The sequence below is a fragment of the Coffea eugenioides genome, chromosome 3 (assembly GCF_003713205.1).
Source record: "Coffea eugenioides isolate CCC68of chromosome 3, Ceug_1.0, whole genome shotgun sequence".
In the NCBI taxonomy this organism is placed as follows: domain Eukaryota; kingdom Viridiplantae; phylum Streptophyta; class Magnoliopsida; order Gentianales; family Rubiaceae; genus Coffea; species Coffea eugenioides.
The window spans coordinates 17,623,074-17,694,923 of NC_040037.1; the positions used below are offsets into that span (position 1 = coordinate 17,623,074).

At 35.0% G+C, this 71,850-nt stretch overlaps 4 protein-coding genes and 4 long non-coding RNA genes across 9 annotated transcripts; 1 reads left to right on the forward strand and 7 right to left on the reverse strand.

Annotated features, from left to right (window-relative positions):
• Nucleotides 1-12,056: 12,056 nt before the first annotated feature.
• On the reverse strand, nucleotides 12,057-14,050 carry LOC113766836 (26S proteasome non-ATPase regulatory subunit 11 homolog). Its single transcript, XM_027310997.1, has 5 exons — nucleotides 13,972-14,050; nucleotides 13,802-13,858; nucleotides 13,634-13,696; nucleotides 12,491-13,053; nucleotides 12,057-12,363 (listed from the first exon to the last, which is right to left on the reverse strand). Exons 2-4 carry the CDS (start codon nucleotides 13,818-13,820, stop codon nucleotides 12,665-12,667), a joined length of 471 nt encoding a protein of 156 aa, XP_027166798.1. The 5' UTR covers nucleotides 13,821-13,858; nucleotides 13,972-14,050; the 3' UTR covers nucleotides 12,057-12,363; nucleotides 12,491-12,664.
• A 4,104-nt stretch (nucleotides 14,051-18,154) lies between these two features.
• Nucleotides 18,155-20,461, forward strand: LOC113767030. The gene is made up of 5 exons (XM_027311203.1): nucleotides 18,155-18,224; nucleotides 18,848-18,876; nucleotides 19,482-19,575; nucleotides 19,752-19,841; nucleotides 20,002-20,461. Exons 2-5 carry the CDS (start codon nucleotides 18,848-18,850, stop codon nucleotides 20,092-20,094), a joined length of 306 nt encoding a protein of 101 aa, XP_027167004.1. The 5' UTR covers nucleotides 18,155-18,224; the 3' UTR covers nucleotides 20,095-20,461.
• Nucleotides 20,462-22,533: 2,072 nt separating this feature from the next.
• On the reverse strand, nucleotides 22,534-25,380 carry LOC113764504. The gene is made up of 2 exons (XR_003467630.1): nucleotides 23,630-25,380; nucleotides 22,534-22,907 (listed from the first exon to the last, which is right to left on the reverse strand). It is a non-coding gene; the product is annotated as an uncharacterized LOC113764504 (long non-coding RNA).
• Nucleotides 25,381-25,787: 407 nt separating this feature from the next.
• On the reverse strand, nucleotides 25,788-28,874 carry LOC113764503. The gene is made up of 2 exons (XR_003467629.1): nucleotides 28,399-28,874; nucleotides 25,788-26,235 (listed from the first exon to the last, which is right to left on the reverse strand). It is a non-coding gene; the product is annotated as an uncharacterized LOC113764503 (long non-coding RNA).
• Nucleotides 28,875-29,638: 764 nt separating this feature from the next.
• Nucleotides 29,639-42,506, reverse strand: LOC113764566 (prolyl 4-hydroxylase 1). 2 transcript variants are annotated; one of them, XM_027308498.1, is made up of 13 exons: nucleotides 42,186-42,506; nucleotides 41,621-41,698; nucleotides 41,013-41,060; nucleotides 39,721-39,786; nucleotides 38,972-39,024; nucleotides 36,694-36,759; nucleotides 35,919-35,993; nucleotides 33,184-33,258; nucleotides 32,498-32,568; nucleotides 32,357-32,408; nucleotides 32,151-32,240; nucleotides 30,646-30,738; nucleotides 29,639-29,990 (listed from the first exon to the last, which is right to left on the reverse strand). In XM_027308498.1, the coding sequence occupies exons 1-13, from the start codon at nucleotides 42,247-42,249 to the stop codon at nucleotides 29,883-29,885; spliced, it is 939 nt and encodes a 312-aa protein (XP_027164299.1). In that variant the 5' UTR covers nucleotides 42,250-42,506; the 3' UTR covers nucleotides 29,639-29,882. The 2 variants fall into 2 exon arrangements, with proteins under 2 accessions (XP_027164299.1, XP_027164300.1); XM_027308499.1 differs by lacking the exon at nucleotides 41,621-41,698.
• Nucleotides 42,507-53,023: 10,517 nt separating this feature from the next.
• Nucleotides 53,024-57,746, reverse strand: LOC113764661 (disease resistance protein RGA2-like). Its single transcript, XM_027308631.1, has 3 exons — nucleotides 54,372-57,746; nucleotides 54,210-54,269; nucleotides 53,024-53,356 (listed from the first exon to the last, which is right to left on the reverse strand). Exons 1-2 carry the CDS (start codon nucleotides 57,734-57,736, stop codon nucleotides 54,257-54,259), a joined length of 3,378 nt encoding a protein of 1,125 aa, XP_027164432.1. The 5' UTR covers nucleotides 57,737-57,746; the 3' UTR covers nucleotides 53,024-53,356; nucleotides 54,210-54,256.
• A 3,673-nt stretch (nucleotides 57,747-61,419) lies between these two features.
• LOC113766891 lies at nucleotides 61,420-62,186 on the reverse strand. Its single transcript, XR_003467810.1, has 3 exons — nucleotides 62,042-62,186; nucleotides 61,826-61,938; nucleotides 61,420-61,734 (listed from the first exon to the last, which is right to left on the reverse strand). It is a non-coding gene; the product is annotated as an uncharacterized LOC113766891 (long non-coding RNA).
• Nucleotides 62,187-62,261: 75 nt separating this feature from the next.
• Nucleotides 62,262-64,524, reverse strand: LOC113766892. Its single transcript, XR_003467811.1, has 3 exons — nucleotides 64,353-64,524; nucleotides 62,621-62,737; nucleotides 62,262-62,413 (listed from the first exon to the last, which is right to left on the reverse strand). It is a non-coding gene; the product is annotated as an uncharacterized LOC113766892 (long non-coding RNA).
• Between the last annotated feature and the right edge of the window lie 7,326 nt (nucleotides 64,525-71,850).

A 71,850-nucleotide genomic window follows, 5' to 3' on the forward strand; every position in this document is an offset into this window, starting at 1 on the left:
TGATGTGTGTGAGATAAAAAGGTAATTGGGAAGATAAAAAGGTGTATTGGAAATTGTAATGATGATGTAAGCAGATAAAATTGGAGAAATAAAACACAATCCAAACAAACCCTATAGCCCTTAGAGCCTTTTGACGCGAACTCCAACATTTGACAGATGGAGGAGCCCGGTTACTCAGTTCTAATTGCTACGGGACCACGCACTCATAGTAACTACTACCTTTTGACGCGAGAATCGACACTTTAGGTGAAGATCCCCGGTTACTCAGTAGTAACAACTAGTGGAGTACAGTCACCTCTTATTTATGATAACATACCACAATAACTAGAAAATATCACAAAAATAACAGCAGCCAGCCTCAAATTTCCAAACATGGAGAACTAAAATTAATAATTGGACCAATTCACATGAAAAATGCCAACAATCATTCCCTATGCCTAGAAAAGTTAACCAAAAATTGGAAAAGTTAAGCAATTATTGCTATTCACCAAAGAGATATTCCTGAACTCAACCACATCAACTTGATATCCTTTTATTACTAAAACTTGGCAATAGCAGAATTAGAGGCAACAATCCAGCATCAAAACTTGGTAGTTATAGAAGAGCTGACCACTAGAAAAAAGAAAAGAAAATAAACGAAAAAGGAGATAAATATCAAACTAAAACAAAGGAAAAACCTCTAGAACCTAAAAACTAAAAATACTAGCACCCAAACTGACCCCCCCACACCTAAGTCACACATTGCCCTCAATGTGATAATGTAACAACAGAAGAAAAGAGAGGGGCAACGGTACTTCCCTGAAGTCATCAAAACAGGGGCGGTTCAGGTGAAAATTGAGGATCAAGGCCTGCATGGGGCATAAATGCTGCCAAATTCTGCACATGTGATGCAGGTTGACGTCAATGTGGGTCATCCGAGTTGCTAGTCGTTCAACTCGCATCTGGAGCTGGTGCCATTCGTCAGCCCCTGGGGTAGGAGGAGGCTGCGAGTGTCTAGGTGTCCTAAACCTAGAAGCGGATCTTGGCCTTACCATGATCTCTAGATGTCACTCTAATCACAAGGGACTACAATTGCCAACAGATAATGGAAACAGGAATTTCAAAGTAATAACAATTTTTTTGGTTTAAAACCAACCCAATGAACAATAGGCACAATTCAACCACCCAGAGGACATACAAATACCCCAACACTTAAAGCAATGGCAATCAATGAGCACCTATGGTCCAAACGTAGTCAAATTCAGAATCAAGACAGTCCAAAATGCAACAAGTGTTCCAAAGAGCTTAGTAAAGGAAACCAAAAGGATAAAATGCTCCTGAGCAAGGCAAGTAAAGGTAACCACTTCAATAAGCAAATTTAAGCGTAACAGGCACCTCTTAATTTAACCAACAGCCGCAGCAAATTACCCACAACGCGACACAAATTATACAAATTAGACACAAGTGGACCCAAAACCGTAACAACTGTCTCCAATTGGACAGTTAAATACCCAATTCAACCTGCTAAAATTAGCAATTGACCACAGAAATTGGCAATTCCAGCAACCACAGTTCAGGATTCGAAAAATAATTTAAGCACTAAGGATCAAGAAACTGTAAGCAACAATGCAACCAGTACCACTGGTATATACACAGGGAGGATTTAAATCAAACAGCAGTAACTCAATAAATATCAGAAAATATCCCCACGTATGGCAGCAATTAAACCCAATTCCACTCAAAATCTCAGCAAATATCTCCAATGGACAGTCTTACACAACTTAACCAACTGAAATTAGCAAATGTCCCCAAGAAACTGACAAAACAAGCAATAGTAGTTCAAAATTTGGACTACAACTAAATCAAAATGTTGTTTCAGTTTTCAATCAGGTAGCCAACCAAGTAGAATCAATAAATGTAGACAAAATACCCCAACCAGTACCACTGGTGTATTCCACAGAAAAGAATTAATTCAAATGCCAATCCAAACGACTGAGGAACCCTAACCAAGACCAAACCGCACCAGAAATTAGAAGAAATGAAAATGGGAATCAATCGGCAAGCAACTCCCAAATCAACCCCAAAGAACTCCCAAATAAATGAACTATCAGAGGTGCCTTCAAAAACCAAATACCAAAAATGCATAGAAACTCCCAACCAATTCAACGGGAAAAACAAAATGAAGCAAATCACCTCCTGTGTTTATCCATCAAGGAACCCAAAAGCACAAATTCCAGCAACTGAGGATTCGGGAAAAATGCCAAAACAAGGGTAGAAAGTTAATATTGACAGGTGGTGACGCGCGGTAAGGAGGTGGTGCACGAGGTGGTGGCCGCGAGCTTTGGAAGATGAGCTGGCGACAGAGGCTGTCAGCTACGCGTGCAGCTGTGCACACAATGGGAGGAGAGAGGCGCGGAGAGAGAGAGATGAGCGCGGGCAGCGGCCTGGGCTGGTAGTGGTCGCGACAGCTGGAGCTGGGCGTGCGGCAATGGCGGAGCTGCGGCGCTCGGCTGTTGGAGGTGGAGGTCCATGGGCTCCAGGCGGCAGGCGGCGGTGTGCTGGGGTCGAACTGGGGGTGGGCTGGCCAGGTCAAGGTCGCGCGATGGAGGATCTTGCCGTGGGCTGTGGCGGCGCGTGAGCTGAAGGGCTACTGGTTTTTGCGGCTCCCGATGGTGTGGCAGACAGCAACGGCGGCCACTTGGCTGCGAGGTTGGGCAGACGCGCGAGGGGATGGAGATGGTGGTTGTGTGTGCGGCGCGTGGCTGGAGCTTGGAGGCGCGCTGGTCTGGTGTCGCGCTGGTGGATGGGCGCGGCTTAGGAGGAGGCGATGGCAGGCGGCTGCGTGGCTGCAGCTCGCGAGGTGGTGGTGGTCGTGGAGCTTGGGGCCAGCGGCGGCTCTGGTCGCGGATGACGCTGGAGGCGGGCGACCAGGTGGGGAGCGGCGGCGGTCCAAGAAGAGGAAAAGAAAGAAAGAAAAAGGAAGAAAAGAAGAAGTAGGGCTACGGTTTTTTTTTTTTTAGTCAAGGAACCTCTGGCTAAGGCGTGGGCACGCCTAATTGCCCCTAGACTTTTGATCATCCGTCGAAAATTCTCGATCCGTTAGCGTGACCACCTGGCGTGGGCACGTTTAACTACTATAGAGTCCGCAGATTCTGAACGAAAATTTCTTTCCCTTAGGCGTGACCACCTGGCATGGGCACGTTTAACTACTATAGAGTCCGCAGATCCTGAACGAAAATTCTTTCCCTCAGGCGTGACCACCTGGCGTGGGCACGCCTAACTACTAATTTCCTGCCACCAAACATCAAACTATTAATTGACACTAACACTTAACTAAAACTTAAAAAACATAAGAAAATTAAAACAAAAGCCTTGGGTTGCCTCCCAAGCAGCGCCTTTCTTTAATGTCTTTGGCTAGACATGCTATGCTTGTTCACGGAGGATAAAATCTTGTGGCTCGTTTCAATGCTTCATCTTCAATATGATCCTGGTAACCCTCATAGATGGAGTAATCTTTGAGCACACGAGTTACGATTTTCCATGGACTCGTTGATGGCGCCAAATAATCAAGCATTGATCGGAAATCTTCATCCACTCCTCCATCAAGAGCATTCAACGGTTCAAGATACTTGACCATAGCTACTCTTAACTCATTCCTGCCATGAGACTCAAGAACTTCCGGTATAACAAAATCAATCTCATTAACAGAAATCATAGAGTCAGAGTTAAGAAAATGCGGGTTAGGGAATAGAAGTGGTGTCACCACATTTGATGATTCTTCACTGGATTCTTTCACTTGAATGGGTTGCGGTTGGGGTTCCATTTCTTCATTTTCAGCTTCTTTTTCAACTGCATCTGTAGATCTCTCATTTTGACACTCTTGCATCTCCTCATCACTAGTCAAGCAAATTGCACTCTCATTTTCTTCTAGGTCAACAATGGTTTTCGAGGGCAATTCTTCCATTTGAGAAGTCCATCGATTTATTCTGGATGTCAATAGACATAGTTGATCTGCCAGATAACTCATTGCATCCTTCATCATCTCATTTCTCATTTGTGTCTCCTGTTGGAATTTGTATGTATTAATAAATAATTCACTCAATTCCTGAAGAGACATACCTGACATGGACGATGGTTGTTGAGACTCTTGTTGTTGAAAATCCATTGGCCCGGTCGCATAATCAAAATTGGAATTATCCCACCATCCTTGATCATACCCGTTTGAATAAGGGTCATACTGCGTTTGATATTGGGGTGGAAAATCTCCAAAAGTATCAATTGGAGCGCTTAGATTATCTTGAAATGCGGGGCATGTGTCAGTTGAATAACCTGAATCAAAATAAGTTTCACAATTTGTAACAGCCCATTGATCATTAGGGAAAACATGAGTCTCATAACCCCATTCAGGAACAAAGTCCAGTCTATCATCAAAATATGGAATGTTAGCAGCCATAAAAAATAATAAAAAAAAGAAAAAATAAGAGAAAAAAAAATTTAAAAAAATGAAAACAAGATAAACTCAAAAGGAAACAAATTAATCAGGCACCAGTCCCCGGCAACGGCGCCAAAAATTGACAGGTGCCGAACCTGTGCAATAATAAAAACCTACTCGAGAAAAATACAGATTTTGTATATAGCGGTGAGTAGGGTCGAATCCACAGGGACTGGGGATAATTCGTTTATTCTAGAGTCCAGAGTATGGGGGGTTTTGGTATCGAATGCCAACTAAACAAATTAAATGCAGAAAATAATTAATTAAAAGAAATAATTAGGAGAGTTCTAGCCAAGGGTACACTTCAGAAATGGTTCATGCACTGATCATTGATGCAAAAATAGTTCCAACATTTATTAATAGATCAGTTATAGTTGTCATACATGCGATAAACAACCAACCCTTCCTTAATTTATCGATAGTCAAGATACGACCGTTAACTACTTCCCTAACCCAAAAACAACCCTAGGTACGACCGTAGGATTTAATTTCTGGTTTGCATTAATAATTAGAAAGACCCAATCCTAACTAACAAACACGCTACGAGGGTTTGTTTAAGCTAGATCGTATGTTCCCCTGACATAAACCCAATTACGCCAGTTGCTACTAAGATAGAGATAACGAACAATTACGGATTCAATTACCTCTATTTAGCAAAATAGCCTATATGAATAATTAATTATTGCGCACTAATCAATCATACATAAGGACTAAAACAATTAAAAACAGGAAACACATAAATACCAATAAATGAGGAAGCGATTAAAATAATTTCGATCTCACAGTAATTGTTGAACCAAGTCTTTAGTTGTCCCCTTGACTAGAATTAAGAGGTTAGTCCTCCATTAATGGAGAACAACCATGCGAAAGAGCTAAGAAAAGAAATCTAAAACTATGCTAAAAGCCTAAACTAAAACTATTGATTGATAAGAGTTCTCTGTACGTTTGTCTCCTTTTTAAAGCCAACAATGACTAAAGCTTCTTATCCCTGTGGTCCTCGCTGGAATTGAGAATCAAACCAAAAGTGGGGCTCTACCGAATTCCTTGCTTTTAGTTTCCTATTGCCCGTAGGACTCCAATCTCCTAATCAGCAAAGGAAATGCAATCTCTTTGTAGCACCATGTGGGCCCGGTTGTTTGAAATCCCAATTATCTCCAAAAAGTCCCTCATTTTTGTAGTTTTCTGTTTCACTTCCTGAAATTGAGTCCAATACCAAATATAAATAAATATTAATAATTAAAACAATATTTGGCAAGGATAAAGGGGAAAATTAACAATAAAATAACCAACAATTAACACCCTATCAATTCCCCCCACACCTAAATCATGCTTGCCCTCAAGCATAAGAACAGCAATTGAACACCAAAATTTGACAATGGCTATTGCTCTAACTATCATATTGCCAAGATACCCAGAAAAACATATATCAAGCATCACAGTTAAGATCCAAGAAAAATCACTCCGGTTAGCTTCTCAACCACCAACTCCTCCAATTTAAAGCAAACTAATCTAAGAAAAAGGAATGGTTGCTCACATTTATCAGCAAATGGTCCAACTATTAACCAAAATCTCGACATTAAGATCACAAACCGGCAAGCTGACTTATTCACATACTAACACAATCTTTATTTTATTTTTTCCCTTTTTTTTTTTTTTGAATAACAAAAGACTTAGTCTATGGGTTTGTTTGGATTGTGTTTTATTTGGAATATTTTTACTGTAGCATTTTTTGTGATGTGATGTGTGTGAGATAAAAAGGTAATTGGGAAGATAAAAAGGTGTATTGGAAATTGTAATGATGATGTAAGCAGATAAAATTGGAGAAATAAAACACAATCCAAACAAACCCTATAGCCCTTAGAGCCTTTTGACGCGAACTCCAACATTTGACAGATGGAGGAGCCCGGTTACTCAGTTCTAATTGCTACGGGACCACGCACTCATAGTAACTACTACCTTTTGACGCGAGAATCGACACTTTAGGTGAAGATCCCCGGTTACTCAGTAGTAACAACTAGTGGAGTACAGTCACCTCTTATTTATGATAACATACCACAATAACTAGAAAATATCACAAAAATAACAGCAGCCAGCCTCAAATTTCCAAACATGGAGAACTAAAATTAATAATTGGACCAATTCACATGAAAAATGCCAACAATCATTCCCTATGCCTAGAAAAGTTAACCAAAAATTGGAAAAGTTAAGCAATTATTGCTATTCACCAAAGAGATATTCCTGAACTCAACCACATCAACTTGATATCCTTTTATTACTAAAACTTGGCAATAGCAGAATTAGAGGCAACAATCCAGCATCAAAACTTGGTAGTTATAGAAGAGCTGACCACTAGAAAAAAGAAAAGAAAATAAACGAAAAAGGAGATAAATATCAAACTAAAACAAAGGAAAAACCTCTAGAACCTAAAAACTAAAAATACTAGCACCCAAACTGACCCCCCCACACCTAAGTCACACATTGCCCTCAATGTGATAATGTAACAACAGAAGAAAAGAGAGGGGCAACGGTACTTCCCTGAAGTCATCAAAACAGGGGCGGTTCAGGTGAAAATTGAGGATCAAGGCCTGCATGGGGCATAAATGCTGCCAAATTCTGCACATGTGATGCAGGTTGACGTCAATGTGGGTCATCCGAGTTGCTAGTCGTTCAACTCGCATCTGGAGCTGGTGCCATTCGTCAGCCCCTGGGGTAGGAGGAGGCTGCGAGTGTCTAGGTGTCCTAAACCTAGAAGCGGATCTTGGCCTTACCATGATCTCTAGATGTCACTCTAATCACAAGGGACTACAATTGCCAACAGATAATGGAAACAGGAATTTCAAAGTAATAACAATTTTTTTGGTTTAAAACCAACCCAATGAACAATAGGCACAATTCAACCACCCAGAGGACATACAAATACCCCAACACTTAAAGCAATGGCAATCAATGAGCACCTATGGTCCAAACGTAGTCAAATTCAGAATCAAGACAGTCCAAAATGCAACAAGTGTTCCAAAGAGCTTAGTAAAGGAAACCAAAAGGATAAAATGCTCCTGAGCAAGGCAAGTAAAGGTAACCACTTCAATAAGCAAATTTAAGCGTAACAGGCACCTCTTAATTTAACCAACAGCCGCAGCAAATTACCCACAACGCGACACAAATTATACAAATTAGACACAAGTGGACCCAAAACCGTAACAACTGTCTCCAATTGGACAGTTAAATACCCAATTCAACCTGCTAAAATTAGCAATTGACCACAGAAATTGGCAATTCCAGCAACCACAGTTCAGGATTCGAAAAATAATTTAAGCACTAAGGATCAAGAAACTGTAAGCAACAATGCAACCAGTACCACTGGTATATACACAGGGAGGATTTAAATCAAACAGCAGTAACTCAATAAATATCAGAAAATATCCCCACGTATGGCAGCAATTAAACCCAATTCCACTCAAAATCTCAGCAAATATCTCCAATGGACAGTCTTACACAACTTAACCAACTGAAATTAGCAAATGTCCCCAAGAAACTGACAAAACAAGCAATAGTAGTTCAAAATTTGGACTACAACTAAATCAAAATGTTGTTTCAGTTTTCAATCAGGTAGCCAACCAAGTAGAATCAATAAATGTAGACAAAATACCCCAACCAGGAACTAGAATCAATATGTTATCCCCAAACTCTGGGATAAGGACAAATTTCGTCCCTCAACTTTTGGGTACGACACATTTGATGGCTGAATTAATAATTTTTGACCAATGTCATCCTCAAACGGCAATTTAGCCAATTTTTAACGGAACTGGTCATGTGAAAATCACATGACCGTTAAGTAAACTTAAATCACATTTTTAACAAAACCTGCCAGTTTCCTGCATGCAATCAGTCAACTTTTGGCAATTTTGACTAAGCATCCATCAATAAACACTTGCGTCCCGTACGTAAGGGGGGAAAAAGCTAAAAATAAGGATAAAATGAAAAATAGGCAAGAAAAGAAATAATCATCATGAAAAATGAAAAGGGATACTTTCACAAACATCCCTTGAGATTTTTAATAGCTACAAAAAGCTCCCCTCAAAATTTAAAAATTACATATACTTTGCATACTTTTACTATTTATATAAGAGCAAATTATTTGAGCAGCCATTGAACTATTTGAATAGTAAAAATTTGGCCCTTCAATTATTCATAACATATTTTTACCCATTGAACTATTAAAAGTATAAATTTTGAGTTATTCATAACATATTTTTACCCATTGAACTAGTATGTTTTGTATTTAACATAAATTAAATATGTGAAAATTAAAAAAAATTAGTAAATTGCCCATAACATACCAGCTTTTTATGGGAAACTGGCAGGTTTTGTAGTATGTTTTGTACCAACTCTTTATGAGAAACATACCAGCTTTTTATAGGAAAAATTGGTTAAATAGTGCCCAAAGGAAAACTAGTATGTTTTGTATTTAACATAAATTAAATATGTGAAAGTTAAAAAAAAATAATAAATTGCCCATAACATACCAGATTTTTATGGGAAACTGGCAGGTTTTGTAGTATGTTTTGTACCAGCTCTTTATGGGAAACATACTAACTCTTTATAGGAAAAATTGGTTAAATAGCGCTCAAAGGAAAACTAGTATGTTTTGTATTTAATATAAATTAAATATGTGAAAGTTAAAAAAAAATAATAAATTGCCCATAACATACCAGCTCTTTATGGGAAACTGGCATGTTTTGTTAAAAATGTGATTTAAGTTTACTTAACGGTCATGTGATTTTCACGTGACCAGTTCCGTTAAAAATTGACTAAATTGCCGTTTGAGGATGATATTGGTAAAAAATTATTAATTCAGACATCAAATGTGTCGTGTCCAAAAGTTGAGGGACGAAATGTGTCCTTACCCCAAAGTTTGGGGATGAAAACCGGCATTTTCCCTGTTAAACCTTGATTATCCATCATTCAACTCTTGAGATGTCTAGTCAGGGTGAAAAAAACAAATTCTTTGTAACATAGGAAATTTAGGGAGCATTTATAATACACTATCATCATCTCTTTCATGCTTACTATAAGCATTTACTATTTCTCTCTCTGTTCTTCTTGCTGCTTTTAATTTTGAATTTTGAACACTAGGAATCCGCTGCCCACTATTAAGATGGAGCAAAAGACAAGAATTTGGATTGGTGATGATAATTGGAGCTTGTGGCAACTCGTTGAATTTGAAAATATGCTAGTTTTTGTCAGTTCTGTTCGCGTACTGGCCATAATGAGTCCTCTAGTCACAAAAAGTTTCTAGAGATGAGGGTTTCAAAGCCCCAAAATAAGGGTTTCTGAACGGCGACATGGAATCCAGAAATTTTATATTTCGAAGGTTAATCAGGCGAAGAATGCCAATTTAGTTCAACAAGCTGATGTCCCTTTGTTAAACCCTAGTGGCCGCTTGGAGATGGATGAATTTTTTATTCTTGGAGTGAAGCTGCATTTGATACCTTTGTTTATGCAAAGTGTACGCGAGCTGAACGGCATTGCTTATAGGCTGGTTTGTCTGATATTACTTCATCTATTGGCGATCGCCTGTGGGTAGTTGGGGGGGGGGGACTTTAATGTTATATCCTCTTTGGAGGAATACTGGCCATGCGCCTCAGGATTTACAAGCAATAGCAGATTTTAACAAATTTATCTCGGCTGCTTCATTAACACAAATTTCCGGCTGTGGGTGGTAAATAAACGTGGACTGGAGTTAGGTATGGTGTGCGCATTTGGAAGCTTTGGAGTTTGGATAGAGTGATGGTAAGTGGATAGAAGATGAAGGACAAATTAGTCAAGTCACAATTTCTTTCTTTCAAGATTTGTTTAATCAAGATGTTCAAAATCATGATATGGCGCGGCTCAAGAAAGACTTCTTAATTGTATTCCTCGGGTTATTTCTTCAGAGAAAATTTCAGTGTAAGAAATAAAAGAAGCTATTTTCAAACTGGATGGTCAAAGTGCTGCGAGGCCAGATGATTTGGTTTCACTGGTTTATTCTTCACGCATGCTGGGACATCATTCTTTTTTTTTTTTTTTTTCTGGTCATTCGTCACTCATCTATACTATATTTACTTCTACTCCTACTCTAGTCTAATCTAAGAGGGGAGGTCCAACTAGACCTACGAAAAAATCGACAGAAACTGAATCACCATCGGATCAAACGGATCCACTAAACACCCGTATGGATTTAAGGAAACTACATATTATGACAAGTGATGGGAGACAAGGTTTGAACCTTAATCTTCCATCCCACCGAGACTTAAATCTTTGGTGGTGGCCAACAACCATTTGGGCTGTTGGTTTTGGTGGGACATTATTCTTCTGATTTAGTTGATGCTATTAATGATTTTTGGGCTGGTGTTCCTATCGCTTATTGTTTTAATTCCCAAGAAGGATACAGTGGCATCATTTGCTGATTTTCAACCTATAAGTCTTTGTACATTTCTACGTAAGATTTTTACTAAAATTTTGTGTAACAGACTTAAACCGTTGCTGCCTTTCTTGATTTCAGATGAACAACAGTCAGCTTTTGTTAAAGCAAGGGATACGCCGACAATATATCTTATTGGCTCAAGAGCTGGTGCATTCCATTGATAAGAATGAGGTGGTTGCTTCCCACGCACTTTAGACCTATTAGTAAGGTTGTATTTGTTATTGTGATATTTTTTATATTTTGCATGATGAAAAAGATTGTGTTCAAGCAAAAGTAATATATATTAGTTCAAAAGAGCATCTATGCACTGATACAAAAGATGAAGGTAGTGCAGTACTGATGGTTCAAAAGAAAGAAAAAAGCGTGGTGTTTACATATGTAGCAGTATAGTTGATTCAAAAGATATGGCACAAGGTGCTGCAGTGCTGCACCTTGACTTCCAAAAGCTAAAACCAAGCAGGAACAACTACAAAACATATCCCATTTATTTTGAGTGCAAGGCATGTCTAGGCATTACAGTTCCTGCTGAAACTTAAGCACAAGTCTGAGGTGTGAACATAATCTCATATATGGTAGAAAAATATGTGCATATGGAACATTTTATCATTTATTAAAAGGACATCAATGTTCAACACGAAAGAATGAGAGCACAAGGCAGAGGTGTGAACATAATTATATATGGTAGAAACAATATGCACATGGAACCGTTAGCTTAAATGATCAAAACACACAGCTGGAATTAATACCGTTAGCTTAAATGATGTCAAGGGCTAAAGATTCATTGTGACTGCCATAAATAATCATAGGATGATTACTAAAAAGCAATTATAATGCTAGAGACATTGATCATTAAAAAAGTAATAACTCCCTATAAAACTCCAAGAATTATGTGTAACTCCCTGAAAAAAAGAAAGCAATAACTGACCAGCTAGGTCAAGCTTGTGTCCACATGTTGGGCTTATAAGCCTTATTTGGGGACAATAGTCGCAGTAGAAGCCGTTGCATGTATTTGTCTGGGTATTAGTAATATAGATTTACTATTAGTATATTTATTATTCTCTGCTTCTTGAACATACTATAAGGACATTTGTAAAAGTATAAGCTACACTTGTACTGGACTGATACAACTTGAAAATTGTTATTTTATGCATATTGTGCTATTTAAATAAATAATCCCCATCAATTCTAGATTTCACATTATCTGCATCCTAAATGAAGCATAAGCTCAACTCAATGCTAAGCTGATAGGAAATGTCTACAAGGCATAAGTTATTCAACAGGATGCTTTTCAATGTGCAAGCTTCCTTTTCTTGTTAGGCCATTTTCAACCTTGAAACCTTTTGAGATCAACCACGGCGAAATAGTTGGACACTCCTGGCGAAATACAGAACTACTCGAGCAACTGTGTAACTGAAAACATAATAAGAGCCTGAAGCAAGTTCAATAAAGTGAAATGAACATCAAGCAATGATCAATCATTTTTTTTCTCATCTCCCTTTCATCTTTCCTCTTACCCTCCCTTTCTAAAAAACACGTTGAGAAGAATCAAATAGTACCTGTTCTTGCAGCTGTAAGTGCAGCTTTGGCTTTAGGTAGATTCTTGAAAGAGAAATGAAGCTTCCTTTCTAGCAAGTGAATGTCTCCAAGAAGCAACTTGTTATCTAATCTTCTCGCGTCATTGATTGGTCCAGAAAGGAGAGCCAAAGCTTCAGAATACTCTTTGTTCTCCATCAAAAGAGCTGCGAGTTTTGCCTCAGTGCACAGACAAAGGAAATTTTGGTTCTCATTACGCGTCCATTGCACAATTTTCTTGCATAGGGCAATCTGAAGATTAGATGTGCCAGGTAGTTTGGCCAGCGTATCAAGAATTCCACGAACAATTTTGGACTTTTTGCTTTGGGGATCAAGGAAAAGAAGGGCTGAAGTTGTGTCAGAAGGTTATTAAGTTTTTTTGCCTTATTTTCCTGTCTAAGCAAATCAGTGAGATTGGAGATGGGCTGCTTCTTTATTGTTAAGGCCTCTGGAGAAGATGAAAGGTTGGCAAGTATGTGGTAATAGATAGAAATTGGCTCAGAAGGGCTAGTGGCTTCAGAAGCTTGTGTAAGTAAAGTAGTGGTAGCTGGCAAGGAAGATGTAGACATGGTAACGTCTCAGATGTTTGGACACATGTTAAGATAGAATTTAGGATTACATAGCTTGTAGAAAGTCTGGATGCCGTATCTTTAAGCCCAAATTGAATTACAGAATGCAGTTATAAATATGTAACCAGAAATCAATAGAAGAAAACATGAACTCTCAAAGTAACACAAGACTAAGAGACAACAGCTAAGCAGGAACAAGTATAAAACATATCGCAGTTATTTCAAGCGCAAGGCATATCTAGGCATTATGGATTCCTACAGCTTAAACACAAGGCAGAGGTGTGAACATAATGATGTATGGCAGAAGAATATGCATATGCAACATATTATCATTTATAAGGACATCAATGTCCAGCACGAAAGAATAAGCATATTACTACAAGAAGATTAAGCATGACAAAAAGAGATAATAGTTAGCAATTTATAAAGGTGGTGTATCGGTAGATCAATTGATTAGATTCAGAAAATGACTTTTAGTCATTTGGATAGCTCCTTATATATTTTTTGTATTAGAATAAGAAGAGTGTAATCTGATGTAAGATAAAGAAACAATGAGACCTTTGTTTTGCATGCAAGCCTTCTTTGCTCGGACGTCTGATCTCCTTTGGCTTGAGCTTTTGCCTAGAGAGCAATAATCTGGCTAGTTAGGAGGTAAAAAGAATAATCCTGCTGATAAAGAGTATACAGATTCTGCAACATTTCCAGATATGTTTTAGATATACATACCTTTTGGAGGATTTTTCATGGCATGAGAAACATTGGCTTCCACTGGCTGAGGGGATACTGTCATAGATATACTTCATTAGGCAAATAAGAAACTGTAAGAGGCTAAATCAAGTTCAATCACTGAACGACACTCAGCAAATATTTGCTAAAATAGGATAAAGGACTTCAACCTGCAAGATCATCAACTGTTTCATGCAAGAATATATAGCAACTGTCACGGATAGGAGGATCACCTACCAGATGAAAGCATAGAAATTGTTATATGAAATGTACACTAATAGATATGATTATAACAAGATATACTTGAAACGTTTAGTCCGCTGATTCTTCCACATTTATAGATCGATGTCTTTTTTGAGCAAGAACCTATATGAACATAAGATCAAAAAATGCATTCATAAACATAGAAGAGCAAAAAAAAAAAAAAAGGAACAACTTGGCGTAGAAAATTTAGAGAGTAATGAACTTGTGCAGGCATACCTTGTTCAAATGTCGAGAATACAGAAACATGTTTCTTCAGCTTGCCTTCTGATTGAGCATTGCTTTTACATAGAGAGTTACCTTTGCTATGTTGTTGCACAACTAATTTGATAGCAATAGATTGTTGCATATTAGCCCCTTTGTCTCCACTCTGTTGTGGAAGCAGTTTAATAGCAATAGGCTGTTGGTTATTGTGGTCATTGTTCTGCCACAGGTCAGACGAAATTGGAAGTTGTATACCTATAGCAGTCCAAGGTTCAGATAAAAACCACGTTCAGGTAAAGTTTGAATATGAATTAAAAGGTTTTGATAATTTACATCGTGTTTAGCACAATGCAAATTACAATTTTGAGTTAAATATTGGTGCGGACTTTCCACAATAACTGGAAGCTCTTCTCCATTCGTATGCATCTTTCACAAATTTTGTTTTGAATTGACACAAAAGATTTCTTTTAATCCAGTATTAAGGCAGCGAAGCAGTAAACTCAAGACCTTCAGATAAAGGCAAAATACTAAACATTTATGCTCTTCTCCATTTGTATATATTTCTTACAGAAGTTTGCTCTGAATTTACACATAAAGAGCTTTAATCAACCATTAAGCTAGTTAAGCAGAAATCTCAAGAAATCAATAAAAAGGCGAAGCACTAAACATTCATACTACAGCTTTCATTTCCGGCAAAACTGAATTAGATACCCTTCTTACTTTGCTGTTGGTTCATAGAAGGCGTTGATGCAGCTTTCCTTGCTTTCCTCTTTTGATAAGCTCCCCTCTGTTTAGCTTCTTTTTCTTCTACTGATAAGGAAGCAGTTTTCCTCTTAATTTTCGGTTGCAAAGAATCTTCTTATTCGTTAAATGTGCAAGCACATCACTTGAAGACACTATACACTGAATATTCAAAGCTAACACTAAGCATGACAATAACAAATATAGTTTAGAGCTCACAGCATAAATAAGGGCAAAAAACAAAGATTTAGCATAAACAAAGGTAGCAGGATAGAGCAGCGAGCTGTGGATGCAGAAAATAAAAGCAGAGGAGTAATGAATGCATGCAGCAGGAGAACACGGAGAAGAGGACTTGCAAAAGGGGAAAGGCGTTCTCTAGAGCACTTGATGGATTTCCTTGATCTCTATCAGAAGGGTTCTTGCAACTTCAAGTTTAACTTAGACTAGTAATTCATAAAGATGTTTGTGATCAAGAATTAGTTGAAAGGCATGAAATTAATTTGAGCATTTAGTAAATTAAGAATATCAATGAAAAACAAATGAAATTATAGACGTTTTGTTTTTGTGTTAGGTACCCTTCATAATATGAAAGTACCTAGTTGATTTTGATTTTTAGGGTGTTAGAATGGAACTGTTAATATTTATTGGGGATGATTGACTTGCAATATTTAGGGTGTCATAGAAGAATAATAGGAACTTGGGGGAGTTGTTGTGGAGACACACAAATAAGGAAACACCACTCTGCAATTCTAAGCTCTCTGTTCACCGGATACGCTCGGTGCATACCACTTTTACGGCCTCTTCCGCCCATAGACGGTAGACATGGACTACGAGCTTTTAATTTCTTTTCACGAAAATCAAAGCACCAACAGTCGGATCAAGCTTCATTGCCGGAGGTAGAGCTCGGGCAGTCCTGTAATGTTTTATTTTTACTTTGTTCCCTATGCATTAATTAGTGTCATTATATTTTTTTGATGTTCTATGCTTGAGCCTTGTTGATGTTTGAAGATTGGAACTGAAATTAGTTATGGGATTCGATTGGTGAAAAAAATTGGGCATTATTTATGAACAAGTTTGAAAAGAAATACACTAATTTCTTCTCTACGCCTGTTAGCTATTTGAACAAACGCCCAAATGAGGAAAAACATGCTTGCAAGAACGCATCCTCACAAAAGAGGATACATAAGCGGCAATCCCATGATTTCTCACCAATAACATAAATATTTTGCCAAATAACCACAAATACATTAGCTACTTTTGTTTTGTTATTCCTCAACACCCCCGTGTTTCAGCTTTATCAGTCCCTTGGAAGATCGATTTTTCGTCCATTAGAGCTGTTGTATTGGGACACTCACTCAATTTTTTTGATTGAAAACCATGAAATATATGGAATGGTTGAGCGGCAGAAAGAGTACAACATGTTAGAAATTGAATATTCAACCTCCATATCATCCCTTGGAGTTAGAAATTGAACTATACAATCAGTTGCTGGTGCTTCGTTCATAATTTTTTCTGTTATTCCCTCTTTTTTTTTTAATTTTTTTCCTTTTTTGCTTAAAGATAGATGATTTGCTTGATGTTTTGTTTTCTTTGTCAATGTATGGTTTTGTGAGAGAAGATGAAACAGCTTGAGAGTGCAGCCGTGCTTATGATTTCTTCAAATTGGGAGTCATTCTGTAGTACTTTTTCACTCTAGGATTGCCTTGATTAGAGCTGTAAACGAGCTGAATCGAACCAAGTATCTCATGTTTGGGCTCTGTTCGTTAAGCAATTCGAACAACGTTCGTGTTCGTTCGTTAACTTTCGAACTCCAAACCTGTGTTCGTGTTTGGCTCATTAAGCAAAGTTCATATTCGAGTTCGAATTCGTGTTCGACTCGTTTAACATAAACGAGCCGTTCGCGAACATGCTCGAAAAGCTCGAATACAAATTATTTTAAGCCTTAAATATGCAATACAAATAATTAATCATCCTCAAAAACAATTAAAGCACTAAGTGACTAAATAATATTATTCATTAACTATATAACTAGCATTAACATAAAAACAATAAATAAAACAAAGCAATTTGCCCTCCACATATAAAAGTCGAGCCATAAAATTAGCCCTAAAATTTGTCAAATGGCAATTATGTCAATGTTCATGAATGTTCGTTAAAACTCGCGAACATGCTCGTGTTCACTCGATTATTAATCGAATAAAAAAATTCGTTCGAACTCGATTCGTTTAAGGTTTCGAACGAACCTTTCACGAACACGAACGAGTCGAAACGAATCGAACTACCGAACAGTTCGGTTCGTTTAACAGCTCTAGCCTTGATAAGATTTTTGTGGCTTTGAATATTAGAATATATTGGAAAGTGGCAGTAGGTTGTTTCTCTTTTGTGCCCATTTCATTTGCTAGACATTTTTGCTCCTGTCACCTTAGATCACAGAACAATTGACCTGTGTATCTGTGTACTATTGACTAGAAATGAAATTGCAAGTATACGGTGTAATGCAACTCACTATTTATATTTTATAGTTATCCTCCTTACTTTGTAGCACAAACAATATGAAAATTGGTGTTTCCATCCCTCTAAGTACCTCAATTACAGAGTTTATTAGGGTTCTTGTCGTCCTCAGACACCTGCCACCCTCGACTTTTTAGGTATCCTGTTTTCCTGTCGCTTTATTTTTGGTGACTTTTTTACAAGTTCTGAATGAACCCTGTTTCCAGGAACAACCTCCAAAAAGTCCCCTCTGGCTTTCGCCACCACTGCACCCTTTTAAGAATCACCGCCCGAAACAGCATCGTGTGCGAAAGTCGTGGATATGACATATGAGTTAAACTGCTCTTGTGGTAACAGGATGAGCTGCAAGCGTAGTTATTAGCATTATTAAAGGTAATGGGTTCTGAATTTGAAGTGGTTGAGGAGAGATTGAAGGCTTTTTTGGGTCAGCTGCATACAGAATTTGGAATTCTTAGTAATTTGATATGGAGGCTTTGAAAAGTTAAATTGGAAGTTGAATGCAATTTAATGTATGATTAGCAGTGATTAGACTGTTACTTGCTGTTGCATTGCACATATCTAAACTTTTGGCCTTTCATTGCTTCAATTTGTAATTCTGTTTGCATCCTGTTTTACACTGGGGTTCAGTTTAAAATGGAGAAGGTGTGATGGAAGTAAATATAACTTTTTGGAAAGGCTTGTTGAGGTTGCACGTTTACTATCAAAGGTAGTACATTTGTTTGTGATTTGTTGTTCATAGTTGTGTTTTCTTTAAACTGTTATTCTACCTTCAGTTGTCTACGTGCCTCGGTCGAACTTGTGACATCAAAAGGCGAGGCATGGCATAAACAATGATCTTACATCTGTGCTTTTCAAAATTTTTCATTGTTTTGATGTCCAAATCTGTCTAAGTCAGTGTCCATCAAAATCTTTGGACCTTAGAGGATTGAAGTTGGTTGATTTCAGTGTCTTCCATTGTTCATATGTTATCTTCCTGTAGTAGCAAATTATTAACAGATCATTGTTGCTGTCTTTCTTTACCATCCTCCTCCATCTACTTCTTTGGTATCATTGTCCACAAGAGAAATAGAATTAGCTGGAATCTTTATTCTTTCCCAAGGAAGCATATCTGCAGCTTCACCTTACACCACAACTACCAGTAGGAGAACTAGAGTGCAGATGTGGTCATTTTCAATTTCTTGTGGGGCTTTTAATAGATTACTTTCCTTTTGGTCTATTTATATCCAACAAGTACTAAACTTTCCCTCTAGTTGAAAACATGATTAGAAGGGATCAGTATGCTCTGATTCATGAAACTATCTTCCCAATTGTGCTCTATCTCTGTTGCAGATGGTTGAGCCAATGTTGAAGGCAGCTGTGTATCCTTTGGTTGAGTTTTTGATTTTGTATGTAGGATCTTGACTAAAGATTCACTTCTGGAAATTAATGGGTTCATTTATCCTAGATTCCCTACTCATTTCACACCCTTTATTTTCTTTTCAATTGGTTCATGTTAATCTTTTGAAATTGAATGTCTTGAAGGGTTTCTGCTTGTACCAGTTTCAAAGTGACATCTCAAGTGTGTGAACTAATAATGTGGAGCAACATTTTGCGCTATTTATGTGGTTTCCTGTTGGTTGTCTTTAATCAAGCTAATTTTGACTTTGTTTTTTATATTCTTATACTTAACTACTTCTCTGACTTAAGATCTCCTGGCATATAAAAGAAGCATCCTATCGTAATCAGAAATGGGATATGAGTAGAATTATCACTACTTACTCTAGTTTACTCTTCTTCATAGTTGCAGATTAATATTGGATCCTTTATTATTTTGCTTTCTTTGTCTTGACTCTCGACATTCATGGTTCAGTTAATCATGTAGGAAATTCCTCCTGATGGTTGGTATTATTGCGTAGGATTTTTTAGTGCAGTCTTGCATGGTCCTGTCATATAGTTTTCATCTGTTTTCCGTGACAACTAACAGAGATATATCTGAACTGCTTTCTCAATCATTCTTCATGGGATTTTCACTGACAATTTTGTCACTGCTTGCACGCCTTCGAGTCTTGATTCAACAAGTAAGTGCTGTTTGTTTCTTCAATGAGCTTAGTGATGAAATCATATAGATTGAGCTAGTTGGAGGATGATATACTTGTAATCCATGTAATCATGTCGGTGATAGAGATTTGATTTCATAATTATTAGATTTGACAATTTAATTTAACTAAGTTGGCTTGCCATTCCTTTCATGCAGATACTCCTTGATGTTGTTTGTGTATACAACTCCGTTTCTTCTCTATCTCAAAAGGAGCAGGCGATTAAAATAACCGAAGAAGGTTTTGAGGTTGTTTTCACTGATTTTGTAGTCTAATGAATTCTTTTGCATCAGTTTATAGTAGTAGTTACTGTTTTATGGACCTCAGCTTAAAGAGATTATTTCCTTTTCGAGTAAAGTTTGCCTATTCATTTGAAACATCCTCTTTTCTTATTTGGGCACTGTGCAGGTATTTAGGGAATATTATCCTATAAAGGAGCAATTTATCTCCTTAGATTGCATTTGGCAGACAGATAAGTGTGTACTAGTTGAAAAAAAATGAATGAAGCTGAATCCAAAGCCAAGGAAAGGATGGCAGGGAAAGATGTTTCGCAAGGGGCATCTGCAGTACAGTATCAGAGCATTGAGGTTTTGCTTGGAGGTAATTAAAGATTAGGCCTCAGAGGAAATTACTTCAGCTATCTCTCTTCATTTCTATAACCAACGTTTAAGAAATATGAAGCAACGCTTCACAATGTTTTGCTTTCATAGAGTAGAGTACCTTTACTTCTTCATGCCAATCTTGTTACCAAAGGTATCAATCACCTTTAAAGAACTTAACGTTATGCTTCTGGTTCTCCTAGATTATGAAACTGTTAAGGCACATCCTGAATCACAGATGACAATTTGTTTCACTTGTACTCCATTACTTTTTGCATGCAACTAGAAAATTAAACATTAATAAACTGATAGATTCTTTCTTTGTGAAGAAGAATCTAGGACAATAGTACACCGTATACCTTTTTTTTTTTTTTGTTGATACGATAGATTATCCTATACTAAGGGGGAGGGGGTGGACCTGAAGAAGTCTAAGGGTAATCCGGAGAAGACTGAACCACTACCGGACCAGATGGGTGCACTACGCACCTGCCTGGATTTTTTAAACAAAGTCACTTTAATGTGGCAAATTAGTGGGAGGCCCTTGTCTCCCATTTCACCAAGCTTTAATGCATTGGTGGTGGTCATCAGCCCTAGGCTGGTGGTTAATAGTACACCGTATACTTGGAATTTCATTTCTAGTCAATAGATACACAGGTCAATTTTTCTGTGATCTAAGGTGACTGACCGGAGCAAAAATGTCTAGCAAATGAAATGGGCAAAAAAGAATAACAACCTACAGCTTGCTTTCCAATTTATTCTAATACTCAAAGCCACGAAAGTCTTATCAAGGCAAGACTCCCAATTTGAAGAAATCATAAGCACGGCTGCACTCTCAAGCTGTTTCATCTTCTCTCACAAAACCATATAGTGACAAAGAAAAGAAAAACCAAGCACCAAGCAAATCCTCTTATCTTTAAGCCAAAAAGGGGGAAAAAAAAAGAGCCAGCCCTAATATGGAAGTTGAATATTCGATTTCTCACATGTTGTGCTCTCTCTCTCTCTCTTTCTCCTGCTCAATCGTTTCGTATATTTCATGGTTTTCAATAAAAAAAATTGAGTGAGTAGCGTCCCAATATGACAGCCCTAATGGACGAAAAATCGAGCGACCAAGGGATGATAAAGCTGAAACAGGGGGTGTTGAGGAATAACTAAACAAAAGTAGCTAATTTATTTGTGGGTTATTTGGCAAATGGTCGGGATTGGCAAATGATTAAACCTTTGAATCTGAATCGAAATTGAATTGATTGAACCAATTGAATCGAGAACTGGATGCTCTTCCAGTATACTCTCCAATCCGAATTTAAAAATATTGAACCTAGCAGCCTTGGCTTCGAGATTTTTATTGGGTTAGCAAACCTATAATACCCAAAAGAGTTTAGAGGTTTCAACTTGATGATCAATAGACATATTTTGATCCTATATATCTATCTTGAAAAAAATATAAGAGCAAAAAGTTACAGCTTGGTAATTGGCCCAAAATTCATCTCCATTATTTTATTTTATTCTATTTTTTAAAACCATACAAATGATTTTGTTATCATTTAATTGAAAGAATTAGAAATAAACATATCAAAAAATATGGTGGTGGAGACTTTATCATTTAGAATATAAATTTATCAATCATTGCTTTTCTTTAGTGTATTTTCAATTTAAACTTGTTTTCTACAACATGAGCACCATTGTCGCTCCTTTTTTATGAAAAGCTTGGAAGAGATTACGATCGAAATCTACTGAGTGATCCTTTTTCCATCGATTTATTCTTCTTCTTTCAAAAACCATTTCTGAGTGATCCTTGCCTAAAGAGCTAAGATCTATGCTTAAACTTTCTACTGAAAATTAAAAATACCACATACTAATGCTTTTAAAAGTTTGGTTTGTTTCTGTGTTGCCTACCTCCTGTCTTCAAATTGATACTTGAGGTGCTTGAATCAAACAATTTTTTTGATCGGCTAAGTCCTTGAAATCAAACAAAAAGGAAATTATTATGGTTCTTTGATAACTTAGGTAATAGAAATTCTCTCTATCAGCCCTGGCATTATACATTGCTGCAATCTGGTAGAATTAATTGGACGACCTTTTTTCTGCAGCATTTGATGGTTTATGCATGTTAACACTAAAAAGCATAAGCAATACGTTTGTGTCTATCAGTCAATGAGTTTTACCCCCAGATAAATTGGATCATATGGTTAGTCTTTAGAGGCATCTACTGACTTCTAAAATTTAATTGATCATATGCTTTTGTTTTGCTCAGGTTTCTGCATGGTGAAGCTAAATCTAACTTCCATTGGCTTCAACCAATAGTTTAGCCTAGCAACTCAAGGATGCTGCAATCCCCTGGATATGAAAGAATCCAAGATGCTTTTAGTAAGCTCCAAAGAGAGCCATCAGTTCAGGTGAAACAATGCACATGTAGTTGTTGTCTGTGCCCTTGTCTAAAATCTCATTCTGCTGATGACTTGGTCATTTCTGCCCTTTTTGTTGTTCTTCTACTCAGAAAATTGATGTATGGTTCTAGATCGTATTTACTGTCAAAAGATATCAGCTGATAATTTGAAAGTTTCCAAAGTCATTTCCACACTAATTGTTCTTTCAGTTATGTCTCTAAAAGGTGCCTACTTAAATTGCAGAACACGGTGGTCTCAATCTCCTGTGACAAAGCTGTTTGGCACGCCATCTTGAACAACAGGGCAGTTCAGGATCTCCGAGGCTCAATCTCTGCAGGTTATACGCAACAAATTTATTTGACAAAATTTTCAAAACATATACGTTTATTCCCCTGCCTCCTCTGTTAAATCACACACAGTCATTTACCTTAGCAATATTTCATCCTACTAGGAATCTTTTAGATAATTTAAACAATTCTAGGATGAAGTTTTATAATTCATACTTGTTCATTGCTTAAAACAAAACTTTCTAGACCGTTTTTGAACTTCTTGTATTGCCTGACAAAGAACAGAGACATGTTAGCTGATGTTTGCATGCACTTGTGGCTTTACAATGACAAACGAGCTGTTAATTTCGTGAAGTTTTTTTTTTATATTGATGATTGTGTTTGAGCCTCATTTTCTAGATAGAACCTTCTGCATTTCTGATTATAAGATCCAATTATCAATTCTCTAGTAAGATTGTCAAGGAACAAAAATGAAGAAACACGAATAGTTCAACTGACTCTTCTTTCAGGCAGTTACCATGTCAAACGAAAGTAACAATATGAAGATTACAGCTTAGCAAACAAAAGACAGACCATGTTTTCTTGGTCTGTTCTTTTGTAGATTGAAGTTTATAGCTTAATTTAATGGCATATATACTGTAGCAGTATTTTTTGTATCATATTCATACATATCTATTATGTGCCTAGACAATTTTCAAGAATGTTTATCGATGCATGTGTAGAACAAAAGACGCAGGCATCTAGTGAAGAAGCAGACATAGCAAACCTTATCTTGCAGTGGATTCTGGGATTTACCAAACCAAAGATTATGGCTGTGATTGAGAAAATTGGATTGATGATGGCTTGAGTTATTTATACCTGGTGACAAGGAAAAACCAACGTCAGAACTCACTGATCTTGTGGAAGAAAAGATTAGATCTTCATTACTTCTTTCAGTTGTTATTCTTCTGATTGTGGTTGTCACGCCAAACAATGGCACCTGATGAAGGCCTTCATCTTTGGACGAATGCATAAACCGGGAGTATGGTCAGTGGTGGCTCTACCATCGAGCCATATAAATTGGCTTCAACGGCTAAAGGTAGGAATGGTTGAATAGTGTACATGCAACAACATATGGACGTCAGTTTGTCAGTTAAGATTAATCTTAGATATAGTCTTTAGTCATTTTAGTTTCCCATCTGATTTCTTTTGTCATTTCTTTCTTGTAGGTTATGTGGATATCATTTTGTTTGGGGGCAAAAGACCTCGATGATCCAATGGTCCTCAAAAAACTTTTCATTTGGTGCACTTTTAGTCCTCCAACCAACTAATAAGTGTTTATATTTGGTTCTCCAACTAATAGATATGTATACTTTTAATCCTTTCGTTCGATTCTCCAGTTGAAGTAGACAGGAAACATGTCAACTACTACTCACAGGACAAACTAAGTGGGTGATTTTGTCAGCACTGCATAGAGACCAACAAAACCCTAAAAATGATAAAACTTAAACCCTGAGCTTCCACCTTCTCCCTGTGTGTCAAATCTTCAGAAAAGCAAAGCAAAGAAAGTAACGATTAAAATGAAATTCAGACTTGCAAATCTATCGTGACGCGGATGGGAACCCAACTCAAAGATGCCCTTCAAAGCAGAGCTAAGACACTGATGTATTTATTTCAGAAAATGATGGTGGAAAAAGAGAGAGAGAGAAAGAAAAGGCTCATCCTTTTGAGTGTAAGCAAGTCTAATATCCATTCTCTGGAATAACCTGTCAATCATGCTCGCTTCTAAACAAAGAAAGAATAGATGTAACGTAAATGCAGCACAAGAAACTTTTCTTGTGTTCATAATTCAACCACAATGCTGCCTTTGTGGAGAAGTAAAACTAAGTACTTTCTAGCCAGGGAAGGAACATTAGCAGTACAAGAATTTGCTGGACTAATTACACTTGCAAATCGATTTTTAGTACGATTGCTATCAGTATATGGCAAGTGTTGGAGAATTTGCTGTACTTAGTTTTCCAGAGAGGAGGATATTCCTCCGAATTGGTGGAAAGTAATGAAATTTTAGTCGAGTTCGTCAATGATGCCATCAAAATCGATGCTGCTAAATTTTTGCCGCAGTTTGCAAGTATAAAGAGCAGAGGTAGTAGAAAGTAGTAGAGAGGAGCTTTGTGTAGTTGAATGAAATTGATTTTTTTTCTTTTTTGGTAAATAAAGATGCATTAAAATAAAGTGAATTCTACGGAATAATAGTTTTAGTTCTTTTTTTTTTTATTGATAGAAGAAATTGATAAGAGGCGGGTGGTATGGACTCATGTGTTTTGATTGAGACTTGTTTGCATAAAGTTATCGTACCACCCCAGTCTCAATCCAAACACACGAGTCCATAGCACCCGTCTCTTATCAATTTCATTCAACTTACTTTTGCAAGATTTAAACGACGTCACCACTGTACTTAACTATTACTCCGTGTTCTATCAAAAAAAAAAAAACTATTACTCCGTAAAATTCACTTTATTTTAATGCATCTTTATTTATCAAAAAAGAAAAAAAATCAATTTCATTCAACTATACAAAACTCCTCTCTACTACTTTCTACTACCTCTGCTCTCTATACTTGCAAACTGCGGCAAAAATTTAGCAGCATCGATTTTGATGGCATCATTGGCGAACTCGACTAAAATTTCATTACTTTCCACCAATTCGGAGGAATATCCTCCTCTCTGGAAAACTAAGTACAGCTCCAATTTTAGGGCTGCAAACAACTTCGTTATTAGCCCACAAGTGCATCTAAAATGTTCTCATGCTGGAGAATTTTAGAAAGCCCTTTTACGTGAACAACTTGAGATGCCATTATTAACCTGATAAAATCAGATCATAGCATATTTTCCTACTTCCATGATTAAAATTTAGAAAAGGAAGAAGGTGCATGTGCTTTGAGAACATGAATTCACTAAAATGTTCTTGTCAATGATATTAACCGCAGAATGCATTTTCCAAGCCCATTATCCTAGAAGAGCATAGAAACTATACATCTTCTGAATCCTGGAACGCCTTGAGAAGTTAATTTGTTGCTATCAAAGACAAGACTGAACTTCAAAAGAGGTATTGAATAAACTAATCACAAGATCTAACAGTAAGAGAACAGCATTGGTGTGTAGTCTACTTATTCCTCCAGGTTATATATCACACTTATCTGAGAACTGTGACGAGCTTCTATCATTGCAGGACCTTGGCTAGCAAGCTTCTGCTTGCGCGAAGAGAATTCTTCTGCCTAAGGAGGAGTGAAGAGTCAGCAGCATATTAGCAAGAAAGGGTCAGTGTATCTGTCCATCCTCAACGTCTAGGAGTTGTGCACATAATAGGAAGCATTCAGGTGGGAAAATGAAGTTTCTGCAAAACAGGTATGTACAATGATCTCCACAAACACGATAGCCATCAATACGTGCATTAATGAAAGAGTGACCTGCAGTCATGGAAAACTGGAGAACCTGATACCACCAAGGAATATTGCTCCAGATATTGAAAAGATAATGTTTATGGCTTATTTAGTGAGCTTATCCAATGAAAGGCAAAGAAAAGATGTTAGAAAGATGCAGATGGAGAACAATCAGGAAGGACAAAACGTTTTTAATTGCCGTTTCATTTGCAGCAAGTAAAATCAATCTCATCAAAAGTAAAGAGGAAGAAGAAAAGAAGGGACCTAGAAAAAAATTGAGATGCAACTGTTACTCTATTAGTCTCAGCGAATTACAATGGTTCAAGGGAAGAAGATCTCACGAAGAACCTTTCAACTAACTTAATTGGAAAGAGCAAGCCACTTAAATTTCATTATAATTTATTCCACTTCTTTCATGCCACTGCTACACAATGAAAGTCATAAAGTGCACAATATTAACCCTAAATCCATGAAAAAACATGTGTGTATTTGGTTTAGTCTAATAACGATTTTCGTAATCATGTGTGTAGGAAAAAACAAATTAAAAGTTGTCTAAAGTTTCTGTTGCAGAAACAGTCAAGGACAAAAAGTAACACTGCTTACCTTGTTGTGGTATTCGAGGTTAATTCCTATTAATTGACAACAATATATTAGTAAAAAAGATTGCATTTTAAAAAATTATAAAAAGGAAGAAACAGAAGAAACCAAAAAGGAAAATTGGAGCCAAATCCAGGACCACCTATGACCTAATCTTTTTGGTAATAGTACATTAATAGATGTTATGAGTTTATCTTGACAATTTTGCTCTTATTATTATTATTATTATTATTTTTTGTAACCCAGAATATGTTCCAACCGGAGTCCTTTGAACCCTAGCCGACACATTAAACTAGAGGGAACGCTGCGGCTCCAAGTACAGTTTTTCTGGACAAGTCACAAGGTATTTAACCGAACAGGTTCGATCTCAAGACCTTTGTATTCCAAGGGACCGCTACTACCACTGGATCAACCCGTGGGGGCAATTTTGCTCTTATTAGGTGGCCCCTTCTGCTGTGTATCAAGATATTAATGGCTGTCAAGTTTGTTTAGATATATCATGCCAGAAATGTCTTAAAAGCAGCTGCATCTCGGAGGAGTTGCATGAGAGGAAAAAACCAAACATATAGAGAATAGAATTTTTGTCTTGTGGGGTAGAAAGTAGAAAATATATGTGATAAAGGAAAGTTGAAGACTTAAGTCTCTGGAATTGAAGTTGAGGTCCAAGGCATGGAATTTCTTGCAGCAATTTATGAATGCTAGTACAATCTTTTGCCTTATAGGGTAGAGGTCATGAAAGACAAGCAAGACCAGAGAGGTGTTATTGGTATGTGGTTAGTTCTTCTTCAAGGCTCTTAAGCCTCCCCACTTCCCTTTCTCCCCATAAGCTTGTTCCCACATCGGTGGTATAAGTATGTGTGTGTAGGATTTAAGGTCCTCAGGATTTATCCAGAAGTCAGCAATTGCCTTTTGGGTAAACCTGTGGAATTGCCTTAGATTCTGTGTGTGTGTTTATTATTTACTGTTGAAAGGTAGAGGTCATGAAAGAGGTTAAAATTAGGAAATGTTATTTGCGCTCCATTTTTTGTTATTTGCAATCCCATCATTTGTTCCATCATATAGTTTAATAAATGAAAACTATACGATTGAAATGATAGTGGAAGTGTAATTAACAAAAATAGGAGTGCAAGCAACATTTCCCTGAAATTATAGTAAAATGTTATAGACCCAAGGCATGGAATTCTTGGTACAATATAAACATAATGGTCGATTGAAATTTTGAGAGTGACGGTTTGAAAACTAGTTCCCAAACAATATAATCACCTTAGAATAATAAAAAAAATTCTAAACTTCAATTCTTAATCTGGCAAAATTTTTCTCTATAGCTAATTCTACTAATTTAGAAAATGAGTTTTTCATCAAAGTAACCATCAAAAATTTATTTTAACCCCAAAGAAAAAACCATCGAAATTTACAAATTTCTAAAACACAATTACGCGATTTAATTCCAAAACTGCAACTGTAACAAAAATAAATAATACAAAAAATATAAGGGCATAATAGGAGTTCCCGATACTAACATTCAATTGAGAGCTCATTCGGGTCAGTGGGTTGGAGGGAGCCCTAATTCCCAGACGGAAGATTTTTTGCTACTTCATCCTCTCTCCACGGAGTTCCCTTGGATTCTATTCGCATTAGATCTCTGTGGTCTCTCTCGTAAGGCCGATCGATGCATCCCTACAAGCAATTGGCGATGTTTACTGTGAATTATCTCATAGGTGTCGCCTGTGGCTCTGGCGCTGTTTTAGCTGGGTCTGCTATACGTCGCGGTTGGGCCAGGAGGATTATGAGCTCGCACAGCACCAGCCGCAGCGAAGGACGAGACACTTCTGGCTGGCTGGCGTCTTCCATGAAATGGGTCTCATATTTCCGTGCTTTGAATGTTAAGGCTATGATTAGCCATTAGATATTAGATGCTACTTATTTCAACCCTATATTTCTTGTTAAAAAAAAAAAATTGAGAGCTCATTTGGTGAACATAGGGTTGTGATCTCCATGTTGCACACATAAATTTTCTTTTCTCCAAATGAGCCCGAAATTTCGTTTGGATTAGTTGTTTTTGGGAATATTTTTAAAAAACTTTGCTGTAGCAGAGTTTTTAGAGTATATTTTGGAATATTTTTAGAAAATATTTTAGGATATTTAAAAGTAGAAGAGTTTTTAGAATATATTTTGAGATATTTTTTAAAATTAAAAAAAAAATTAAACTAATTTTTAGATTACTTGTAGAGTACATTTTAAAAATTTTTATTGTATTTAAAAAATTAATTTTTGAAAAACACTCCGAAAGCAGGAGAACTGGCGAAGGTCCATTTATTTATTTACTTCTTTTGCCTGCGATTGCTTCATTTATGGCCTGTTCACAAAAGCCTCTGAAAGATGTGACCATGTTTAGAGAGAAATTAAAGGAAGGCTATTGGGATGATTAGGTATATCTGATTATTCGGTTGTGTATGGTGTCAGCAGTTCATGCTTCATGAATGCTAGAAACAGAATGGCTAAATTTTGGAGATTTATGTCTTGGTGAGTTGAGATTTTTGATGATCAGTAGCCTGCTTTTCAGTTTTCACCTGTCTTGTTTGGCAATTGATACAATTGGGGAAAATAAATCAAGAAAAGCAAAGCATAAAACAAGGGAAAAACTAACAGGGAAGCACAGCATTTGCAAGACTGTTAAGCATGAAACTTGCAGGCATCTGTGATGCTAACACTACTCTTGATATCAGTACCTTTGATTAGCATTTTGTACCACTAAAATCCTGATTGAAAGATGACTGGATATCATCAGACTTGTATTCATTGAATGAATAAAGAACTTTACAGTGAGGTTTTTCCTATAAGATCAGTTGCCATTTGATGGAATACCTGAATACAAAAATCTCCACTGCTAAACCTGCACTTGAAGCTAAACTCATTTTTATGCTATATATTGAATCATCTTAGTACCTATAAACTCGCGAACAAGTTAAAGTACAGCAGGTGTATTACTACTAGCATAAATGTATCAGTTTGCAACTTTTTCTCGCATCCATTTTGTAGCTGACCATTTCTCTCCTCCCAATACTTCACATCCTCCATGTATGCTATTGGGGTCTGATTCTCCATCAAGCCCCTACAAGAACCAAAAAGAGAAATTGATGAAAGCCACAAGAACTCATCATGCTATCTCTAGTTCATCTAAAGAGTATTGTTTCTTTAAAAGGGCAGAATTAATTTCTGACACATGATGACACAATGAATGCTACAGAGTGCTGCAAAGATTCTGTTGATTTAACTAAAAAAAAAAACTGGTCCGGATCAAAAACCCAGATCCCTAAGACATACAGGAAAATGATCCCAAATGTCATAGAGCTTAAATTGCTGAGCTCAATTTTCCTATTATGAAGGTCTCGCAAAGCACCTAATGCTGCTGAAGCTTCTTTCTGGTCATTGATCGGAAAATTTGTATAGTTCTTAATTCCCAGAACTTAAAATTCAATGCCTAATGAGGCCCCCAAACTGCTGAGGCCCTCAAATACATGCACCCACCAAATGACAGATTCGGTTCTTTCCACTCAAACTACTTCTAGCTAATTCTCTTATCCAAGAAGCAACTATACTGAGAAAAAACTTAAACGTGAGACTCAAACCAAAGCAGGACATCCTGCCCCTACCAGAGAGCTACTTCAAGGAGCAAATTATTACTTTTTGGCAGTCTATTAGTCATTTCATATATAAAGCCAGTCTTTACAGAGGGAATAATGATTAACGATTGGTAGAAAACAAACCATGCTCCAGAAAAGTACAGCGTCTCCTTTAGCAGGTTTTATGCACAAGCCTTTAACCATTTTCCCACCGCAGCTACATTCCCCTGTACCAGCCTGATATCAACAAAAATTACACCCAAAATAAGTAATGTAGTTGAAACTTGAAGAAAACAGGCTAATTGACGGATGGATAAGAGTGGATATGTGGCATATAGATGACCCGTCAAAAGTTCTCAGATAACAATCATAAGTGCTGGAAAGAAGTCATAGAGCAGTCAAAAAGCTCGTAATTGCAGAAGCTTTTTTAATTTTTAAAATTTTTTTTTTTTTGCCTAGTCATTGCAGAATTCATGTCTAATTGACTATTATCTCCTCCAATGTCACCTAAGCTTTTAGGTAAAGCGATAAACTAAAAAAAAAATTATTATTTCATTTTTATATTTGGTTAAGGATAAACTAAAAAAAATTATTATTTCATTTTTATATTGGTTAAGGTAAAGGAATGTACATATTCAAGGTGCCTACAAAACAACAAATGTCCAGAATCAATTTAAACAAGAGCATATACATGGTAGAGGTATAGGGTTAGCAAAACATACAGCAAAATAAAAAAAAAAAATTCATGAACATCACATATTCAAGTATGCATATGTTTGCTCTTCAAGGGCAACAGTACAACCTAAATAGAGAAATTTTGTAGAAAAATGCACTGTAGCAATTTGATGCATGTGAGGTAAAAAGGTGGTTGGAAAATATGCTCATGATAAACATAAAAAATTTTAAAAGAGAACTGCAATCCAAACAACACTGTTTCTTTAATTTTTCTATCTTTAATTTCAAGAATTCTAATCCCATACTTATTGCCATAAATAATCCTGGATTCTTGACATCTTATCTAAACAATGAAAAACCATATTTAAAATATATGAAAATAAGACAATGGGATGCATTAGCATAATTTCTACAGGCCATCCTTCATGTGAAACATTAAAAAAGACAATTGAGGAGACAATAAGGAAATTTTCAGGAATTTTTTTCCTAAACATTGTTCAATGATGACATGACAACACAAGTTTTTTTTTTTTTGGAAGGAAATGACAACACAAGTTTCAGTTTCACCATTAAACCAGTGATGGACAATGGATCTTTCTTTTTCTTGCAGTTCCAACAAGAAAAGCTGATTCTATTTTATTAAATAAAAAGCAGACTTCTAGCGGTTCCAACAACAAAGCTGATTTTGTAAAATAAAATGCTGATTTATCATGCATTTCACAAAACAGATTGATAAATTTGCCTTGTCCAGATGGAATAAGATAATAAAGCATATGGACAGTAAAAAAAAATCATGCTGAACAAGAGCAAATGTGTTCATCGTATATCAAATCCATAAGGTCATAGGAAGAGTTAGATGCTAATATAAAATCTACTCTAAGTAGTTGTTGCAAAAATTTTTGGTGTCAAATACCCAAAAAAATTCAAAAGTTCAAGTTTACAGCAGGCATAATCATAGAGAAGAAAATTGCTACCATAGGAAAGTATGTTTCTCCCCCCTCAACATTGTCACTTAAATACATAAGCATTGTTGCTACTCGCTGACCACCACGCTTCAGATTAAACTGCAGCAAGATGACTACATTCTTAGTACGAAACAATGAAAAAGGCTGACCTCATCTAGTTGGAATAGATGCAACAAAATTATAAAAGCAGTAAATAGAGCAGTTTGAATGCTTACAGTGTCAGAGAAGTAGTCATGATGCGGTTTGTAGAATTGATTCTTTTCATACCTGTGCTGCTGCAAATGTTAGACTCGATGTGGAAACATCAGTGTCTTACTTCGATCTAATATTAAACAAGCCAAAAGCAAAGTACCCACCTTAATACTTGAATGAGCTCCCCATTCTCTACTGGCACTTGTGAATAAACAGATATGCGCTTTTCAATGGCCTGATTGGAAAAGGGGGAAGAATGATCAAGTTTCTGTTCTACAATGACTAATATTACAAAACATTCACTTGTCTAGAGACACTAACAATACAACCTCATCTTTGTTGGTCATATGTACTTTTGTGTTCTCTGACATATCTAAAAAATAAAATCAGAACCTTTAATTTGCTTTCAGACCTAATAATTCAAACACACTGCAAAAAGAAAACCTTGGAATGATTAACCAGAAACCTAATCCAGAGTTTCTTGTATCAAACACCTTATATATCTATGTATTTCTAATTCATGTCTTTACCAAGCATCGATTTTCCAGTTCTAAGGTAAACTTGAGACACTAAGGTATATCTTACTGTTATTGTAACTATCATATCAGAAGCATTATATTCTCTACACACAAATAAAAAGACAATGGATTGCTTAAAGCAATAAGTGGCTCCTACATTAAGAAGTACGGTGCACTTTAAGTCTTTACCAGCTGGAAGGCTATCAATGAAGATACACATAAATCATAAAAGCCCCAAGTGTAACCAAGTTATATATATTTGAGTGATTAGTCTTACAAAAGTAGGTTCAACGATTCAAGACAGATTTGTAATGACTTTCAAATATTCAAACCTGTATCATGGGAAAACTTCTTTCTTCATGGCTCAGAAACATACCAGAGCTAGTCCTCACATTACTCTTGATCCCCTGTAGAAAAAATGCAGTATGACAAACTAAAAGATTCAGAAGTCACTCTAACAAAACAGATAGTGCTCAGTAACTTCTAAAACCACAAAAAAATACTTCCTCTTATATGGATACATTTGTACATATGTATTTGTATATTTGTGTGTGTGTGTGTGTGTAAAACCAGAAAACACTAGTATTGCATACAATTATGGATTCACACATATTTGCTGCATCAGATATGCAAAGGAAATTCTTTAGCTTGAATCAATTGCTAACACCAACTCATTTGAAGACAAAACAGCAGAGAGAACTATGAACATTTGAATTGTGCAGGAATTCCTTTGAGATATCTAAAGCTTCCCTAAACCAAGAGCCCTCAATGGAGGTTGCTAAGGGAAACTCCATTTGTCTGTTGTTGGGGGGCCTGTCAGCTAGAATATTATAACTTACCAAACCTGTTATAGCACAGCATCTAATATGCATCACCAAAAGAGAGAGAGAGAGAGAGAGAGAGAAAGAGAGAGAGACTTACTAAAACTGTAATAACTTATGCAATTAATAGAATACCCCTCTTACACTTCCAAGATTCCTTTCCTCATTTGACTGAATAAAACTCCAATTCTCACACATAAACATATAAAACCAAATGAGATACCCTTTCTATTAGCAGTCTCCATTATGATGGAGCATTCGAACCTTATACTTTTCAACTGATTCAAGTGCTGGCAGCAGCACATTCACTTTGAAAACTTCACTGCATCAGTGCCCATGAAGTCAGATATTTCCCATCCAGAAGTGGAAAAACTGGAAAACCGGTCCACATCCAAGTAAAGTCCAAGTACTAAAAAAGCTTTATTTAGAAAACCATGCCTAGTTAACGAAAACTTTTACGGAAGAAAACCCTACAGCTTACTTTAACATGATTGTAATTCTTTTACTTTTTTCCTTCTTTTCTATTAAGCAAGCCCAAAACAAAATGCTACTGTTATTAGGTGGCTAAAATAAAGACTACCACAGGCATCATGAGAAAGCAATCACTTTGACTTGCTCCAATTTTGAAGACATAAGAACCTGAAAACACTCACTTTGACTAAAATAAAGACTACCACAGGCATCATGAGAAAGCAATCACTTTGACTTGCTTCAATTTTGAAGACATAAGAACTTGAAAACCCTCAATTCTTGATAAATCTTCTTCAGTCTCCTTTAGTGAGTTAGAAGCTATTGGAATTTCCCAATTCTTGATAAATATATTTGAATCTCTTCTTTTTGGGTACTTGGGAGGGTGGAAACCAGTTACATCTGAACTAATCTTGGCGTCGTAGTACCAATCATGTCAAAAGCTAATAAACTCCTAATTGAGTCTGTCGGCCTATCATGGTGCTGTTCCTCTCCTCGCCTCAATTTCAGGCTAAGCTTGGCTAGATGATCTGCACATACATTGCCTTCTCTCCACTGGTGCTGCAGCCTGCATTCCTGTGATCTTAATCTCTTCTAGTCACAAGGAAGCTTCCTTTTCTAAACAATAAAAAAGTCTATATTATGGCGTTCTTCCTTTTCTCTGGCATGAAATTTGTTTTAAGTAATATTGAGAAGCTATAACTTGCCCTGGCAATATCATTGTCTTTTATTCCTTCTTTCAAACTTCATAAGCATAATGTTCTCCATCTCCATAATTATGAAAAAAGAAAAAGTGGGACTATGCTTGAGATATAGACTGCCATAGTTCTCAGGCTTTGATTTCTGTCCAAGAGGACTCCTTAACCTAGGCTGTGGATAGTTTATAATTTGACACTTACGGTGTTTAATTTGAAGCCATTCAACATTCCAAGACTAGACAGGAACATTGCGTAACTGAACTACTTCAAATTCTGGTCATAACATACTTTCTATGCAGCCAAAAAATAGAAGCAAATGCAACATCAACAATGAAAACTCCACATCCTTGGCCACAATAGGTTGTTGCCGATGAAAGGAAGAAAATCAGAAAGGAGAATATTGCTTGAAAGGACCCCATGAAGAATAAAGGCAAGAAGAAAAAATGGAAAACAAAAAATTGTGAGGAAATATGCGACTTCACAGAGAGAACTAATGATGTCAGAGACTAAATGCCTTGGTAGCTATCAGATGACTTTTGCACTGAATCAAAGTTCTGCTCATTGCCAAAAAATCATGAGACATGAAATCTGGTATTTTGTTCATTTATACAAAAGATAAAATACAGAATGTATTAATACTATCACTTATAACCAATTTGCTAGTATCTAGTAGTATATAATTGCACTGGCAGACATTCGTGTTAGGTACACGTATAGCATTATTTGCCAAAAAAAAAGGTAGTACAAACTTTAGCACAAAAATTAGTTGTTCTGAAGGCAAATGACTCCTTAAGCAGCAAATTCTTTTTTAAGTGTAGTAGACCTAGAGAAATGGGGAAGCCAACAATTCTAACTCATAAAGATATCAGATTGCCATAATACTGCTTATGGCAGAAAGCTAAATAGCAAGTGCAAGATCGATGACATCAACCTAGCGGCTTTAACGAGAAGCCTATGAGACTAGATTAGAGCTCTCAAATGAACAGCCAAAAATTTAACCAAAATTTCAACATTAAGTTAATGAAGAAAGAAATTATTGTAAAGCACTACAACAGCATAGGAGATGCATATCCTACAAACCTTTCCCGTTTTTGCATCAACAACAGTAGAAATCTGAAGACGAGGTAGTGCAATAGCCCTAAGATAATCACATTCCTGTACAGGAGCAAGAAATCATTCTTCCCGCGTAGATTCTTTAAAAATTCTAAAGACTTGATTGAACGGAAAAGAATGCAAAAAACTCAGGCAAATAGATCAAACATCAAAAGCCAAAATATACAAAAGGAGCATCATCTATCATAACATCGATCTGTCTATGCATAAGACTCAAATGTTGAAGATCTTTCAAAAAAATTAAAACGCTTACTGACATATCAGGTTTGCAGCTCACACCAATCAATGACAATGCCTAAGTTCTTATTGATGAGACAATTCTTGCAGGCATTTCAAAGGCATAACACTATTCCTATTTCATGACTGATGTCATTGGAAAGCTCAAAAGCACAGATTAAGGACAGCAGTTACGTCCTTCCATCACTATGCAAGTGCAAACAAGTAGCGGTTTTGTATTCAGCACATGCCAAATACCTTTGCACTAATGTAAAAATGCAGATAAACCACAAAGAATGAGAAAAAGTGATAACCATGTTTATGGTGAGAAACGACCTTATGCCATCTTTTATTCATTTTTCCAAATTAGTTTCATTTTAAATGGTCTTTATATGTTTCTGTCACATGTTACTTGCATGTAAGTTTCAAGAGTCATAATCTCTAGTAAGAAATGACATAGAGAGCAATAGGATGGCAATTTAGAGTCAAGATAAAAGAAAATAAAATTAACACTAAGTCACATTACCTCTGGACTTAAGAAGCTGTGAAGCAATATGATTCGTGGTGACCAGCTAACTATTTCAGGTTTGACCTACATCAATGAAAAAAGAGACTTAAATTTCTTATTAGGCAATCTTGGAACAGCTTATTTCAGAAAAGCAAGTATGTTGCACAGCACGTAAAACTTAGCATTTAAGGTTTTAAGGTGTTAGGCTTCCCTTGCTTTCCATAAGAAGGAGAGATGATATGAAAACCTTAAATGATACCTCTAAATAAATCATTTTACTCTTCAAATGCCTTTGCTTAAGTTTAAAGTTCACCAGAAATCATTAGACCACAAGCCCCAGAAAATCCTCAGGTCAAGATTACAAATAGAAATTCCAGTATACCATAATTACCAACATTTAGCTCATAAACTGGACATTCCAGATGGTACACAAGTTTTGTGCAACTGAAAGGTTTGCAAAACAAAGATCAACAACCTATGTGAAAGAGCTTTCTGCTCGTGCACAAGCTATGTCTACTGCCTCAAAGATCATCAAAAACTCTACAAGATATTTCTAATTTTGTGATATATAAATAAAACATTTGAACTTGGGGTGTTTCTGGTGGCAGATTCTGGCAGAGGGGTTCTTGCATCTTTATAGGTCTTCTCAATCTTGAGAATGCACTCAACAAGTGCAACTCCGTTTGAAGTATTGTAGGTGAAAATGAAGTCAACATAAACACAGGACTGTCCAAATCCCACTCCTAAAAATGGATCTAACAAGAGACAATACACAAAGTCATCCAAAAACCAAGGATCCACATGAAACATAATTATATCCAAAACCCAGAAAGCTGAATGAGGAGAATGATTTTTTTTTTCCTCAGTCTGTCTGCAGTGACCATCTGCGTCTGCCATCACTTCAAGTGTGAGATGATTTATTTTCAATCTTTAGAAATGGTGGATAGATAAGGCAATGGTGAAGTGAGGCAGGCTTTATATGCTTGTTTAGCAGCCTTGACTGAGGTTTAGAAAATTCAATTAGTAGAAAATTGAAATCTGACTTCACTCATCTGTTTGAAAGAGCAAGTAAAGAAGTAACTGATGTTGCTTAAGTGGCCTTGTCAAGAACCTATATTCTTTGCAAATTAAGTATGACAAATATAGAATAAATTTGTCACTAGAATCTACAACAGCAATTTGAAACGATATCTGCAACTTCTTTTCCAATACACTCCCAAATGAGAATTCACCCGACCGACGTGTTCCCATTGTAAAGCATGCACTGGAAGAATGCAAAGACCCTCTGGCAGAAAGTGCAACCAAAAACACCCACTTTTAAGAAATCTTCCAGCCCAACATAGACTGAAAGTCTCTGTAGAGGGCTCAACAAAATAATGTTACTCTTTAAACTTCTTGCAAGATGAAATCTTGGAAAACCATGCCTTATCTCTGCCTTGAAAGCTAGACAACTACTAAGCATCATCAAGGAGGGTATCATTCACTCAACCAGATGGGGAAAGAACATGTATAATATATCTTCACCTTAACCACAAGTGATTAGTGTCTCCCCAATCTAGCAAAGGTATATTTCCACACAATGGAAGTTTTAGAAGCAAAATGAAAGAGGAACTGCTAAGTATTCATCCACAATATGCCAGCCAAGTTTCTCTATCCAGAGTCCAGCAAAGATACTAAAATGTCAATGAAAAACCTCTCCTTCATACTCCATGAGCCCTTAGTGGATCCATTTCTCAGTAAATTAGAAGAGAAAGAAAGTACAAAACTTTAGACCCAACTGTAAAATTACCAAATTTCCACCTTCAACTTGCTTAAAGTACAATTTTTTCCCTCTGCCTAGAATGAAATGGTGTCATATTCATCATAAATTCTCATTCAAGAAATTTGGTAAATCAAATCTAAGAAATTTGACTCACATGAGCAAGAAAAAGGTGAAAATACTTTTAAAAAATGGTGGGTAATAGGTTCCACATACAAAGCCCTACCCAATGCGTGTAAACTAAAGTTCCATAAACAAGTATCAAAAAAGTGCAAAGTGCATATGGAAATATAGGATTTTTTTCATAAATGTGCCACATATTATCATGAATTTAAACTTCCGAGGATGCATAACATATAACATCAGACAAAAACCTCAAACCTATATTTTAGTTTTATTTTAACTATTTCAAATTTCAAGCTCTTGCTTGTAAGATCTGCAATTTTGTGGTAATCAAATTTCAAATTAACATGCATGCAGTACAGGGGCAGAGACCAAAATTCGGTTAAGCATATCCAAGAAAAGATTGAAGCATACATATCCAATACGTAAAGTTACAGCTTCTTTGTCATAAGCCCAATGAGAATAACCTGAAATTGGGAGGGGGGGGAGGGAAAAAAAGAGCACTTTTTCATCAAAGCAGGAAATAACAAAATTAAAAGATGAAAGAACAGGTAATCACGTGCACTGGCTTATATCCAACTTCTTCAAGAGCAAAGGTGAAATCCTTTTGCTCATAGTTTGTCACAGGACAACACAAACATAATGAGACACTTATCTCCTGTCATATGGATGTTGTGTAGCAGTAAGTTTATGCATCTTAAGCTCTGTCATTAACGGTTCCATATGGATTGCAGAATTACTGCATTAACCATATTGATAATTGAGATTTCTTCAAGAGCAAAGGTGAAATCCTTTTGCTCATCGTTTGTCAAAGGACAGCGCAAGCATAATGAGACACTTGTCTCCTGTCATATGGATGTTGTGTAGCAGCAAGTTTATGCATGTTAAGCTCTGTCATTAATGGTTCCATATGGATCGCAGAATTACTGCATTAACCATATTGATGGTTGAGATTGTTATGGTTTCATTTTCTTCTTGGGGAGCTGGGGGTTGAGTATAAACATGCTTAAGCAAACTGCGAACTTGTACAATTTCATACTTACTCAATGAAATAAGCAAGAAAAACATATCATATCATGTGCTATTTGGAGAGTTCTATGGGTTGCTGTGCATAACAACATAAAATACCATTTTCAGACTTTATTGGAAAAAAAAGTATGAACCTCTTCCCAGTTGACCACTGCCGCTGTTCCGACCTCCAAGTGTTCTTCTAAAGGAGGATTCAGAACCTATGAAGAAAAGCATAATACCATTGAATGCACATTAATTACAAATCAAGGTTGATAGATGTTACTACCTTAGTTTAATCCACACGCAGAATAGAAGCATTATCCTAAGGAATCTGAGCATTGCATTGTTGCATATATTCTCTAGAAGCACTGGTCAGCTCTTACATACACAATTTACTATTTTACAACACAAATACCAAGCCTAACCTTTTCAAATAGCTTTGGGGAAGTTGAAATAGAACCGTTACTGAATTCATGTTATGTTTTGACTAGCAGTTATTATGAACTTTAAGGATGTGACTTTGCTGACAAATATCAGTCTCTAAAAAGTTGCTAACATCACCAAATTCCAATAAAAGATTATCCAATGCTTTGAATATCAGTTCTTACACTTGGCAAAGTGGTTGTTAATTAAAGTAGCCATCTAGGTGGTTTAAGTGAATTTTAGCTTCAAGACTTATGCAGTCAAGCATAGCCACCACACAGAGTGACAGGCTTTTCTAGGAGTTATAGTTGCGAGGTTCAATATTTGTATAGAAACTGAAGAGGATTCAGAAGGAAACCATTTCTAAATAAAAATAAATAAATGATTTTTATCAGCCGTTAAACTATATGAATGTAAAATAAGACCACACAACAATAACATTCGATGAGTATTAGACACTTGAATCAGAAAAAATAGAACAGAACGAGTGGTTCTCACACATGTTAGTCACATCAAGTATACGGACTTTCCTGAAACAATGACTTAGATCTAGCAGATATTCGTACTTGAAGCTAAAGATTTGGTTTATTCACCTTTGCCTTTTCTTTCAGAAATCAGTCAACTGATGTCATAGTTAAAGTGACAAGTATGCTGCATCTCAAAATCCATGTCTTAATTTGGATGGTAGCTTGTTAACTATTTCATCTCATCACTTCTATTTGGGGTAAGCAGAAAAGTTAAGAGTACGTGTGAAAATCTTTGAAGCAAAAGGACCATTTGCAAAGAACAATAGATGAACAAACCACCAGAAGGAACCTACGTTTTCACACCATTTAGCAGTAAATGTATAATTCTCATAGTTTTGCCAAAAAAGATGATAAAATTAAGACAACGAAGTTAGAAAAGAAATATGTGATGAGGCAGTTAACAATAGGTCAAGATATAAAATCATGCTGTAAACAAACCAATTCAAAAGAATGCCTTGATATTAAAATGCTTGAAAGAGCATCAAAAAATGTACCATATGAATCTTCCAACTTTCGAATAAATGACAACTGTAATAGCGCACCTGCACAATTAATTATTGAACATCATTATTACACCTTAGCAAAACATTACCAAAAAAAAAACCAATCCTTACAAAACAACCATGTACATTTTCTAATCTCTTATTGAAATCTACATATAAGCACAATAAGTAAACACCAAAATAATAATAATAATAATAAATTGCCAAGTCATCAACCTCACAACTGGCTTAGTTCAGACTTATGTCCTATCCAAAAGGTCATCATTTTTATCATTTTAAAGAATGTTGATATACAATTAACAACTTCACAAGATTTCCATCCAACCCAAAAGCTCAACAAATTGATCATTTCAAAGTAGGCTGATATATAGTCCATATCCCAATGATCAAATTGGGAAGAAATCTCTAAAATATTGGGCAAGTGATTAAACATGGGGTACTCAATACATATAAATTCAACACATTTTCCAATTTTTCTGGGATTATGTTTATGTTAGTTCACATCCAAAATTGCATACCAAAAGCATATCACTCCTATTAAACAGTAAAAAAATTTGGAATCTTTAAGATCATCACACGGTTCACAAGTGTAAATTTACCTGTATTTCTAACTAATGATCCAGTCAAAAATTTCATTCCACAACTCCTAAAGAATTGTCCAGATAGTTTAGAGGAATCTGCAAAATAAAAGGCCACCAGTTCTTATTTCTTGTTTTTCATCTAACATTCCAATGTCAGGCTCCATTTGTACTTCTAACTATTAAAAAAAGAAAAGTCCCTTCTATAATGTTTCAGTGTAACAACTCCGTTATGGTAAAATTTTCAGTCATTCCTGTCCTTGATTGTAAACTAACAGAATTAGATAGAGAACAAAAATCCCATTTTCACATCTGCTCCTGTAATCTCCATTTCAAAAATTAGTATCTCTAGATCAAATCTGAATCTCAACAATTCCCATAACATTGCCAGCATTCAAATGTAGAATCCCCATTTCAACAATGCCTATGCCAATTAGATCAAGATGCTTAATAGAACTCTTATTCCAATGCATCTTTCTTTCTCTTTTATATAATTTAAATTCACAAATATATATAGGTAAAGCATGAACAAAAAAAAAAGAGAAAAACGAATTATCTCTGGAAGAAATGTATTAGGATTGGATACCGATAATCATTCCGGCAGTGACAAATGTGAGGAGCCCAAAAACAATCTTCATCGCTGATGCCATAATTCTCTCTCACACACAAGACACAGTTGGTGAGTGAGTGTGTACGAGGAAACGGGAAATCTAAATCTATGAATAGAAATAGGGATAGATTTGTTCGTTTGTTAGGGACTTTTGTCTGAAACCGATAACCGAATTTTAAGGACAACGAAAAAGGATTTGTTACCGTGTTTGTTTCTTTTTCTACTAGCGAAGCTAGTTCGGATCGAAAGAAATGAAGAAGAGAAAAGAAAGTTTAGACTTAATTGCTTTGAATTATCACAGTTACCCATTGGACTTTCACACCTCACACCTTGACTGGGAAAGGCAATGGGTGCCAGTGCAGCGTCAAAGGGTGGCAACAGGGGCGGGTGCCCGAGCTTATAGAAATGGAGCGGGTCGGGGTAACATACACTTGCTTCATCCCAGCATATAAAATATATATATATATATAAATTTATAGATGTATATATAATACATATATATACACACAGATTATCCCGTGTGAGCAGGGGCGGATTTAAAGCGGGGCCCCTTAAATTCTTATAATACTTCTATAATTTTGACATAATTTTAAAGGTACCTCCAAAATTTTTTTAGAAAAATTGTGAAAGAATAGGTCACAAAATTTATATCATTCACTTTCCTCCTCTAGTCCCCATTTTCCCTCAACAGGGCCAAGTACCAATTATATCAGTTATTACTTTTGGTCCCCACTCTCCAAGTTCCCTTTACTCCTGTGGTCCTCCATTTCACTTCACAACCCACGGCTCCTCTTCTTCCACACCCAACTAACTACTCTTTCTTTTTATCACTTCATCCAATTATCATTAATCATTTATTTCATTTGTCCCCACTTCCTAATTTCCCTTTCCTCCTCTGGCTCTTGGTTGTCCCCACTCCCCAACATACGAGAGCCACTTTTGGTTGTGGCTTTTACTTCCACAACCGAAGTTTGTTACTCTTTCTCTTGATCACTTTGTTCGATTTAGAAATTGCATCAGAATCAATTGATCTTCTGGGACCTGGATCCGCCACTAATTTGCAACTCTTTTCACCAATTTTGGAAGACCATCAAAATCAGGTTCTAAACAATTACTTCTTATTATTATTATTTTAAATTTGTTTGCAAATATATTTCTAGAGCATGAGACTATTACTGTTTTAGAGAAATTTGAAAATTGATTAGTTAATGTAATAACTAATAAATGGGTTATTTGATAAATATTTTAACTTGTGAAATGGTGATTTTATGGATTTATAATTTATTTTTTATTTTCCTTGATTAGTTTCTTATATGGAGTTAACGTAATGATGAATAGAGGGCCATTTGACATATATTTTAACTTTTAAATTATTCTTGTATGGATCCTTTTGTCTAATTAACTTGATTAGGTTCATATGTTGTGATTAATGATTTGATATAGTAATGAATAAATAAGTCATTTAATAAATAACTTTAACTTGTAAAATAGTTCTTGGATAGATTTTATTGTACATTTAATATTTTAATTGGATTAGTATCTTATATATTGATTTTAATTTCTTTAGCTATGGAGAGATATTTCAAGAGGAAATCAATGGAAAAAGAGTCATCTAATAAAGAAGAAGCCAAGGATAACGAAAGTGCAAAAAATGACAATAAAAGAAGTTACTTGGGGAAGTTGAAAATGAGAAAGTTGTAAACCGTTATCAAAATATGAAAACTCGTCGTGAACAATTGTAAATAGTTTAGATTGTTTTTGAAATAAAATTATTATTCCACTAATAATTTTGAGTTTATCTTTTTATGTTTTTCATGTAATATACATATCATTTGCACTTGTTGGTGAATTTATTTTTTTTTTTGCTTAAAAATTAGAAAAAGAGTGGATAAAAATTTTAGTGTTAGTTTTGCCCCCACTAAGATTTTTTTCTGGCTCCGCCCTTGCGTGTGAGAGGCATATTGATCAAATTGTCCCATCTTGTGCAGTCATTTAAAATACAATCTCGATATTTGCCTCTCAAATATATGTAAAATAGGGTAGGTTGATTTCTCCCTCTGCAGAGGATAACAAATTGTGTATATATAATAAACATAAAACAGGATGAGTAGATTGTTAAATATGATAAGTTGATTTATTTCCCGCGAGAGAAACGGGAGCGGGGTCGGAGTGGGAGATGGGACTGGAGACGAGGGGAGTTATTTAACAACGGGGCTGGTCCCCCGGCTCAATGCCACCTTTAGTAGCAAGGGAAGGGACTTGTATCTTATAACCATGAGATTTAGGGTTCGAAATCCATAAGAATGGAAAAGAAAATGTTGGGAGAGCTTCTCCCAACAAGAGGATCAATCCAATTCAAACAAAATTAGTCACAAATCATAAAGCAAAATGGATGCGAATACCTACCATATATACTTAAAAAAAGGTACCGTGAAGGCATCTAATAAGAGGCATCTAATATTAATTAGTTATCTGTAATTGTTTTTAATTAGTTTTGTGTATAATTTTATTATATTGATAGTGTATATAAGATGTTGGTTCTATCTTTTCATTTAGTCTTTTCCATGTCATGTCAGGCTAGACTTTTGTAGTCGTAGTAGGATTACCATTAATAGTATAGTAGTAATGATATTAGTAAATAGATGGACATTATTGGACTAGGAATTGTAATTGTAATAGTAGCATCAGCGGTAGTAATATAATTATAGTATCACTACTAGTGTCATTAGCAAGTGTAGTAGTAATGGCAGCTGGCAATAGCATCACTTAGTAATAGTAATAAATGAGGTTGCCCTGTGGGCGCCCATGGGATGGGTGACGGGGATAATGACTGCGAGGAATGGTATTTTTTTTTTTAATAATAACATTTGTATAAATTAATATATCCTATTTTACGGGGAAGGATGCTATTTTAAATTTTTAATCAATTATTTGAGGATAAATGAGTAAAAGGGCATATATTAACAACCCTATTACTTTTTTCTTTCCTTAAACTTGTTCTTTAAATTATTTCAACAGAGCCGTGATTTTAGAAGTGGGAGGAGATAAGAGATTAAAATCCAGGACCTCTAATTTTTCTCTAACTCAAGGTTTCTCTTCTTTTCATTCCTCTCTTAGATTGCCAAACTAGGATTAGGTAGGATTTTTGTTTTGAGAAATATTTAATTACACTTGCTTATTTGTTAATTGCACTCAAATTTTCTTCTTTAGCATGTAAATTAGATAACAATACACATATTCTTGTTGAATGTACGACATTTACTTTCATAAATTTTGTAATTCAAATGAAAAGTATGGGCATTTTCATCTTTTCTAATTAGTGTAAAACTCATAAAAAAAATAAATGAGGAGTATCATTAATTTTTCTTTTAATAGAAATTTTTTTTTTATTCAATAATGAAATTTATAAAGTAATGACTAGTTGTAGACTAGTGCCTTGCATGGAATAATGTAACTTTTTTCTAGAAAAAAAAAATGCGTTTTTACCTATGTTTTTATGATCAAGATTTTGAAGATTTTCATTTTATATACAATCAAGTAATAAACGATTTCCACAATGAAAGTTAGAGCTTTTAACTTTTTAAACCAAATCATTAAAGAAATAATCCAGGATCGGTCAGCAAAATATTCAATAACTAATGAAGATTTTGGTCCTTTTCATGCAAGGTCCATTGGTTATGGGACGAAAGTGCTGATCTTTTAACTAATTAATAATAATTTTGGAACTCTCCACTTAAGCCCAATTGGTTATACCAAAATGGAAATCCAAATTTTTTAGCATAAACAATTTCTTATATTATTATTCTATGAACAAAAAATCACATTTATCACGAAAAAAAAACCCAAATAAAATCCCAAGTGTAAACCAAAAGGGGAAAAAGCATTCCAAGAACTAATCATAGAGAATAATGTCAACTAATTAAAGTAAAATCTTATTTCTTTAATTCACAACATTATATATGCATTGTACTCGGGAAGTAAAATTTGGAATAACAATTAAAAAAAAAAACTTCAATTAGAAATTGTAGCTTGCTTCCATCATTATTCGTTAGATTGTAATTAAGAATAACCATCATAGTTTATAGTTAAACCCAATCCAAGTATACAGATATATTACTCACAAAAAGAGGAGAAAAAAAAGGTTAATCTTACTTGCATATCATGAAGAAAAGAGTTTGCATCTAAACCAATTTTGTCATTGAAAGATATTTTCATAATAATAAACTTTAAAATCACATTCTCTTTCTGACCTGTCAAAATTCCATGTAAGGGTTTAGGATTCACATTGTGTTATTTTTGTGAATATTTTTCGAGAACAAAGTTAAGTATTCTGGCAAAAAATTTTGAAGAAAATGGAAAAAGCAAAACCCTTTAAATCGTGTTAAATAGCCAAGATATGGTTTAAATGAAAGTGTTATTTCTATTGATTAAGATTAGGCAATTTAGTGATACAAATAATAACTTAACTTTTTTTTTTTCAATAGTATTTGTGAGAAGGATGAGCAAACAGCCTACAGTTGTTAAAGACTGATGAATAGGGTACAAATTTCTATCCATATTCTAAATGTTATATACATATATATATATATATATACACACACACATATTCAGATTCTATTTTCTACATGAAAAACTTCACAACTTGAATAATACATGTAGGTCACCATATCCAAATAAGGTCCATTTACAATAGAGAATATTGCTTTCAAGAAAAACAGTTAAACTCAAAGCATAAGTTTTCTTTCCAAAATATTTCGCCAAAAGACAGATGAACAACAAACAAAGCCAAGACAACATGAACAATTCACCTTAACCTTCAAACTTGACTTCTTGATTTGTGCTTCAGCCATCCTTGTCAAAATGCAAAAACAACGTACTTGCACTTTATAGATCTATTATTCTGCTCATACATTGCTTTTAAACTATCACTTGATCAAATTTGTTGCCTTTCAAACTAGGCTAAAGATTTGGAATACTAATGGTGGTTGTCCTTTCTTTTTTTTTCTTTTTTTTTTTTTGGGAACCAAATAATGTTACATGCAGGAACTAAAATCTCGAACAAACGATTCGAGACACAATGAGAAAAATGTTCCTTGTATTTATTTAGACAGCTTTGTTGACTTGGATTATTTGTTTTCAGGCTTGAATTACAATTAAAATATCCTAGCTGTATTTTTGTAGTTTTCTTTTCCATATTTTCTTTTTTCTTTTTGGTGGACAAATTTGTAAAATGTTAGTACTTATTTAGGTGATCAAGTGTAATTTTTTTTTTTGCAATTCATATTTCGATTAATGACAAGAGAGTATTAGCATTTGGGTCCATAATTAATTTAGACAAAGATGGCATTTCTAGGCAATGATTATTATTTCACCATAGATTTTTTTTTAAAGTGGATTGAAATTATTTTTTGTAGACATAATGTATTTGTTGACATTCAACAGATGAGGCAACTGGTGAAGGCTCCTCCTACATTTTGATTAATTAAAAAAACAATGAGTCTATCACAAACTTTTGATTTAATCCTCATTCCCGAAATCGTGCATACAATAAAATTTTGATCTTACCCCAAGTCCCTAAATTGTATTCAATATAACTAAGTAAAATAAAACTTTTTTATAATAAAAAAATGTGGGGCAAATATTTTATCCTATGTCCTCAAGCCACAGAATAGAAGAACTGATAACTTCTGCCCTTGGTTTTTTTTTTTTTTTTTTTTTTTTTTGAGATAACATCGAACGAAAATGTTAAGCAATGGCCGGACCCATTAAATAACTTTGTTGAGTTACATTAATAATTTTTCGGGTTTGGTTTACAAGAATCATTTAAATCATATTCTAGCTAAATGGCCGGACCCATTGATAGTCCTATCTGCACATGGGATCCGTGCCATTTTACGGTGGCAAATAGTAATTCAGTGTCACTTCCATATTTATGTCAAGTGTTTTACTTATTTAAATTGTCACGTACGTACTCTTTAATTTTTTTTAATAACTCAAATTGATTTGGTTTAATTCAAATTTTCTTTATGCTCACCTGATAAGTGGGACTAAAACTGAAATTGGTACAATCTCAATGATCATACACCATTCCTCGAGGTTAGTTAAATAAATTTGTTGACTTACATTATTATTTTTTGGGTTTCAATTACACGAATCATTTTAATCATTTTTTAACTAAATGGTGGGACCCATTGATAGTCCTATCTGTGTCCTGAAAACACATAATGAGCACACAAATTAAAAATAACAATGAGCCTATATTGACAAAATAATAATAATAATAATGAGCCAATCATAAAATTTTGGTTTTATCCTAACTCACGAATTTGCATCCAATACAAAATTTTGATTTTATCTCAAATTTTTATCTTTGTTTTTTAAAACAACTTTCTTGCACTTCAGATGTCTACTATTGGTCTAAGACTTTGCTTTTGCATTTATGAAATATGAATAAGTGATTTGCTTCTAACTAGGCTAAACGCCTGGCCAGTAATGGAGATTTTATTTAAAATCTCTAACGCAGCAGAGATGACTTCGACTTCACTTACAAGATGCAAAACATAATACGTGTGTTTTTTTTTTTTTTTGTCGACACAGGGGTGTCCGGGTCAATTCTTACGGGGCCCGACTAATCCCCTGCAACCCGGATCCGGCGCCCCAACCCGACCCTAGCACGTTAAGTGCGCGGAGGAATCCAGCAGAGCAGAGACTCGAACTCGGGACCTATTGGTCAGCATTGGGAGGTGCTACCGCTGGACCATTCACGCGGGGGCATATATAATACGTGTGTTTGGATGGGAGTGATTTGAGAAAAAATAATTTATTTGCATCATAGACACAAATTCTAATACACCATTTTACCTTCCCGTCAGATCACATACACTACATCTCTTATCAATCTGTTTGGCACCTGAGAACTAAAATAAAATGTTACATGATGAAATTGAAATATTAAACAAATGATTTGACGCGCGATGATCGGATACTGATCCTCGAGGTTGTTTAACTAACTTTGTTGACTTGCTTTATTATTTGTCAGGTCTGGATAACAAGAATCGTTTAAAAAACTACTTGAATAGCTGCGCTTTTTCACTTTGTTTTGTGATCGCACTTGTGAAATATTAGTACTTGTTAAGGTGATCAACTGTAATTTTCTTTCATTCATATCAGATTGAAGGAGAAGAGAGTGTAATGCATATGTGTCTGATTATAAGGAAGGACTAGAGTTCCATCTATTGGTTTTGATTAAACATGGAGGTCTACGCAATAATTCTATATTGTTTCACAATAGAGTCAGTCAGCTAGTTTTCGAGATTCACTAGATTGACATAAATCATTGGATGAGTTCACCTAAAAAAAGTGATAAAAAAACATGATATATACAAATGATAGATACAAACAAGAATCTCTTAAAATCAAGATGGCAGATCATGATTTAGTTTGTATCTGTTATACAAGTCGTCTATAGTTTAGTGTAGAGTTTTCTAACATTTTTTTTTTGTTCATATTATCCTTTTTTGAGATTCAACTGATCGAAAGAGAGTATTCTCATGCATGTGCAATCGAGTCAACTGGTGAAGCCTACTTGTACATGAATAATCTACCTATATATCAGACATGCATGCTTCTCCACCTCTTATCTCCTCCCCAGCCTAATCAATCACATCCTCATTTCAACTCCATCGATCGGCCCTTTTAGTTACTAATAGCAATGGCAAGTATCTGTATTTCTGCCACCAAATTCATGTGTGTGTCCCTCTTGATCTTGATTTTCTCCGTCCCGAATCCTGCAAAAGAATTCACAATCGACTGGAGATCATCTAAACTTGGCCAATGGAGACAAGTTCTTACTTGCAAGCTGCTGAAATGCCTTGAATCAGATCTTTGATTTCTGCTCGGCTGTTCGACCTAGATTGACATCCGTTTTAGTTTGGGCTTTGGTTTTTTGGACCTAATTTTTGGGTCTAATCTGTTTTAGTTATTTGATTGTATATATATACCTTATATCCATTTTGTACAAAATATCTGATACATTTCGAATCCTAATAAAAAAAAATCTGATTTCCCCCAAATTTGTTCTTGCTTATTCTTGTGTGTTCTTCCGTTCCGCTGCATCTGTTATAACACAAGCCTGATGATAAACTGCGTAAGATCCCAGACTACCCAGTCATCTAAATTTCTCAATCGATCATATACACTTAGCTGTAAATATAGATGTAAATGGAAACCCTTTGTTCTCTTTGTGCTTATTTTTACTTCAATTTTTTTTTTGGCAGATTTTAAATACAGTCGAATTTTTTATGGGGTGGTCCAAGCCAAGGTACCTTGTGGCCCGCCCATTGCTGGAACCCGAAAAGAAAACAAGACGGGAGATGTTTATTATACTCTTAGCAAGCCAGGTAGTTTCATTTTCCAGTCCGTGAGACCCGCAGCCTGTAAATACGGGATGTATGCCTCAGTGAAGGTTCGTCCTTGAGGACAAGAGAAACAAGAGCAGAAACATTACATATGATTGATGGAGTACAATGTTTTGGAAGTTGGAACTAGCTTCTCTGCTCGGCTCCCAATTTGTACTACTACAATTAGTCGGATCTGGGGCCTCACAAGCACCTGTTCAAACCAGTTGTGTAAATTTAATGGCATCTGATGTAAACTCGTATAATTTTAGGGTAATCACGATCTATTTACAAATATAATTATTTACTAAACGCAAGTTTTACAATAAAATTGTGCTAGTTTACACTAGGTGTTGTAAGAATTATACGGCTGATTTGAACTGGACAATAACTCAAACTTGTGAGGTTACGGATCCTGACTAATGCTTGTATTTAATTTGTGCCTTGCATGCTTAATTAGTCCTTTTTCTGGTATCTCAAGCTGTATGGTTATCTTGATTTTGCTTTGTTTTTCGTGTTCTCATGCTCGTGTTCAGTGTTGTTTTTTCTTGGCCTAAATATCCTAAAAGTGTTTGTGTTTTTTAAAGTTTGTTTAGCCTAATTGATGTAGACAAGTGATTTTCCGGCAACCATGTAGATTCATTGGTTTCTCTTGGCGTCTCCCAAGAGTTTAGTCTGCAATTAATCATGGACTGAGTAAATCCTATATGAGTAACTTCTCCAATAACATCATCAATGTGATACATAAAGAAACCTCAAATGTAATAGAATGCCAGCTGAAATGGACAATGTTTCAGAAACACTGGAACACTTTGTCATTTACTATATACCCTTGAGGACAAGGTAGCCACATATCTTGTTTTCTCTCCTATGGTATTTGGTTAGAAAAATCAAAGACCACAAGAAATTAAAAAGTGTATGTTTAGTCATGGTATTTTAATTAATTTTTATTTTTATTACCAACAAATTTTTATTAACAATTAATGCATACTAGTGCATCAACACCATTTTTATCAACATTTTTGCATTAGAAAACGAAAAAATTTTATCAACATTTATTGCATAATAAGAAACTATCGAAGGAAATAGGAATTATATATTAATTTATCTATACAAATTATGCACATTCTAATTGCTTATCATAATTTATGATAATTAAATATTTTATATTTCCTCTATCTCATAAAAAAATATTCCGACTACTTCTTTCATACAACTTCAGAAATGTGAGATATTAAAGTTAATATAATCATTATTGACTAGTACTTTGCCCATATAGCCCTCCATTAATATATACTAGTTTCAATGTTGTATTTATTAGTTACTATTAAAAGAACAATTGTTTAATGGAGTAGTATATTTTGTTGATAACGATATGCATTAATATTGACACAATAGTAAATTGATAATCTAACTACCTTTTTGAAAAGGAAAAAAGCATATAATTTAGAACAGATACAAAAAGAAAATGAGCCTATGGTATGGAGGGAATATATTTTAAGTACTACAAAAAGAAATTCTTTAGCACATTATTCTCAAAATTACATATCGTAGTAGAAAAGGAAAAGGAGGAAAAAGAAATCTAAATATAACACTCGAAAGATGAACAAGAAATAAAAATAAAAACGAAAAAGGATCATTTAACAATTTTCTAACAATGAGGGCCACATACATTTAATTAGTAGACATAAACAGCAATTAGTAGGTCAAGTGCAAGGGGATATTTGCTTCTTGACCCTAATTACGGTGGGACAATATGTAATTAAGCCTTAAGTGAACTCATTGCAAGGTAATGAACTTGAGGCATGTCATCCCAAGTTGTCTCCTCCCTTTTTCTTTTTCGGTTTCTGAACTTAAAACTAGACATAGAACTTTGCAACAGAAACAGAGTTCCCAACACCCAAGCAGACCCAATATTACATTAAAGAACTTTTCTCCAGGTTTGGTTCGAGCCACCTCTCTGCCTTCTGAAGCTGGAATAGTTGCTTTCTTTCAATTTCAGGGTCCATGGCAGAAATTGAACGATTGGACAAACATTTTCTTGGAGATGTTGACGTACGATATAGTTAATCAAATTACTTGGATCTAATAGCTTTGAGGTTATGTTCTCTTGCCAAACTCGCGTTTAGAGTAGGGCATGCGAAATCTTCGTGGATTAGAGTAGGGGGATCCGGATCATATCAATATGCTTACAGTTTCCTTGCTGTTCCTAAAAACTTTTGTGATCAATGTATATAGTGCCACAAATCATTTGCAAATGAAGAAGTGAATTCAACACTTTCTTCTAGAGTTCAACATATCTCAGCACTATCTTTCTTGCTTTACAGGTAATAACAGAAGTTAAACGAATTTTATGTTCTCTAGAAGTGGTTTATTGATATTTGAGTACAAAGTTCCTTGTTGCAATTCACACGGTAATTGTCTATGGAATAAGGACTTTATTGAATATTGCTAAGTAACTAAGTACATTCCAAATAAAGGGCACAACAACAAACAATTAAATCAAGATCCAAGGAAAAATTAAAAGCAGAATGGTGCATGGAGTACAAGCCCTCCAAATTTCCTTCAGATGCGATCATGTACATCTCTTTATTATCGCCTTAAAATTGCTTGATTGAAGCCAAAAAGAAACTGATAATCCAGTTGGTGAAATCACTGGGATTACACGTCCAACTGATCATCTCTACTTCTGAGCATAAGCAATAAAAAAACACACTATTTCTAGGTGCTTCAAATGCTTGTACAGATAACCTGAAAACATAAAAAAAAAAAAAAACAGATCAGTTCTCTTCTTACCCTTTTTTTGTGATACAAAAGAGTCAAGACGTGAGAGTATGTAGAACAGCATACTTGATAAGAAGAATATAACTATTGTAAAGAAAAATGGGGTGAACAAAGAACCAAGGGATTAGAAAAGTTGGAAAAGGAGTTAGGCATATATATTAGTTATGCCTCAAACAGAAAGAGTAGTATTCAAAACAAGGTTCTGGTTTGCTAGAACAGATGGAAAAACAATATATATACGGGTGTGCCACAAGCATCAATATCTTTCAACCTAGACCATTGGATATGCATAACTGGCTTTCTGCTAAATTTAGAACCTTCACCCATCAACAAACTGACTAAATTTAAGCATAATAGCAGTAAATTAAAAAAACCAACCATTCTGTTAAAGTTCAGTGAACTAGTGCTGACATCTTTAAGGAAGTACTGGAGTACAGTAATATAAGAGCTAATCCACTTTGCTCGCTAGACACAGCAGAAATCGATGCAAGTTTCAAAATGAATGAGAAATTGCGAAACTTGATCCATTTTCCAAAGGTGAAATAGTACGAGAACAACTAAAGTATTCAAGTTAGTGCTTAAACTGTACACAAGAAGCAAGTAAAATGTGAAATTTTAGTGAACTATGTGATCCTGTTTTGCTCATGCATAGGTCCACAACAACGTGATTCATTCATGCAGAACGGACTTTGGGAAAGAAGGCACTGAGAAAAGATAAAATGATAGAATTCTAGACGACATGAATTCAAACTTTTCATTTTTAAATTTCTGACAGGGAGCTGTTTCATTTTCTAGTGCAGAGTTAAGGAAGGGTTCTTACCAAACGCAAGGACAGACATAGTATTTATACAAGAATTATTCAGCCCTTCAGTGTTCTAGCCTGCATAATTATGAGAACAAAGTAAGAGATCAGTGTGCCAAAATAAGAATTACTTAGAGATACTTGTACACAAGTTAAGCTACAGAGGTAGGAATAGCTTACTTTTTTTGATTTATATAGATTCTCTCGATATTAGAGATCTTGTAGAACTCGGAATCTGTCGTGCTTCTTCTTGTACATCTTTCCCCCAACAGTGGGCAGTCATCAATTGTGAGATCAACCAAGTGCGTTAGGCACTGCATTACTTCCTTGGGGGGCAACTGTTGCAGTTTTTGGCAATTAAAGAACCCAATATACACAAGAGATCGAAAATATCTGAACCAATCGGGCAAAGCTTCTACCCCAAATCCAAGTATATAGAGTTCTTTCATAGCTGTAAGATGCTGAAGCTGGTAAGGTAAAGAGTTCCAGTGAAGCCATCCACACAACTCCACATAATAAAGGGACTGTAGTTGTTCTAGACCATGGAGACTAGCTTGAAATGCATCAAACTCTACTCCGTCTGAAAATGGGCCGTACCATAACTCCCTTAATTTAGTGAGACATCCAAGCCCCTTTGGCAAACTAGTTAGTCTAGGACACCTATAAATACCTAAGATCGTGAGGCATCCCAATTGCTGCAATTCTTCCACCGGGAAGGAGATGAGGTTGGCACATTGAGAGACTTCCAAGTATTCTAGATTCTTGCAGTGGCATAATATCTTACTTTGAACAACGGTCAATCCATCACAGTGTAAAATATTCAAGCTTCTCAGAGATGTGAAGGCTTCTACTTCTTCATGTATGCTAGGAAGTGATGTGAGATTAGGACACTGAGATATCATTAGATTCTCTAGAGACTGAAGAGAGTATAGGCTTTCTGGCAGCATGGTCAACTTCTCACAGTTGATGATCTCCAACTTTCTGAGACATGGGCTACAACAAGACAAGTTTTCAGCAATATGCTCTAAACTGTGACAAGAGCTGATAGTCAAAGATGTTAGACTTCGATTATTGTACAACATCTGGTGGGGAATAGAAGTGAGCTCATGCACAAGTCTGATCTCAACATCTTTTAGAGTTGTGAGCATATTTCTGCAAATCCGTCCCAATGGTAAGCCACTTTCAATGTTTGACATACTTAATTGCTTGAGACGTGGACAATGGCTTGGAGCAGAATTTAACTGGGGGCAACGGTTAATGGTCAGCTCCTTGAGATTTGGAAATACTGCAACTTGGAAATCTGCTGCGGTTACAGTTGACATGACTCTGGCTTCCATCCATTCCAGCAGGTTGGGCATGTCTTCTATGGTGAGACTTTTCAGTGCTGGATACAATGTTCTTCCATGATAATCATTGCCACTACTATTAGATTCACTGTGATTATTAGTAAAATAGAATGAAGGCCCAATGTGTGTTACACTATCAAATCCATTCAATTCAAGATATTGGAGATTTGGCAGTTGTCCCAGTGATGGAATTTCTCTGCATCTTTTGCAGCCTAAGAATTTTATTTGGACAACATTATCAAATCCTAGTGAAGCTATTCTCCTAACCCAACGTGGAAATTCATCCATGAAGTCCTTGACTGTAAGGATTTTCAAATTTGGGTGAGGCTGTAGGCCTTCCAAGACATCTCCCCCAATATTGTTGTCAAAATCCCAATCATAGTTCCACTTCCACAGAAATTCCAACTCACGTATATTTCTCTTTCCAGATAGGTCTGCCCTCTCAGCTTCCTCCTTGCTGTTAACATGTTCGAGATTACGTATCTCTAGCTTACCCCCAAGGTTCTTTAAACTTCCCAGCTCTTCAATTCCCCGACCCATCTCTGGACTCACATTAAAGAACTCTAATGTGCGAAGACTAGTTAGCTTTCCTATTTGAAGGGGCATCTTAACTTTTTCATCCTTGTAATAATGAAGATGCCTCAAGCTAATCAAATTCCTGATTTTGTTAGGAAGCCTCTTAAGAGAATCGCACCCAGTGGTCCTTAAGGTTTGCAAATTGTAGAGCTTGCAAACGGAATCTGGCAAAGTCTTTACTTTGGTATGTGATACATCAACTAACCTCAGATGTAACAGAACGCCAATTGAGATTGGCAGTGCTTCAATCACTGCGCCATCTAGATTTAGAACGTGCAGGCTTCTGAAAACCTGAAACGTTTTGTCATATGCCATATCTTTCAAGAACAAGGTACGCACATATTTTGCTTTCTCCTCAATGGTCTTTGATCTTTCTACCTTGCATGAATTTAGTGCAAGGTGATGAACTTGAGGTATATCATCCAAAGCCGTCTTGTCCATTCTTTTGGTTTCTGAACTCGAGGCCTTACATAGAACTTCATGTACCAGGTCATGCATCTTACAACATGTTACATTGTCGTAAACATCCTTCTTCACATCCTGAAATAAAGAACTCTTCAACAATAAGTTAAAGAACTTATTCCCCATCTCCTCCATGTCAGTTCCCTTGTTGGGTTCAAGATACCCTTCTGCCATCCATAGCTGCACTACTTGTTCTCTTTCAATTTCAGAGCCCTTGGCAAAAATTGAACAGTAGGCAAAACATTTTTTCAAAGACGTGGAGGGTAGTTGATTAAAACTCAAACCTAGTAGTTGCGAAGTCATGTTTTCTTCAAAAACTACATTAGAAAAGCTTTCTTGAATGGAATGCCATTCCTCTACTCCCTTACCACGCAAAATACCCCCAACTAAGCTTGCTGCAAATGGTAAACCTTGACATTTCTGTGCTACCTTCTTTCCTATAGTTTCCATTTCTTTTGAAGGCACAACTCCATTAGCACATGCTTTGTATCTCAAGATGGACCAGCAATCGTCATCTGACAATTTTTCCAAGGCAAGGCAAGGATGTGACGTTACAAGTGATGCTACTTGTTGGCTTCGCGTTGTCACGATGATCCAGTTTCCACTCATTGGGTTGATTCCTATCAAAGATGCTATGAAGTCGTCCCACAATGAAGGGGACTCATTCCATACATCATCAAGGACAAGCAAGTATCTTTTCACTTGCAATTCTCTTTTTACCATTTTTATCAAAGCATCTCTGCTTTGTACCTCATTTTTTTTTTCTGTTAATGACTCTAAAATCAGACACAAAATTCTTGAAACATCAAAATTTTCCCCCACAAATACCCATATTCTACTATCAAAATGACTTTCAATTATGCTATCATTGTAAATTAACCGAGCCAATGTTGTCTTTCCAATGCCGGCCATCCCCACGATGGCGTATGTGGAAGGTACTTCATTGGTTGGCCTGGTCACCACCCTCACCACTTCTAGTGCTTCATTTTGCCTTGCTCTAACGTTTGCATCACTTATGGAGTCAGTCTCTAATCTACTTGAAGGAACTCTAGATACTGAAGGAGAGGTGTGTGCACTACCTAGCCTGTTGAGGCCAAATTGATTTGCCTCATCATTTATCAGATTCAAGTTCAAGTTGATGTTTTTGACTTTTCGAGCCATTTTGAAACGAAATATGATGGGATTTGACAATGAGAAGAAGTAGCGTACCGTTCCCTTTAGTTGATTTCGTACCTCGATCCGACGTCGAAGATTCTCATAGTTGAGTTCATCCAACACAGTATCAGCATCATAAGCTATTTCTTCTAACTTCTTCAGCCAATGTTTTGTTGCTTCTTTTTCGGGTGGCTGTCTCTCAGAATCAAGTAAGAGAGATTGTATTATGGGGATTGATCTTCCCAACCTTTGCAGGTCGTCGTTGAAGCCTGACAATAAGCTGATGTTTTCATTAGCAACTGAAGCTAACTTGTGAATTATGAAATCCACAGATGCACTCAGCAAAACCTCCGCCATTGTTATCTTTGGCTGGCTTATCTAAGAGAGAAAGAGGGAGTGGATAATGGTTTTACAAGTTAAGTGGTGGCTGATGGAAAAGTCTGAAGTAACGAGCGTTATGATAACGAAACTGTTTTTACCTGATATAACAGGTAAAAACACTTTTAGCGACCATTTGATAACCTGTTATACTGGTCATCTAAATAAAATAGTACCTAAAAATATGGTTAGTAAGTTTTACATTAAAAATAGTAAGTTAACTCAAGAAATTAGTAACTTTTATGTCTCAAACAGTAAATTTGAAGAAATATGGAACTTACTTTTTTTTTGGAAGTAGATAACTACTCTATATCTAAAACTTACTTTTTGGAGAGTAAGTTTAGTTCAAATAATAGTAAGTTTTTATAGACTAATAGTAAATATTGTTGATAGAATAGTAAATTTGGGTTAATCATCAAAACTTACTAGTTTATGGCATAAATTTACTATTTTACTTAAAGAAACTTATATGGAACAAGTATTAGGAAGTTTATTTGAAATAATGCTAAGATTTTTTATTAATAATTGAAACTTAGTATTATAGTTAGTAATTACACGTAATGTAAATATATGATACACAATTGTACGTATCATTTATAAATGTTATATGTTTTAAGCATTTTAAATAAACTATGAAAACTTTTTTTTTGCATATGACCTTATAAAATATGTAAGAATAATTTGTCATATTATAAATTTTGAATTATTTTTGAATTTGTAAAAGGTTAAAAAGTTTGGATGACAGTAAAAAAAAATCTTTTGAGTTATATATAGAATTGCACTTATCTATACATCACAATTTCCATATATGGACACCGATGAATATAATAAAATGGTACGCAATTTTCATATATTAATGCCTATGAATTTAATAAAATGGTAAAATCTTAATAAATTTATTTTCTGGGTCACAAGTATAAAAATTAAAGTTGTATTAACATAGAATAATCTTTGAAAATTATAGTAAAATTACCCATATGTTAAGTTTTGTGACTTTCAAACATACTTTGTATCATTTACATTATGGATTTGTATCCATATGTTTTCTATCAAACTCTTTTTTTATTGGCAAATGGTAAGTAAATTATTATAAAAGGGCATTTTATAATAATCATAATTTTTAATAGATGAATTTTATGTAAACTGTTAAAATTATGAATTCACAAACGACTAAATCTGACTACTTTATGACACATATTAGTCTAAATGACTAAAAAATTACTGTAATCATGTACACGTTGATTGTTGAATTGAAATTTCTTTTATTACTAGTACAAGTTCTTCTAATCAAAGCAAAATAAAATCAAATATCTTTTCCTTTTGTATGCAATAGTTATGCTTAATAGAAAATTATTAAACCATTTTTACAGTACATAATTTCTCCTAAAATTTGTAACATTTACCATGACCTCTAACCTTGACATTGTTATTTAATTTACCTTCTAAATTTAATTTAATTTTCTTATATTAATTGTTATACTAAATTTATAATTTTTGTTATTATATTATTTCTCATTTTGTTTAGGCTTTTACTCTTATTATTTCTTGTGTCTCAGATGTAAATTTATTAAAACTTTATCATCTTATTATATTCATAGGTGTTAATTTATAAAAATTTTGATATATGAACAAGTAATATTCTATATATAACTAGGAAGATTTGTTGTTATTATTATCCAAACTTTCAAACTTTTCAAAAATTGAAAATAATTAAAAACTTATAATACGACAAAATTTTATTACATATTTTACGAGATTATGTGAAAAGTCAAACTTTTTTCCATAGTATTTTAAAATATGTAAATAAATTTTTTTAAATGTTAACTATAATCTTGTATTATACAGGTATATTATGAGTACTTACTAACTAAGGTACTAAAAATTAATCATTAATAAAACATCTTATCGTTATTTCAAATAAATTCCCTAACACTAGTTTGAAATATGTTTTAAAGTAAAATAGTACATGTGTCTCATAAATCAGTAAATTTTGATTATTAATCAATTTTACCATGTTATCAGTAAGAATTACTATTTATGTATTAAAACTTACTATTACATGAATTAAACTTACACTATAAAAAGTAAGTTTGGGATATAAAGTAGTAATTTATTTATTTAAAAAGTAAGTTTAATATTTATTCCAATTTACATTTTGAAGTATAAAAGTTACTAATTTATTACTGTTAACTTACTATTTTAGATGGAAAACTTACTTTCTTATTTTTAAGTGTTATCCTATTTAGGTGGATAGGCCTATCAAATAATCAAATGGCCGCTAAAAGTAAATAAAAAATAAATCGAAAATGGTCATATAAGTGTTATCCTATTTATGTTTCAAAAAGTAAATCGAAATAAAAATGAAAGTTACTTTTTTTAAAAATTAAATTACTACTCTACATTCGAAACTTAGTTTTGTGGGGAGTAAGTTTAGTTCAAGTAATAGTAAGTTTTTATAGATTAATAGTAAATCTTGTTGAAAGAATAATAATTTGGTTAATCATCAAAACTTACTAGTTTGTGGCATAAATTTACTATATTACTTAAAGAAACTTATATGAAACAAGTATTAAGAAGTTTATTTAAACTAGTGCTAAGATTTTTTTATTAATGGTTGAAACTTAATATTATAGTTAGTAGTTGTTGGTAACATAAATGTATAATAATGATTGTATGTTTCATTCATAAATGTTTTGCGTTTTAAGCATTTTAATAAATGTATGCATCATTTATAAATGTTATGTGTTTTAATAAATTTATTTTCTAGGTCACAAGTATAAAAGGTAAAGTGATCGTATCTAATGTAGCGTAATCTTTTAAAATTATAGTAAATTTACCCATATATTAAGTTTCGTGAGTTTCAAATATATTTCGTATCATTCACAATATGGATTTACATGCACATTTTTTATGAAACTTGCTTTTAATTGGCAAATAGTATGTAAATTATTATAAAATGTCATTTTATGATAATCATAATTTTTATAGGTGAATGGAATAGGTGCAAGATCTTGATACTGTACTACAACACAAATTTGGGGATAAGTACAAGTTTCAGGCATCGTCATTTGAATTTGACGAATCTCCTAACATTCCTAAACAACCGAATGGGTAACTTTCATTAATGACGTTTTAAAGCCTAAAAAACCGTGTGCTGAGTATTGTATAACATGAGTATTTGAGTTGCTTTTCGAGTTCTGCTCATCAAGTAAGCCAGTCCAATTTGAAGTAAACAGCAAAATCTACATGCACAAGACATTTGATATGAAATTGGTATTTCAAAATAGGAGAAAACGGCTCATTTTGAGCATCAGAATGAATCTAACTTTTAATAATTGATACTTACGCATCAAAATTAAGCTGGCAGGACACTAGATATAGCTATCTAAGCATGACAAGATTACATGGCCAAGAACTGAATTTAGAGCACAAAGACTTTGGCTTCAGAAATCTGAAGCAATCAAAAGGCTAGTAACTTGATTTGAGAATTTGATCACCAGCATCAAGGGCTCTGATATCACTATCAAAAGCTTCAGTTTGGATTGACATTTCTGGTTTACAAACCCAAGAGCACTTGGATGCTAACAATATCTGAAATTTGATCACCAAACTTTTTTCCAAGCAAGCTGAAATTATTCACATTAAAACAAGTAAACACCAGAAATTGCAAACTAAGGAGATTATGTTCAGATTTACAATCAAAACGCATTAAACTACCTTCGAAGAAACTTAAATCATCCTAAAAGCTTTGAGCAAAGACGTGCAAAAACATTTGTACTCTCTCAAGAATAAAATTCCTTAATGGTCTTGGCTGAAATCTGGTTCATTCACTACAAAACCATCACAAGATTTGTATTAAAAAAAGGCCACAACAACACATAATCATAGCAAATAAATAACATAAAACTTAGGCGTGAAGAAGGAAAAATGTACCTGAATACTTTTCATCTCCTAACAAGCTAGTGTTTTGTACATGACTTTGGATTAATGAAGGATTGCATGCCCACATTAATGCCCATACAAATGCAAATAGAGCACCATTATATTTCATGCCTTCACACAAAAATAAATAAAAGCAAGCTATACATTACCTGACCAGGAGGAATGATCTGAAACCAATTACTATCCATTAATTCTGTATGGCATCCATGCTGTGAATCTGATTGCAATAGGCCATCGGATGATCCTATCAGATTCAAATTTACATTCTCAACATTATTGGGTGCCCCAACATGATCATAATTGTGAGTTTCATATGCATCTGTGCACACTTTAGTACATTTTCGTCTATCATGTCCAAATGACCTGCGGGAAAAAAATTGCCAAGCACAATCCATAAACAATAAGATTGAATTTATAAAGGCGTATATGAAGTGTACATATATAACTAACATTTTTGGCCTTCTAACATAAAGCCAATGAGTGGATGAAATTTAGCATTGCTCATTCATATCTGGTTTTGCAAAGCTATTCTAACCGTAGAATAAGTCAATTTTAAGAGTAGGTGATTACTTGCAATTTTTGCATCGTCTTCGCTTTCGCTTGTGAGTGGACTGTTTTGCCTTTTGTCCCTTTGTAGCAACAACAATTGGACCAAGAGAAAGTATGGACCAAAGTGGAAACCTTTGCCTGGGAATTCAATCGTATCGTTGGAATTGAGAACTAAATAAGAAGAAGACAGATGACTTTAAAGAGATAGGTGATACCCGAAAGTGTTTCAGGAACCCAAAACCGTTTTCAGCAACCCAAAATCATTTTCAGAAACCCGGTGATTTTTTCACTTAAATATGTAAATTTTTTACTTTTAGTATTAGTAAGTTTAGTTTAAACATAAGTAAATTTTGTCAAATAATAAGTAAATTAAATTACTCAAAGTGTAAATTTCTATTTCTGACTAAAACTTATCTTTCAGGCATATACTTACTAGTTTGAATTAAAAACTTACTTATCTTCTCGACTTGGCAACCCGTTTCTTTTCTAGGTATTTTATGATTAGAACTCCATTCTCTCTCTATATTACAAACCATCATCAAACTAATTGAAAACCTCAATTCTCATATAAACCATTCATCTGAATTTTGTTCCAATCAACCCATTCAACAGATTTATGTTCCAGTCTAATCGTTATGATATAGCAATGGCATTAACAAGCTATTTTGACTCTCCCGGTAAGGGTTTACGTATTAGTAATTTTTTAGGAGGAAGATGAGTTATTCACATGTCCAAAATATCGAAACAACCAGCATAATCTAATCCTTAGTTCAATGAAAGTCACAAATTTGCGGGTAGGTAGATTAGATTATGTTGAATGCCTTTGGCTCTTTACAATGAAATTCAAAATTTTTTCTCATGACAGAGCAAAGACGGTGATATAATTGATTGTGTCTATATGTATCAACAACCAGCATTTGACAATCCTTTCCTCAAAGACCACTGGATTCCGCAGGTTTGCCCCATGCAACACCATTCAAAAGAAAAATAAACAAAAAAATGCAAAAATATGAAGTATGTATAACACCATAATTGATTGATGGTCGGAAACTGTTCTATGAATTTTCTCTCCTTTCCTGACTGAAGAAGAGGGAAGATGTGATTCTACAAAATCTACATGTATCATAGGATGGTAATAAGAATTGCTTCTGCAACACAGATTTACAAGAGTAATAATGGCCAAATTTCCGTGGCATTGCAGACGTTACAATGGAGTAAAAAATTCAAGAGGCTGATAATAAATTTCCATAGAAACAACAGATTCGCAACAATGATTCTAGATCAGTTCAGTTCAATAACATATGCTCCATCAAGCGTATCAACTTAGAATTCCAAAACGGGAGAAACCTCTCTTGCCTGAAGAATTCAAGTTATAAAGCTCATGTTGAGTTACTAATATATTAGTAATTCTCACCCGCACAGAGTAGCAATCACAACATACAAATTTCTCTTTGACATTTCACCAAACATCTTATATGCATTCACAAATTAATCACATTTAACTTAAACGCCTGGTCTCAAGTCCTTTCCTAGATGTTTCACATGGCTATTAAACATATTTTACCCGTAGACAATCAAAACTACAACCATTTCCTAGATGTTTCAACGGACATTTTCGGCCCCAAAATTGCAATAAAATCTTCAAATTCTCAGCCTTGATTTCCCAAGAAAATCTTGACAAATAAAACAAATGAAATATAAATAAATTACAGCAATATAATCAAACGATTTCAAGAGAACATGATGATCTAACCTCGTCACTGCTATTTTTCATATGCTCTTTGGCTGGCTACCACCGTCGCTAACCCTTTTGTTGTGTTTGCATATGGCAGCACTCAAACCCAACCGAACGATGAGAAAGGATAGAAGCAAAGTGTGAACTAAAGATGAAAATTTTGAAGTGAGAAGATTTATTCAATTGTAACAAAGAGAAAGTGTGGATCAAAGTGGAAACCTTTGCTTGGGAATTCAATCGTATCATTGGAACTGGGAACTGAATAAGAAGAAGGTAGATAACTTTAAAGAGAAAGGTGATACCCAAAACCGTTTTCAGGAACCCAAAACCGTTTTTTTACTTAAATATGTACATTTTTTACTTTCAGTATTGGTAAGTTTAATTTAAACATAAGTAAATTTTGTCAAATAATAAGTAAATTAAATTACTCAAAGTGTAAATTTCTATTTCTGACTAAATCTTATCTTTCAGACATATACTTACTAGTTTTAATTAAAAACTTACTAAAGTTAATTTTAATTATTTTAATATAATATTTAAAAAGTCACTAAAAGATTTGATCTGTCACTAAAGGTAATAGAAACCTATAATAGCAGGTTTTCCTAATATCGTTTTCCTAATAGTAGCGTACCGTTCCCTTTAGTTGATTTCGTACCTCGATCCGACGTCGAAGATTCTCATAGTTGAGTTCATCCAACACAGTATCAGCATCATAAGCTATTTCTTCTAACTTCTTCAGCCAATGTTTTGTTGCTTCTTTTTCGGGTGGCTGTCTCTCAGAATCAAGTAAGAGAGATTGTATTATGGGGATTGATCTTCCCAACCTTTGCAGGTCGTCGTTGAAGCCTGACAATAAGCTGATGTTTTCATTAGCAACTGAAGCTAACTTGTGAATTATGAAATCCACAGATGCACTCAGCAAAACCTCCGCCATTGTTATCTTTGGCTGGCTTATCTAAGAGAGAAAGAGGGAGTGGATAATGGTTTTACAAGTTAAGTGGTGGCTGATATGCTTGTTTATTTGTTAAAGATTACAACCAACTCCTTAAATAGAGCTAGGAAGGTTACTATTACTGTCATTTTTCTTGTAAAACTTCTTCCTTGCAGGGAAGTTGATGCCAGCCACTCAAATGTCTTGCTGTCCCGGTTGAACAGGAACCAAAAGAATATGGACTTATTCTTCTTGCAGAAGAATACTTCAATAATCTTAAAAGTTATGTTCGCTGAACGAGAATTAATTCCTATTGGTTTCTGTTAGTTACTTGAGGATCACAGAAGCTTAATCCAAATTACTCAATAGCCATTGGACTAAGCCTTTAAACCCATTTCCTTCCCTTCCTCAAATCCATGTGGGATCCTCAAAGCGTTAGTGGCTCATACGGAGTCTAGAAGTGGCCCCCACCCAACGTGACATTTAGGCCAGCAAAAACTAGACGGGGCCATTTTTAGGACTTTGCATCCTTGCAAACGTGGGACTGATACTTGGTTATGTTCGGACTTTAGAGGTGGCTCGTACGGGCTCTAGAAGTAGCCCCTGTCCGATGTGATCCTTAATCCCACACAGCATTTAACTTCTTACACTCCTTTGTGTAGTCAGAACCATAACCCGCTGACCCAGACTTATCCCACACAAAAGCCACACGAGACCAATTGTCACGACCTGAGTTCAATGGTTAGTCCAAGTAATTTTTTGACCGAAATCCACTGACCCAAAATACTTAATCCAAATTGTAAGCCTTTAAACCCATTTCGTTCCCTTCCTCAAACCGATGTGGGATCCGTCATCAAACAATATTTTTTGTTGTTGAGGAATATTTTTGGTCTATAGGATGACTGAACAAGGATTTCATTACTACGTATACGTGCCTACATGCTACATCTGATTGAAATGGAGGTCATTAGTAGCATAGGTTGCAGGAACTATTGCAGAAAATAATAAAAGCCAGCAGAGCTTATATAGACAGAGCACTGGGATTCTACAGATCAATGACTTGGTATAAATGACATAGCCCATAGAAGTATGCTGCTGCAATGCCTGAGCTCTATAGCATGTTATATATTATAGCACAGAACTTGCAGCACCTAAAACTAGCTGTACAAGGGGGACTCATTTGTACTTTGTCGTATGCAGTATGAATCATTATACTCATAAAGATCACCATGCATACATCTACTTTACACACAGAAATGGTGTAATGAACATGTTTTTTCAATGATAGTATGGTGATACCCTACACTTCAGAATATTGTACCAACAAGCTTTTTTTTTCAGTCACAAGAAATTTTGTTACATGCATCCACAAAGAGCCAGCCTTGATCATAATTTCCGAAGTTTTCATCTTAGTAGAAAACAGACAAGGAGATGGTAATATCATGAGTGCAAAAAGAAGAAAAAGCGGTCCCAAGTAAAATACCCAAACAGGCTTCCGGGTAAACTAGTCTCCACTAAGGGTTCTTTAATAGTAAATTATAGATGCAGATAGGCATTTGATTTTCCATTTTCAGATTGTTGTAGTGTTACAGATTGTTTTCACACCATCTATCTTCAGTAAATGATTCAAAATATATAGTCCAGAATGTAGTATAAATAAGTTATTTTAGTGACGTGCCTCTTCTCTATTCTGTATTCTTTTCCCCTCGCTATCACATTCCACATGTTTCATGGCAAATGGCATCTAAACTTTTCAAAAAAGGCATCTAGATGCCACTGACTGTGTAAAATTCTGTTGGAATTTGTTCTTTCTCGTTTGAACGTAATTATCTTGAAGTAACTAAAGTTTGCTTTTGGGGATACATGAATTGCCAAAAGGAGAGAATAAGCAATTGAAACCAGTAATTAAAGGACAACAAAAAAGAAGCTTTCCTGATTATGCTTATGTACAGAAATTCCATTTTAAATATGACAGCCTGGTAACAAATCATTATCATGATCATTATCATAATCATCACTACTATTATGGTGAGTCTTGGTTCTTTGGAGTATAAGCACAATATTGTCTTAGTTTTTGTACTTTCTATTATGCCCTCCTTCTTTTGTTATGTAATTTATTGTATTTCATTTATGGTGGCAATTATCAATATAAGACCATATTCCATTATATTTGTATTATAATGGTAATTCATATGAAAAACTTCCTAACCAAAACTATTTAACTATCCATGGTCGCTCAATAATATTAATACTATTGAAATAGATTTATAATTACAAGTACTAAGAAAATACACATCAAAATAAAAGAATAACAACTAAAATGAAATTAAAAGAAAAGAAAAAAAATAAAAACTACAAACAAGAGTGAAAGAAAAGAATAAAGAGGATAAACTCATCACCTCTACTAATAAAATTTTAATTCCTCTTTAAAAATCAACAACAAACTAGGAATAATTATTGTGGAATATTTACATCCCATAATTAACAAACATAACACTAAAACGAATACAGAAAGTTCGTATTCAAAGAATTCATATATACTTAATTTTGTTTTGAACAATTTTGACTAACAAATTCAACTCATATAACATGTGAAATTGGCATAGTAAAGCATGTGAACAACATTAATACAAAAACTTCAGTTTTACTTGGCATGGAAACTCAAGTTGCTCAAAAAAATTTTTTTGAAAAACTAGTCCTACATTCGAGTTATAAATAATGAACTTATTATAATACTTATTATAATTATACTAATACAATTTTTTAAGAAAAAGTGCAAGAAGTAATACGAATTTATTGAAATTATGTCAAAATATTTTTGCCAAATCTCATTTTTTTTAATTGTTAAAATTAAATGATTTCATCAGAACTTCCTCCATTGATGTTAATTCAACCAAGACATATCTAAACTCTAACTAGTAAATGATTTCGTCAGGAGATTGAAGATAAGAGATAAATGCAGAACATACAAAGTGTAACCTAGAATTATAAAAATTAAACAACCCAATTTATTGATATTGTAATTTGTCAGTGTTGTGATGTAATAACCAAGGAGTAGTGCATGGTTATTAACCGAGGAGCAGTGTTTGTACTTTGTAGAATAGATAGAAACACAGTTAACGGAAAGCAACTTTTCGCACGAAAAAAAAAAAATCAACAGAAGGAAGATGAGCATGGTATTCTTGTGTTTCTATTGGAGGAAATTAATATGAATTTTACCCGGAAAGTTGCTACATTCTTCGGATTTTACTTGCGAATTTAGTATTTGCTGTTAAATTCTCGGGAAGGTTACTCATTAAATGCTCCGAGTCTCTTGTACATTTTTTTTTTTTTTGTAAAGGTATGTGGAACCTGTTTGTTCCAATCTTGTGCAAATCGTTGGTGAAGCTTCAATATCTTATATTCAAATAAAAATATTAACTTTGATGTATTAGCCTTTTGTTTAAGGAATTTAGAATTTGGATAAAGTTGTCTCAGATTGTGATTGTTGATTAAAAGAATCAAATTTCATTATATTTCTTTTCAATGCTATTTGAAATTTTATTTCTATTTGCCATACTTTATGAAGTATTTTCTTGATCATGAAATTAAAAAATTCTGCTCTACTTTTTCCCCTCCCCTTCAAGTAAACTATAGGTTCTTAGTAAGAACTCTTCAAGACAATGTTTGCATATTTTTTCTCCCATTATTTTTTGGTAATTGGATTACTATCTAGAGTATAGTAATTGAAATATATGACATGGTACAAGGATAGAAAAAAGTAATGTATTGTCTATGCACTGTCAGTGTAGCAGATTTTGAAGCATCTCAACATACCCCAAATCTTCCCCTTCCTATCTTCTCGTTCACTTTGTAGTCTCTGTTCAATGCCTTGCTTATTAGTGTTTTTCTCTTTTATTTTTTTTAACTGTGTATTGTCCCTTTTGTTTTTCTTTCTTTTTTTTTTTTTTGTACTTAGGCTTCAATTTTAAAAATGTTTGTAATAAAAGTAATGCAACATCATAGATTCAAAGATTATCTTATAGACATTTAAATAAGTTTAATTTTTACCTTAAAACACAAATTAATTACACCTTTGTAACCCGTATATTGAGTTGTGTAATTGTTTTCTTCGGTTGTGTAATAATTTGGACTGGTTGAGAGACTTGGAAATCGGGTGTAATTATATAGCTGTCTTATATAACTTTATTGCTTATTGGTATAACACAACAGCCATATCAATATGTCTTAGGTTATATATAACTCTTTTTCAATTTTTGTCCTTCAGTCCCTTGACACCATATTAGTTGAAGTTACAGAACTCTTCTTGAGAGAGGGTGGTCCTGTTTGAGAGAGGGTGATGGGATTTCAAGAAAGACTTTCCCTGTCCCAACCTCAATTCCTCCTGCCCTAATTGGGCATCCACCATTAGATTACCCCCCGAGAGCTACAAGTGTATACTGACCAACTACTTTAGGGCACTAGGGAGAGTTTTAAAACTTTTTTTGAGTGTAGGTCAAGAGATCGAATGTCTTGGCATGCATTCTAATCCAGGATTTCCTGAAAATTTCATTAACATGTGCAAAAAACACTTGTCTGGTCCGGTGGCGGTTCAATCTCCCCAGATTTTCCATTGATTCCCTTGGGTCCACCGCTTCCTCTTAATGTAGAGTAGGAGTAGAGAGAGCTACAAGTGTATATTGGATTTAGCCGAATATGAGTCTCGGATTGCCAATGTGCCGCATTAGTTCACAGAAAATAGGTACTAGTGTTAAGATTCCAGTCTTTAAGTTTATCTTCTCAAACAAGTACATTGATTTTGTTTTGTCCTATCCTTCTTGATATTTTTTGGCAACCTCGACAGCGATGTTCTTGTTACAAAGTTTATGAGGCATTGGGGTAGTCGTCCTAGTATTACAACAATATTTGCGATTATCTAATCTCTCCCTATCTCTTGTCTACAGCTTTGTCCAAAAGCATATACCATAAATAAACTTTTAAATTTCCCAACGATTTTTCAGGAACATGTTTGGCACTATCATGTGGAGCTAGCATCTGAAATCGTTTGCCACCCTCAAAACTCAGCCCACAACATGGTTCTACAAGATGCCAGAATCCCAGTTTGTATGACTTAGGAAAATATTTCATGTTTGTATGACTTCTAAAAGTCCATTGTTTTGAAAATTGTTACAGCCACAGCCTTTTGGCTATAAGCATAGGTGGAGACACTAAATCGTGTGCAGGATTATCAATGTTTAGGGTTAGGGATGTACAGTGAATGACGCGCGTGTTGACAGCAAATATTAGCTCTGATTATTTGGATTTGGCCCTTACCAAACCACTAATGGTTTTGAACATTGTCAAGGAACTCGATAGTTTGTCATGGGTGTGATTGTGTTATGAATTTGAATGGGTTGGAAATGTGTGGACGTGTTGTTATATGCTATGAATTCTTGAAATTGAGGGTTTTTGGCAAGCTAGCAAAATTTTCCAAACTTGTCCAAAATTTTCAAATCGCATGTAGCTGAACCAAAACCAACCCTTAGTGTTGTTAACTGGACGATAGTACTAATCATAGGGACTGTAACTTCACAGTACTTAACTGTCCAGCCTAGCTATATAACTTTAGAAAAGGGATAATTGCATAAACCTCCTCTGGAGTTTCTGACATTAGCACTCACCTCTCCTATGATTTAAAAAATAGCACTGACCTCCCTTAGGGGTGGGACTATTGCTGACAAAAAATTGTGAAAATTTACCTTTGTACCCTCAATTATTTGGAGAAACTTAATGAACTAATTTTGCAAAAGAAACCTTGTTTCTTGTCAACAAATTAATGACTTGGTAAAGATATTAAACATGCAGCAGAGCCTTTAGGCAGAGCACTGAAATCAATGACTTGGTAAAGATATAGTCTATGGAAGTATGGTGCTGCAATCTCTGAGCTCAATAGTATGTTATCTATATATAACAAAGAATTTGCACCACCTAAAATTAGCCGCATAAGGAGGACTTATTTGTAGTATGTACTATGAATTACTACACTCATAAAACTTGCTATACATCTATTTCTTGTAAAAAAAAATAGCTAATTGATTTCCATATAGTTGTGAATTAGAGATGCAAACAGCTATTTGATTTTCCGTATATGGATTGTTGTTTTATTAGGATGGCAGCCCTTTCCTTAGGGATTGCCTTGACATCATCTATCTTCAATAAATAGTTCATCACATTTAGTCAAAAGGGTAATATAGCCATAAGTTCTTTTATCAATGTACCTCCTTTCTTTATTTATTCTTTCCCCTTTTTAGCACAATCCACATTTCTGAAGGCATATAGCATCTAAAATGATTAAGAACAGTCATATAGCAACCACTAGGTGTATAAAATTCTGTTGGAAATTGCACTTTTCTCTTTAGAACATATTTAAGCAACTAAAAGTTGCGTTTGTTGATGCTTGAATTGCCAAAAGGAGAGAACAAGAAATTGAAACCCGTAATAAAGAACAAGAGAAAGAAGCTTTTGTGGCTATGCTCATGCACGAAAATTCCCTTTTAAGGATGATAGACTAGGAATAAATCCCCCACTAAACAGAGGGTTCTGAGG

What these genes read in the sequence shown, in the direction of transcription:
- LOC113766836 (XM_027310997.1), bottom strand. An exon ending in GGCTTGCATGCAAAACAAAG is followed by an intron (nt 13,054 to 13,633) that starts GTCTCATTGTTT and finishes CTTCCTTGCCAG; the next exon opens with CTACCACTACTTTACTTACA.
- LOC113767030 (XM_027311203.1), top strand. Translation starts at nt 18,848, where the DNA reads ATGGTTGAGCCAATGTTGAAGGCAGCTGT. An exon ending in TTCGAGTCTTGATTCAACAA is followed by an intron (nt 19,576 to 19,751) that starts GTAAGTGCTGTT and finishes CCTTTCATGCAG; the next exon opens with ATACTCCTTGATGTTGTTTG. An exon ending in TAACCGAAGAAGGTTTTGAG is followed by an intron (nt 19,842 to 20,001) that starts GTTGTTTTCACT and finishes GGCACTGTGCAG; the next exon opens with GTATTTAGGGAATATTATCC.
- LOC113764566 (XM_027308498.1), bottom strand. Translation starts at nt 42,249, where the DNA reads ATGGCATCAGCGATGAAGATTGTTTTTGGGCTCCTCACATTTGTCACT. An exon ending in CACTGCCGGAATGATTATCG is followed by an intron (nt 41,699 to 42,185) that starts GTATCCAATCCT and finishes TTTATTTTGCAG; the next exon opens with ATTCCTCTAAACTATCTGGA. An exon ending in GAGCTCATTCAAGTATTAAG is followed by an intron (nt 32,409 to 32,497) that starts GTGGGTACTTTG and finishes GCAGCAGCACAG; the next exon opens with GTATGAAAAGAATCAATTCT.
- LOC113764661 (XM_027308631.1), bottom strand. Translation starts at nt 57,736, where the DNA reads ATGGCTCGAAAAGTCAAAAACATCAACTTGAACTTGAATCTGATAAAT.